This window comes from Panicum virgatum, chromosome 7K (assembly GCF_016808335.1).
Source record: "Panicum virgatum strain AP13 chromosome 7K, P.virgatum_v5, whole genome shotgun sequence".
In the NCBI taxonomy this organism is placed as follows: domain Eukaryota; kingdom Viridiplantae; phylum Streptophyta; class Magnoliopsida; order Poales; family Poaceae; genus Panicum; species Panicum virgatum.
Window position 1 is genome coordinate 24,027,009 of NC_053142.1, and position 72,089 is coordinate 24,099,097.

The following is a 72,089-nucleotide window of genomic DNA, read 5'->3' on the forward strand; positions in this document are numbered from 1 at the left end:
ATGCTTGCTCATGCGGGCGTTGGACAGCATGTAACGAGCCTTCGAGATGATGGTTCTGTTCATGCACTCAGCCACACCATTCTGTTGCGGAGTGTATGGGATGGTGTGATGCCTAACAATGCCTTCCTTCCTGCAATAATCATCAAAAGCAACTGAACAGAATTCTCCACCATTATCAGTCCGAAGTACCTTGACTTTCTTTTTAGTTTGCCTTTCTATCATGACTTTCCACTCTGTAAAAGTAGCAAAGGTATCATCTTTGTTTTTCAGAAAATAAGGTCACACTCTTCTACAGTAATCATCAATAATGGTAAGCATATAACGAGCACCACCAAATGAAGGTTTACGAGAAGGACCCCATAAATCAGCATGTACATAATCAAGTGTACCTTTTGTGGTATGAACAGAGGTATTGAATTTTATCCTCTTGTGCTTACCAAAGACACAATGCTCACAGAACTTCTTGCCACTCAAGATGCAGCCATCTAGAAGGTTTCTCTTCATCAATTCAGCCATGCCAACCTCAGTCATATGTCCAAGACGCATATACCAAAGGTCAGTCTTACTAGGTTCAGAATTATTAACAGCAGCAGCAGCGGAAACAGAACCATGCGCAGTACTACCTCTGAGAACATATAAATTTGAAGCATTGAGATCACCCAGCAAACATACAAGAGAACCTTTTGATACCTTTTCAACTCCATCTGAACTAGTGTATTTGAGCCCTTCTTTGTCAAGTGTGCTCAATGAGATTAGATTTCTTTTCATCCCTGGTATATGTCTCACATTCTTCAGTGTGCGAATCATGCCATCATGGGTCTTGATCTGAACAGAACCGATGCCCACAATCTCACATAGGTTATCATCTCCCATACGCATAAAACTTCCATTCTGCAAAAGCTCATATGAAATGAACCAATCTCTGTTAGTGCACAAATGAAATGAACATGCGGAATCAAGTATCCATTCATCATGACCAGCAACACAACCAGCAAAGACAACCAGGCAATTTGATTCAGAATTATCAGCAGCAGAAGCAACACTAGCCTTACCATCAGAATTATTTTTCCTCTTCTCCTTATTCTGCAATTTCCAATATTCTTCAATGTTGTGAGATTTCTTTTTGCAGTACTTACAGAATTTCTTCTTGGGACCTTTGGACTGGGAGCGGCCTCTACCATCATTGCTCTTGAAATGATTGTTGTTGTAGCTTGATGATCTATGCTCAGATCTGCCTCTAACATGCAAAGCCTCGCCCCTTAAGGACGATCCGTCAACCTGCACCATGCCTTTCATCTTTTCCCTGGACTAGAGTGCCTCACAGACTTTAGCAAGGGTTAGTTCATCACGGCTTAATAATATGGTGTCACGGAAACTTGCATACGAACTGGGCAAAGAGCATAACAAAAGAAGACCTAAGTCTTCATCATCATATTCGACCTCCATCGACACTAGGTCGGCAACGATCTCTTTGAAGACAGATAGGTGACTCAGCACTGAGTCACCCTCCTGCATCTTAAGCGTGAACAGCTTCAACTTCATATGCATCTTACTGGTTAGATCCTTGGACATGCAGATCGATTTCAGTTTGAGCCAGAGTTCTGCAGCATATTTTTCCTGCAGCACTTCTTGCAAAATATCATTAGACAAATGAAGCTGAATCAGAGATAGGGCCTTACGATCTCTCCGCTTTTCCTCAGCGGTCCAATCATCCTTCTTCTTCTTCCCGAAGCCTTCCAGCGCCTCATCATGATCCTGAGATTGCACTAGAACAGCACGCATCTTGACTTGCCATAGTGAGAACCACGTCTTGTAATCCAGCGGCGGTAGATCATACTTCGTCGATGCCATCGCGGAACCCTAACCAAAGCTCTGATACCACTTGTTATAAACGACGGCAAAGAAACGGCGAAGAAAAACAAGATCAAAACCACAGGAGACACGAGAATTTAACGTGGAAAACTCTTACAGAGCCAGAACAAAGCACAAGCAAGAAGAAGAGGATCCATTATCCATTTGCTTCACACATGGAGTATATTCGCAGCAGCAGGTGGGCATGTCATTTGCAAATACAAAGTGCCAATGTACTTTCTCGAGTCATAAATAGTACTACTTTCACTTGTCGAGCGGAGCCTTTGCTGTCCAATTCCACACGGAGAAAAAAAATGCAAGCATGCATGCCTACCTACCTATACAAGGACAGTCGACGCAAAATGTAAAGTTAAACAAAACGTTATTTGTGACCGTTGAACAGCAATGAGATGAACCAGCACCTTTGCTTGCAGCCTTTGCACATCTGCACCTACATGGCTGAAATTTTTACCTTTTCTTAGATGGAAATCTGCAGAGCTTGCTTTCGACCAGTTCAGGAGGAGTACTCTTGTACAAGTGTCCCCGTGGAGAGAGAGGGGGGGAGGGAGAGTTGACCACCATCTCATCCAGACATGAGACATCCCTGCCGATTGCTTTGCCCTGACTGCGCTCGTGTAGCAAAAATTAACAATAGGCAGGAATCAATCTGACTATGGCAATCTCTGCGAGTTCATAAATTTTTAAAAACAAGGCAAACCGCATCTATCAAGCTAAAATTTGTCAATTCACAGCTGATTGCCTTTTCTTTAAGTAATTTGTGTTCATGCATCAATATGATGCATGGTTGATACGCAGCATGCATGTGAAATTAGGAGACAACAGGTACAGAAGCCAACCCGGCCGGGCTTAGAGCAGGTGAGTGACCATGCAATAGCCAAGGCCAAAGCTCATGGAGTCATGGATGTCACCGTGCGCTTGTATTCTCAGGCCATGTACAACCCGTCGGTTCGCCCCGTCTATGTGACGGTCATTTTGCAAACCCCCCTTCCCCCGCTGATGCCCAGAGACGGGCTGCCCGTCGCCTCCCCAGACGACACCTTCGTCCCGTTCTCCCAGGCTGAGGCGACGCCCGCCCGCGCGCTGTAGGATGCCGTCTTCCCCAGGCGACGGGGCAACGGATCCCGCGTGCCCGCGCTCGCCCCTCTCCCCAATTCTTCCGTAGGCTTTGCGCGCGGGAGTTTCTCCCGCCAAATCTCACAGCTCGCAGCAGCCCCGCTGGAAGCACCTCGCCGCCGCCCTGGCTGGCCGCAACCCCAAGAGAGAGAGAGAGATCCACCGCCGGGCGTGCCCACCTTCGCCGGCGGCGGGAGGGATGAGGGCTGCGTGCGAGCTGCGAGGAGATCCGACGACAGGAGAATGCCGCCTCCCGCCGGCCGGCCGGAGTTCAGGTTCCCCCATCGCCGAGCTCGGCATCGCCGCGGGGAGCCGCGGCGGGAGGGATGAGGGTTGCGTGCGAGCTGCGAGGAGCTCCGGCGCCAGGAGAAGGACGCCTCCCGTCGGCCGGCCGGAGTTCAGGTTCCCCCACCGCCTGGGGAGATCCGGCGCCGTCGCTGGAGCTGGGGAGATCGAGAGAGATCGAGAGAGAGAGAGGGTGAGACCGTGAGTGAGACGGTGAGTGAGAGGGGGAAAGAGATAAGGTTAGGATTTTTTATTTTAGTCCTTTCCTTCTTTGGTAATTACATTTTAGTTCCTGGAAGGTTAGGATTTTATTGTTTTGGTCCTTTCCTTCTTTTATAATTACATTTAGTTCCTGATATTTCCATTTTCCCACATTTTAATCTCCAACTCAGGAAGGATTTAAATCATGCCACACAAATAGTATACAAAAATACATTTGCAGTTGATCCTAGCTATATGCAAAGCATTAAACAACTTAGAGACGGTCTCTCTGTCTGTGGGTTGTATGAGCTGTCTTCATATCTCTCTGGATGATAAATTCGAGGTTCTGCAGATGACTTCTCGTCTGTGGGTTGTATGCCCTCAGAGATGGATGGAAAGTTCAATTGCTTTCATAACGGTTGACGGATCAACGGGCGTTTTGATGATGCCTAAGAGCAACTCCAACAGTTTGGGATAATTTGTTTCCCAAATCTTGGATTTTGGCAACTCTCCAACTGTTATGGCAAAAGAAAAAAATGTCCATCTCCAAAGGTAACCCATAATTCACTTGGTAAAACAAAACTTGGACCCACGTTGCAATTTTTCCCGCGATCTCCTGCCGTCCTCGCCCCAAAACGTTGCCGTCCTCGCGCCAAAACGTTTCTGCCGCGCCCGATTCTCCTGGCCGCCGTCCCTGGAAGCCGGTACACAAAGCAAGCATAGCAGTATTTTTTTTAAGCTCCATGCAGCGACCCTCGCAGGTGAAGACCGCCGCTTGGGCGTGAGGAGATCAACTCGATGGGCGTGCGGAGATCAACTCGCGGATTGGAAAAAAGATTGCAGATCAACTCGCAGGTGAAGACCGGCAAAATGAAGCGGTGTCGTCGATGCTGTGGCGCGCGCGGGAAGGGACCGGCGGCGCTCTGTAAAATCGCGATGCGGAGCGCGCCGGCGGCGCTGGAAAATCGCGACGATGCGGAGTCCTGGACCGCGCGCATATATCTGCGTGGGGGGAAGGATTTTGCGAAGTTGCCAAAGATGGGGAGGAGAGATCCAAAACTTTTGGATAGTGTTTTTTATGAATTTGCCAAAAAAATCAGAATGGGGAGGAGAGATACCAAACTATTCGAGTTGCTCTAATCGTAATTGAACTCGGAGAAGTAATTTCAGATATACGCGTTTAATTTTGTGTGGGGTCAGTACTACACGTGTGCATCCTTTTTACCGATATACACGCGTACTCCGATCGAACTGGTACTACTTTTATTTGTGTCTCCATCGGGGTCACCCTCTGAGTTTCCAGCGGAGCAATTTGCATCCACCAATTGCTGCGATCGAGCTTGTGCTCGGAGGAGGACGACCACGACGACGACGCGTCTCGCCGCCGCTGTCGAACCGATGGGCCGTACATCAGAATCCAACGACCCACGGTAAGCAGGCTGGATCATCAGCTGCCTTTTAATTTTTATGGTTTTATTTGAATATACACATGACCTATACCCAAATTTGAGTCATTCACAGTGTATTTGCCTGCCAAAAACACTCCCCAACAGCTGACCTAAACAGGTGACGCATTTTGGGTACTGGACCAAAGGCAAGGCAAAATTGCGTCACTCAGGACGAGAGACGCAAACCTCTGGTGCCGGTAGTGGTGGGCCCAGGGCGCGGCTCCTCCTTGTACGCCACCCAAACATCAAAGGGTTAGTTGGATCCATGCCACTCCAATTTCTTGAAATTGGATCTCATGTTGAAAATCATGCCATTGAGTGGCATGATTTTCAACATGACACCCAAATTCACGGAGTTGTGGTGGCATGAATCGAATTTTCCCAACATCAAATAGGTCTCGTTTTTGCGTTACCGCTGTTGGAGACCGGGTAGTTTTACGTTACATGGGCTTTTCCTGTACGCCACCCAAACATCAAATAGGTCTCGTTTTTGCCTTGTGTCTGTTGGAGACAGTCTAAGCTGCAGCCATGGAGGAGTCGGGGGGCGGCAACCGCCGCCGCCGGCCGCCCACACCCATGGAGGAGGATCCTGTGCAGCGGGGCCCGATCACCCAAGACGAATCCCGTTTCGGGGCCGGTGAGAGCGGCCTCAGCCGCCGCCGGCGGCAGCGGCGGCGGCGGCCTCGGCGATCTGGGACCCACTCCCAGTCCCAGGCATCCTCCTCCGTTGCGCCGCCGGTGGACGGCGGTGCCGCCGATCCGGACTCTCCTACCGGTCTTCGTGTTGTTTTTAGCGACGGGAGGATCCACGGTGTGTACACCAGGGAGTTCCTCAGGGAGTACCTCAGCAGCCAAAGTCGTCAGCGGCCTGAAACCCGCTCTCAGGCGCCATCCTCCTCGTCTGCACCCCGCTCCGAGTGAGTTTGTTTCTTCCAATTCCGTTGCCCTAGGCCATCTCGTCTGAATCTACCAAGAACAATGTAGAATTTCTTGTAATTTCACAACAAATCGGTGCTGCAATGGAGATTTCAAATTGAGCAGGGACGCTGGATGCAAATCACCATTTCTTGCCACACAGATATCTCCTGGACTGTAAAATTGCCTGAGCATTTAGGTTCCCTTGCCCGGTTATGATGTTGGAAAATATCCTGCTAGATTTTGTTACCAAAAAGATCACTTTTTTTTTTGTTGATGAGCAGATTGTTCCTCTTTGTAATCGGTTTCTGTTACAAGAAGTAGAGAACCATTTCACACTCTAATTCAAAAACTAGCAGATTGGCTCGAACTGCAAGAAACAGAATGTATTGTGCACTGTACTACAACAAACACATAACATAGCAAATACAACGCATATCTTTTTTTTTGAGAAGAAATACAACACATATCTATTCTCCTTATGTCCGCCCACGTGACAACCTTTCCCTAGAACCTTAAAACTTGCTAAACAGCAGCCTGGGAATTTTTAGAGGATTAAAATGCTTCATGTCTCTTTTTGAGGGATTCTAGGACTTTCTGTGTGGTGTAAGGTTCATAATTGCTGGCAAATGTTGTGCAATGAGCGTCTTTCTGTCTTAATTGTGAGGAACAGAGGAAGTGTTGGTTTCTTGAAGTGTTTGGTTGGAAAGCTTTTTGTTGTCCCCTTCAAATTAATGCTTTATCTTTGAAAAAACTGAACAGACAATAATGAGCATTCCATGGTCAATGATCAACATGGTTTGTTGTTGTTAGTAATCTTAACAAAAAGTGCCAATTCCTACATGAACAGTCATCCTGGAGCTGAAGGGGGAACCCGTGTTCGACAGAGTGTTCTCTATTCAGACCGGCCAAGGCGGTCTCGACCCAGAAGACAGACGCCGTAAGGGTCATAATTATTATTCTTTTACCTTTATTTATTTATTTATTTATTTATTATTATCTGGCTTTTGTAATTATTTTTGTAGAATCCTTTCTTCTGCCTATTCTTTTGGCTGAGCAGTTTTGTTTTGTAAAATGATTTGCTTAGGGCTGAAGAGCATCCTGGCATCGTGAGTAGCAGTGAGCTTGGCAGGCTAGTTACAGATTCACCAACATTTGAGGCGTTGTCGTTGATTGACTCACCACCGTTAACCCCTCAAACAACTGATGCTGAAGAGTCTGATAATGATGAAGCGTATGTATAATTGTTGTATTTGTTTATCTCCACTGATATTTGTTATCTAAATTTAATGATAAGAAGTTACAAAGTCTCGAAGATGACCTTTACATGTAGATGCTCTAATTAATAGTTTGAAAAAATAATAGACCAACATATGGTTAGTGCGACACCATAAAATCAAGAACTGGACCTCACATGATTTTTTCTGTAATTTATTTTGCTAATGTCTTGAGACAAATGTTTAGTCCTTTTGTTGTATTACAGATTTTATCACAAAAATGTGAACAAAGGATTATGTCTTATCTTTAAAGAAAATAGATTGGAAAATAGATGAGATTAGCACATTGCACCTAAACATCTTGTCATGTTTACAGGCCCCCTGAACATGTAAGATCTGGATTTGGATTTTGAATTCTTGGTCCACAGACTCTTCGCTGTTCAGCCCGTCCACCCCGCCCGAAGTGGTCCGGAGGTGTACGCGGGCAGGGAATGTAACTGTTCAGACTTATTTCCCCTTTTTTTAATAAAGTTTTTGCTTGTATTGTAGTAACTAGTTATTTTATTTATGTTGTCATAATGGGGTAATATATTTTGATCAGGCTTGAGAAGCATGCCGGTGATGCAAACAATAGCGAGCTTGTTCAATCGATTACTGATTTGTCAAGATCTGAGGCACTGTCATTGACTGTCTCATCTTTTTCAACATCTGAGAAGCCCACAGAAGATTCAGATGACGAGTAAGTACCATCTTTAATGCTTTGAAGTTGTATACTACTATTTTGTTATTTGTTTTTTGAAGTTTTAAATGTAGTATTACTAGCAAGAAGCCTTCAAGAACTAGAATTTAACCAAACATGCATGCGCTGCATAACATAAAAAACAATTAGGTGGCATGCGATTACTGTAGCATAAAAAGTTCAAGCAGTGTAAATCATTTGGCATTAAAATTTGTATACCAAATGGTATTACTAAGTGTCTATCTGGTTAGAACCAAGTTCAAAACATTTTCTAGTGTAATACCAGAAGGCATACAGCATTGAAGTAGTAGAGTAGTTTTACTGCTAATCAGGGTGCATAATAACACAAGGGGCTATAATAGCAAACATTATCACATTGTCAGGTCACTGTTCACTCCTCTCTATCTACTAGTGTATAATATGTAACTCTCCTGAGTATTCAAGAACAAAAATTAAAGCACCCATGTCTTCTTTTGCTTTCATGAAATTAGAAATGAATTCACTTGCTTCATTTCTTCACTTGATAGTTTCATAACTTTTTGGTCTAATTTTTTAACACTAATATTTTGCTTACTTGTAACCTTATGAGCATGTTTTTCTTCAGTACGGAAGAGGAGTTGCGCTTGCTTGAGGAATACTTTGATGCGCATCCTCCTACCAGCATCAGTCAAGCTTTTGATGAACTTGAAGCTGCAAATCATGCTGCGCTTACTTCCCTAGCTGCCGAGTGGGGTATTGAGCCACCACCGCCATTATCACCACCAAGGAGGCAATTCCTAGCTGATCAAGAACAACAAAAGATGTCTACTGCAGTTGCTCATCCTCAGCATAGTACAGTACCCAGAAAACTAAGGTAGAGGTTCCAAACAAGGTCTCCAGTTCTCTCTCATCATAACCCCCAATGCTTTCTCGTGCTTATAGTTGGTAACTTGGTATTAATTTGATTTGATCTAAGCATTTTCATTTTTATTGTTAAAGTTTTAATATAATGGTTTATTGATATATCTACAGGCTAACACCTGCAGGGGTACTAAAGCCTGTGGTTTTACTTTGTTTTGTCAGTTGGAAGTATAATGTTTGGGAGGGAAACAGGATATGTGTAGGGCTGTAAACTGTCCAAAAACCCCTTATGGTACACATTGATATATTGTACCCTATATTTTTCTCGGGAATTATTGAGATGATGCTGATAGTATCAATACATGGGTGTCATTTGCTCTACACCCATGGGTCCCCCCCCCCCAGTGCCTCTTTCTATGATGATGAAATGTATTGCAAGACTTGCCAAATGGTAGTTTTTAATGGAGTTGTATATTTGCCAACATTTGAACTTCACTGTGCAATGGGTGTACTTAGTGTTTTCAAACATCACATTGATTTTTTTCATACGTCCAGTGCAGCTTACTGATTTGTACGCTGTTACAAACATTTTTTGGTTGACAAAATATTTATTTTTGTATACATCTTATCATGATATGTCTTGTAAGGAAATGTCGATCACAAATTTGTTGTGAAATTCAGACAGGAAGCTTCAGATGAAGAAATTGTTGAGAATGCAAAGAAATGGATGCGTGACGAGGTAGCACTGGTTTTCGAAGACTACATTGGAAGAAGAGACGATCTCAAGGTACACATTGCTATAAATAATCTGATTCTTTTCCAAACTGCAAGAAGTATGTTCTGCTAACTATATATTGATTTGTTTCAGATAGTTGACTACCACCTCGACGAACTTTGCTACCAGTGTGTCAGTGTTGAGGATTACCATAACATTTTCCACCACTATAACTTTACGGTGAAGTTGAAGAAGGTTAACTCAGATGATTGGGTCAGTGCATTGTACTTTGCAGAAGTGAAGCAGATGTTTGGGAGAAAATCCTATTTCTGTTGCCGGTTGGAGCCGAATGAAAATGGTGTGTTTGCAGAAACAATTAGGAAGCAAAATGTGATTAAATTGTTATAATACATTTTACTTATGGTGTTCTAATACAATTTGTTGGTTATTGTTCTCACCAGGTCATTGCAATGCATGTCAAAATCAAGGAGTGAATGACCTGAGGCACCCAGCTACTCGTGGCTTTACTGGTGGTGGGTACGGTTTATGGTATCCAGATGAATTTTGACAAAGCTGGAAGCTGTTTAGCCAGACGGTTTCAGATGTTATCTGTTAGCTTGTTGGAATTTGTATGTTGCAATCGTCAAGGCTGTACATTTATGGTCCTATTTTTATTTTTGTTCATAACCAGTATTAGATGCCTATAGTAGGCAATCGTTTCCTTTTGGGTTAGTTATATGCATGCCATTGTAAGTGGTTAGATTGGGTGAAATACCACTACTATGTCCACCTATTTGCAACCATACTGGTATAATTCTATCTTTATTTGAGATGTCATTTTGTACTTTGCGGTGTTGGTCCCACTATTATTTACCTACAAATTTCTCCACTACTTTTCAATCTCGCTTCAACTCCATTATCCAGAGCTTTAAATCACATGCAAAATTGCAACTTCATTTCATACAAATGCTGCTTCATCTCACGTATCTGTAGCTTCATCTTACCACTGTTAGTCACCAACCTGCTCATCCATCTCACTCTCACGGTCTCACTTATCTGAACACAACTGAATTGCATCCGCTGCTTCATTTTGCATTGAAAGTTGGGGATGCTACAAACCTATATATTTATCATATTCATCTTCCAACTAAAAATATCCACAAGTCTTGTCATTTTTGCAGCATGACCCACCAAATCACCCCAATGCAATCCTCAAATAAAGCAACAAACTTGAAGCAATCCAACTAACCTTTAAGTTGTCAGGTCACTTGTAAAAGAGATCACATAGAGTGATAGGGACTCTGATCGCATGCTCTAGAAGCTTGACCACATAGAGACCACATCTCAAACAATCAATCCGAGAGCTACCTCTACGCATGACATCGGCATGCTGCTCCCCGAAGTGGTGCGTCAATCACCAAGTGCCATTGGAGAAGTTGAGAAGGTAGCGGTGGCGGTCCTAGGCGAAACAGAATAGCAGCGATTGAAGAAGAAAGAGAGAGCCAACACTTTGAGTCCCATCGTAAAAATGGAAAAGTTTAGGCAACACGAAAGTGCATAGGCTAGCACATGAGCCTGTCGACATGGGTGTAAGAAAGTGCTCTATCTCAAATAAAGAGTGAAATTGTAGCATTATGGTTGAAAAAAAATAGATGAATCAGCATATTATTCTTTGAATCTAGCCAACTATAATAACATGAACCAAATTATATCTTATTAAACATCTCATTCATTGGATGCAGAAAAATTATTTCTAAAAATTGAACCTTTTCAAAAGCAGTTTTCAAAGAAAAAAATGGTTTATCGTAAAAAATGGTTTAGAAAAGGGCCATATGCAAAAACACACACCCCCGCTGTCCGCTGCGACACTTACTAGTTCGCGTCTCCCTGCCCCCAAGCAGCCTTGCGCTGGTGGTTGCGGGACGAGAGCACGCCGGTGGTTGCTGGGCAGCTCTACCTGCAGCCTAGCAATGGAGAATCGAGAAGGTCCGAATGGTCGTCGGGGCGGAGGGTGCCACGGCGAGGCGGCCCGCGGTGGAGGTCGAGGCGGTCGCCGAGGAGGCAAGCACAACTACGAGCAAGGAAGGGGCCCGGGTCCTGCCGCAGCCGGCGACCCGCAAGGAAGGCCTCGCAACGGCGAGGAAGGCTGGGGCGGTGGCCGAGGGAGGCACAACGGCGACGAAAGCCCCCGCCTTGGGGTCACAGCTGGCGAGGGAGACGGCGATGAAGGCTGGGGCGGTGGCCGAGGGACGCATAACGGCGGCGAAAGCCCCCGCCTTGGGGTCCCAGCTGGCGAGGGAGACGGCGAGGAAGCAAATGCCAGCGGCGGTGGAAGCGCTGGAGGCAACGCCGAGCAAGCAAGACTCCGCCTTGGAGGCCCGGGCAATCAGTCCGTGCAGCAAGCGACGAGCCGCCAGCGGGATGGTGCCGCAGGGGATGATGCAGGCTTTCCCCAGCAGGATGGAGTCAGGCCGACGGCCGACGGCCGGTGGCAAGTCAGGCCGGACTGCAAGGAAGGAAATGCCAGCGCTGGAGTAGACCTGGGCGGCGCGTCGGCGGCAAGAAAGCATCCAGCCGCCTGCTCGACAGTGGAGTCTGGGGAGAAGAAACGGGCGCTGCCGCCGCCTACCTCTGCACCGTTGCTGCCATTGAGCAATTTTTTATCAGAGGCTTTGCTTTCGTGGACAATCAACGATCTGCTCAACGATGATCTCTACATTGGCAAGGTACTCCTGTCTTTGCTTTTCTTTTTGAACTAAGAGCAGGAGCACTTCTAATTTCGTTTGAGAGGACGAAGCAATTCAGAGTTACAGACTTATAGTAGATTGCGATTACATATAAATTGATATCACTCAAGCATACCGAGCTGACCGGAAAGCCTGATAGCAAGCAGTTTAGAAATGATCTTTGCGATGCTGCTAGTCAGGCTGATCAGTCTGAAATCCGACAAACTCTTAGCTATCGGTGATTTGGGTATTAGGACAATATTTGTTGAATTGAACAGATTGAAATGCTGGCCATTTGGTTGTAGAAAAATTGGAATGCAAGCATGAGATCCTCCTTGATGATCTGCCAGCGAGATTTCAAAAAACTTCCCAATTAACCCATCCGGCCCTGGTGCCTTTCTGGTTGTATATCCATGAACACCTCTCTAACTTCCTCCTCTAATAACTTGTCTTCCAGACTGTCAAGGTCGTGCCTCTGAATATGCAGATTATCCCAATTCAGAGTTACTTCTCGGCTCCTTGTATTACCTAGCAATGGTCTGGAATGTTAATGCACTGCCCTCTAGTCCTCTTGTAGATGCATCGTGCCATGTTCAGTTTCAAGACTCTGAATGAAGTTCTTTCTTCTGATTCCATTTACACCCAGGAAGGAAAACTTGAAATTTACATCCCCAGCCTTAATGTAAGAGATTGTAGATTGATGTCTTGCTTGCAGTTTTTCAATGGCAGTCATAGCGAGGAATCTGTTCTCGAGTTCCCTCTTAATTAAGATGAGTCTCTTCTGGGCTTAACTGTCTGCACTCTTGCACAACGTCAAAATCCAGATCAATTACTTCACAGCTGTCAGCAGAAACCTTGTTGTTACCAACAGCTGCTGGAGCTATGTTAAGGCCAACCTGGGCCATAGCGGCATACGAGGTTATTAACACGATGAAACGTTGAAATGATGGAGGGAAAATTTTGGCGTTTAAACGAACGTTTAAACGTCGTTTTAAACATATTTGAAAATGGCAGAAGTATGAATCGATGAAGGGAGAAAAGGCAAAAAGGAAGAAAGAGAAGGAGGAAAGGTAGAAGAGGGGAACGGCCCAGCCCACTAAGCCCCTCGCTGCCCCCCAGCCCGCTCCCACAGTCCCACCCAGGCCCCAGCCCACTCAGGCACTCACCCCTCTGACTCTCTCCCCTCCGCTCCGCCCCTCAGGTCGCCCGCGAGTCGCGCCGCCGCTGCTCGCTTGCGCCGACGCCGCCGCGGACGACGGATGCTCCTTCTCTCAGATCGAACCCACGCCGCCGCCGACTCTCCCCTCCGCCCCTCACTCAAGCTGCCGCCACTCCTCTCCGCCCGTCGCTCGCGCCGCCGACGCACCCCTCCGCCCCTCGCTCCCGCCGGCGGCGGCAGACAGGGACGAGGCGGCCGGCGGACAGGGAGGAGGCGGCCGGCGGAGGGCGGACAGGTAGGAGCTCATCTTGATCTCGATCTGGACAGTGGCGCCCCGAGCGACGGCAGGCGGACAGTGGCACCCCGGGCGAAGGCGACCTTCGCCTTCCAGCGCCGGCGGACAGGGAGGCGGCGGGCGACGGTCAGGGAAGAGGCGCCCGGCGGAGAGGGAGGATGGCAGGACGCGCCTGGCGGAGAGGGAGGCCGCGGCCGGCAAAGAGGGAGAAGGCGGCCGGCGGACAGGGAGCCAGGGAGGACGCGGCAGGGAGGCGGCTTCGATCTCGATCTGGACAGGGGTGGGTCGTGGGGGCGATTGGGGGTCCTTGTTCTATGAATGGGAAGCCCCCTAAAATGCCAACCCTTCCTCGTTTCAAAGGTTTTCACGAGAAAACGTGGAAAACGAACGTTTAAACATGTAAAACGAATGTTTTACGCGATTTCGGCAAAACGTTCAAGCGTTTCAAGACTTAGAGACGTTTTTTCGTTTAAACGACGTTTAAACGACGTTTTCACGACGTTTTAATAACCAGGGCGGCATACCCCCCTGCTCTGCAAAAAGTTCTGAAGAAACTTTAGCATCTGGCACTTGCCATAGCCGTTGTCTCAATGTTCTAGGTTGTTAGCTCATAGCGGTGCAATGCTTATACTGCTAGTATATATGCAAGATCTAATATGCCTAATGTCAATTCTTTTGTCGATTCTTCTCCAGACCTTGACATGTTTGCAGTGATTGCTTTTTCACTCTAGTTATATAAAAGCTACATAGCACGAGTGAAATTTTATTTTTTAGCTTTATATAATATTTCACTTGTGCTATGTAGCTCTTATATTAGGATGAAATTGGCCCCTGGCTTTAATCCTAGCTCCGCCACCTGTTACTGATCAAAGATTTTGCCCAAATTCATAGTCACTCTGCTGTACCATGAAGCTTTGTGTGCAATCTTAAGAATGGGTTACGTAGGGACACCTGGTGGTTCCAAGTTTTGCTCACCACGTTCTGAAAACCCTGAATTTGCAGCCAAACGGTTCAAATCTAAACCCCTTGTAGCTAGCAGTATCACCCACTAAGAGCAACAGGCAGTGATCTGACACAAGAGATGATTAAGCCTGGAGCATACAATTAGATAATATAACTTTGTTGCTGTTAGTCAGTAATTTTCTAGAGGAACTACTGAACTCCAATTATAGCCCCTACGGGATGTAAAATATAGCAGAATTTGTTCTTTTTGCATGAGAAATTAACTGAATTGTTTTCTCTTATTAGGTGAATCATATTCCTTCCAAATTTGATTCGCCCAATCACTTCGTTGATGTGTATTCTGGGATCTTAATTGAAGAAACAAGATCGGCAACATGTGCAGCAATACAAAATCTTGCAGTAAGTCAATACTGTCAGCTGCTCTCAATTGGAGAATGCAATTCTCCATCTCTTTTCTATCTCGATGTGGACCTTCCAATGACAAGATCAGATGAAATTCAGTGCCATCACATGGCCAGAGATTTTGATGTATGCCTGCTAAGTTCTAGATGTCCTAGAGATTCTAATATTGACATTATGTCCTGTTCTATAGGACTAGTAGTAGGAATAGGTAGAGATGAAGATGCATCATTCCAGAAAAGTTTTCGAGTGTTAGTTCCACATTCTGAAATGCTCCAGCTAGATAAAATAAAATTTGTTATCTTTTTGACGAACATCAAATATAACATGGAGATAGCCAACATTCTCTCTCTTCAAGACGAGGGGAATCAAATTGCCATTCAAGCGCTTCTTGAGTTATCCAATAATGTATGTATTCATTCTCATCATTTGTTTGAATTCTATTATTAGAATGTGCTTTCCAGCCACCTTAACATTGTTTGCAATATAGGTTGAAAAAAGGTGTAAGATTTGTGTAGAATCACACAACTACAAAGATGATATGCTCTCAATGAACAAGAAACAGGGAGATGATGTGATTTCAAATCTTACATCAAGTGTAAAATGCATACATGAATGCCATACTGAGGTAGTCTGGGCTCCACCACGGAGTATGAAAGGATGCATTTCTACCCTCATGAAAAATTTCTTGAATTTGAGTTCAAGAGTGCTAATTTGTCTTCCTAGTGAATCATGCCTTGTTGACTTTCTGATGGATATAGAGGATTTCTTGGTACCTTCAGATCCATCTGGTGATGTTCTTGTGCTCAACAGCATTAGAGGGTTAGAGAACTGCAGAAAATTTGAGAGTGTCTTTCTGGAAAATAGATCTCATGAGCTATATTGTTGTGTGAAGCTGTGCAAGAGCTTGCTGAGAAGCATGTCTGCCTTCCTGGACTTGAGTGGATTTTATCACTCACCACGCTGCCCAAGTTCGGATGAATGTGAACGCTGCAGCAATCAACTCTTTCCATTCTCTGTCAAATTGTTTGCTGAGAGGTTCACGGACATCATGATCCATCTTTGCGATTATTTAGTTTACTTGGTCAGCAGTGGTTCAGCAATATCTTTGCTGGATGAAGATTGTGATAGCATTTTGGAACTGCTGCAGCTAATGAAACAACTTCAAGCCCTGTTACACAATAAGGATCTGAGACAGGATAAGGTTGAAGCAGAATTCAAACTTATTCTTGCTACTGATGCAGTGGACAGTGCTGACTGCGGAGCAAAGTTGCTGAATGAAACTAGGATGAGCTGTATAAGACTCATTGCTAAATTGAATAACTCACTGCAATTGGCTCAGCCGGAAAACAGGGATGACATTGACAAGATCTGTATTCAGCACTCTAGAATCATTATCACCTCCCTTGACTGCACGTGGAAGTTGCATGGACAAGGAATAGATGCATTTGATGTTTTGATAGTCAGTGGCGCCAATCAAATCAAAGCCTCGGATATGCTACTTCCACTTGCACTTCCCATACGGCATATCATCTTTTTTGGAGACCATCTTCATGTACAGGCATTTGTCCATAGCAAGGTGTGTACACTCCTCGCATAACTGTAATGTATTGCAGTATCAAGGACAAAAAAAAGGCTATCACATGTGAAAGAATTAACTATTATATACTCAAAATGATAACATAGAGAAGCATTTGTAGTTATTTGATGGTTTACATTCTTTTAGCTAGTTATAAAGCCTATGCTTATATATTCAGTACGTAATGTCATAATTGATGGCTATATCATTATATTTTCAAGCACTTACACCTTTGTGCCTTTATTTGTTGAACTTACATATTTTTAAACACCTTTGTGCCTTTATAGCTAAGTGGACCTTTTATGGTAATTTATAGATATGTGCAGAAGCTGGATTTGGCAGAAGCATTTATGAAAGACTGCAACTGTTGGTTCCAGAAAAGCAATCACTAACACATCAATATGTGCTGCATCCGTTGATGTTAAAGATCATGAATATTTATTTTTATAACGGAAGACTTAAATGTGGTGCAAATGACATATTGTTGGAGTCCAATAAGGAGTTTAAATCCAAGTTACTTTCATTATTGCGAATGTTCCTTCTATGGAAATCTCACACAGAAGAAAAGGCTATATCACTTCTGCTGCATTGTCCATCCTCCTGCAGCAGCTAAGTAAAGGTATATTTCTGTTCTCATGTGTGATAATAGTTTCATTTCAGATTCTATGTGTTATATTTAATATAGGTAAGTTTTTGTTGAGTGTGGGTAATTTATAACTCTGTCAACCAATGTTGTTCACCAATATTTTCCACCTGTGGGATGCTTCAATTGCCCATAACCTGTCATCTCACGCATTGTGTATGTGAATCCTGCTTTTGTATGAGTTGGCTTCCTGTGGGTCGAGCAGACCAGCCAAATCTGATGGCAGCTTAAATTAGGGAGTCTTATCATGGAAGTTCTATCTCTAGCATATCCAATATGTGCTTGTCCAATATCTACACCTTGACAGCTTATAAATTAGGGAGCCTTGGGTCATGGTTTGCCTACCCCAACTTGCTTGGGACAAAAGGCTATGTTGTTGTTGTTGTTGTTGGGTCATGATTCAATAAGCAAAGTAAATAAAATGATTTACCTCCTTAGATCTCAGTCCCTTTCTTTGTGCCACACAAACCAAGCCCCTAACATAGTGATTAATGTTTCTCAACTAATCATTCAGTAACATGGAAAAAATAAGCAGCCATAATATGGATGTATTGTTTAAACATCCTCTAGTTTTTTTGACACATATGATGCATCTATTCCAATATTCATTGTTCTTATTGAACTGCCTATCCATGGTTGATAACTGTTTCATTTCATCTAATTTATTTGGCTTAATGCCCTTCTCAGCTAATTTAATTGGCTTCGATACAGATCTGATAAATTTGGACAGAAAATTCAGTGTTTGTGTGGTATGTTTGTCAAGTAAAGAAACCAACACGGTTGGGGATCAGCTGAGAAGTATGTATGAGATGAATGATAGATTTGATCTGCAAGTGAAGTTAATTAGTAACTTGGAAGGAAATTTATTCGATGTGATAATGATATCAACAATTATTGAAGATGATGCTGAGCTTAATCATGTTAGTAAAAACAGTTTGAATGTAACTTTAACAAGTGCAAGGTAAGTGTCTACAGCTGACCTTTATCATGAACTTTGGTTTTGCTATTAAGAAATTTAATCTTTTTATCAAGTCATTAGTTGACAAATATTTACCTTCCTCCAGGCATTGCTGTTTTGTGGTTGGTCGATCCAAAACTTTGGTTAAGAGTGGGGGCATCTGGAAAGACTTGGTTAAGTATGCGAGGGATCTAGGAGTCATGAGGTTGGTTAATACAAACGAACTTACTGAGGTTATCGAAAAGTTTGAAAAGGATGATTCAGATCATATTAGTGATCCTAACTGCGCATTTTCAAGAAAAATGGTAAGTTAAATGTAAATCTTAGACATTTTCTTACTTAGTCTTAACTGTGGGCTTATTTTTTTACAAGTACTAAGCTGATGAGCTTTACTTGATAATTTAGAGAAAATCTAACAATTATTTTTTCAAAGAGTAAAAGTTTGAACTCTAACTTTGTGATTTGTATGGAAGTTTGATGGAAAACCACTTCCAAGTATCTGTTTTAATCTCTGCAATGTCTTTTTACATTTACCTTTTTTTTCTAAATATTTGGATAAATGACTAAGATATATAAAATTCCTACAGCCGCAAGAATTTACTTGGGTTGAAAGACCATATAGGACTAAATATATTTTGGCTCATGTTCGGAATCAGAAAGGCCAGCCTGGTATGTTACAATATCTTAAGATGATCTTTCTGTTATTATTTATGTTACTCAATACTTGCATTGTAATTGAATATTTGCACCTTTTTTTTGATCTTTACATGCAGATACCTGCACTTTTCAGTCAAGCTGTGGAGTTGTGGAATCGTTGATGAAATTACATAACGCCAATATGTCACCTCCTCAAGAGTGCAAATGGAACCTATCAGTGGATGATTTGAAGAACAAGTATGAAACAAGTATACGCAAGAAGTTGATGTCAGAGGAAAAAACTGACAGGGGCAAAAGGCGGCTTAAAGTTACATTGGAAAGCTTCAAAAGACATGGTGTTTTAGGCAGGAACAAAACTCAGACCAAGGTGAAATTTGCTTTTACTTCTATTGATAGCAATGATACACTGAAAATATTCACCTATTACTGAGAGGAAAGACCTGACAAAGACTCTCTACCAACACCTCGAGCTGTGCACCAGGGCAGTCCCCAAGCACCAGCCATAAACCATAAAAGAGCTTCTTCTCTAGCAAGATTCAAAGCCGCGACAATCTAGGGATCTCCAATCTAAAGAGCTTCCTCTCTAGCGACACGTCTACCCCTGGTGCGCTGTTCCTAGGCGCTGCCCCTCTTCTCCCCTTCGGCCCCTGGCGCTGATGTCCCTGGACTCATCTGCCGAGTCCGCCATGTTCGACATCTTCCTACTCACGGGCACCAGAAATCTGGGCGCCACGGGCAAAGACGCCTTGTCCACCATGGGCACTGGCACTCTCCCTACTATGGGCACTAGCACCCTACCTACCACTGGCGCCAGCACCATCGCCTCTCGTCCTTCGCGGTATGTGCTGACGATGTCCTAGCGCAGGGTGGTGGCAGGGGCGGCTTCATCCTCTACCTGGCGCCGCCAGCTGTCACTCACCCTTATGCCACCATCTCAAGTCAGGTCTCACGTCCCCATGACCCTGATGATGAAGAGCTCCAGCTACAATAAGTGGGCTTCCTTCTTCAAGTTCATGTGCGGCAAGTTCGGCCTCAAGCCGCACGTATGGCACAGTGCCACCGCACCCCAGCAACCCTGATTGGGATCAAGCGGACAACTGCCCAAGCTCTTTGGCTTGCCATCGAGGGCCTCTTTCGCGTCAACAAGCAATCCCGAGCCATCTTCCTTAGCCATGACTTTCACTCCATGACGCAGGGGGATTCTTCCATCACGAAGTAATACTAGCGCATTAAGAACCTCGCCGACACCATCCGTGACAATGGCCACCCCATCCAGGAGTCTCAACTAGTCTGAACCTTCTCCGTGGCATCAATCCCTGCTACTCCAACACCGCAACGACATCGCCAGCTCCACTACCGGCTGCCCCACCTTCGCCCAAGCTCGGGTCATGTTGGCCTTGAAGGAAATTCGGCTTGAGGCAAGCGATACCAACTCCACAGCTCACGTCGCGGGGACTGGATTGACCTCTTTCTCCAGCACCAGCCTGGGCGGGTGCCGCTCAGCCATCGTCCCCTTCCAGATAGGCGGCTCCCAGCAGAAAAAGGGCCCCGTTGGCGGCGGCAAGAAGTAGTGGAAGGGCAACAAGGGCGGTGACTTCCAGCAGGCGGGTGACAACTTCCAGCATGCGGGCGGTCCTCCTCACTTGTTCGGCCCATGGTTCTGTTTTAGCCGAGGCACGGGCGCCTGCGGCAATGCCACCCAACAACATCAGTCCGTCGGTCAATACGGCTTCGACGGCGGTAGGGGCTGGCACGCTAGAGCACATGGGCTCCTTGGGCCGGTTCCCTAGGCCCATACCGCCTTTGCTTTTCTCCATGTGTCCCCTCCGGCCCAAATGTGGGATCAGGGCGGCCTAGTCACTGCCCTCAACCATATGGTGCTGCAGAACGACAGCTAGGTTGTGGACTCCGGTGCTTTTGGCCACATGGCATCTTCTGATGGTATACTCTACTTCTGTCTCCCTTTCTCCTACTCTTTCATCACCGCAGGCAATGGTCAGAATCTACCCATCTCCTGTCGTGGCAACTCCACTCTCTCCACAACCACATCTAATTAAATTTCATCTCAATGATGTTATTATTGTTCCATCCCTCCCATAACCTGATTTCTATTTGTTAGTTTACTAGGGACAATAACTAAACTATAGAATTTGACGCCTTTGGTTTCTCTGTCAAGGATCCTTCCTCCAAACACGTGATGCTTCGCTGCAATCGTGCTAGCAACCTTTACACCATCCCACCAGCCGCCATCTCAACAACCCCTCACGCCGGCCTTGCAGTCTCCTTCAACATGTGGCACCTTCATCTTTGTCATCCTGATCCTGCCACCATCGACACACTTAGGAATAATTCCTCTATTTTTTGTAATAAAGGGAGTCATACCTTATGTCACTCCTCAATTAGGCAAACATGTGCGGTTACCTTTCTCTTCTTCTACTTCCCGCAGTAACACTCCTTTTGAGCTAGTGTATTGTGATGTCTAGATGTCCCCTATTGCTAGCATATCTGGTTGTCATTACTATCTTGTCATTCGGGATGATTTCTCCCATTTTTGCTACACATTTCCTATAGGTCACAAATCCGACGTTGCTAATCACATTGTCAACTTTTGCGCCTATGCCCAGACACAGTCCAACCTATCCGTTCGGGCCATTCAAGCGGACAATGGCACCAAGTTCATCAACAAGTCCCTTGGGTCCTTCCTGGCCTCTCGGGGTGTCCACTTATGCCTCTTGTGCCCGTACACCTCTCCATCGAATGGGAAAGCTGAATGTGACCTCCGCACCCTAAACAATGTGACCTGCACCCTCCTCATCCACTCCTACATGACCGCCATCTACTGGGCTCAGACCCTCACCACTGCCACCTATTTCCTCAATAGGCGCCCATGTTCTGCTATCCAGAATGACATCCCATACCGCCTTCTACACTCTAAGCCTCTCGAGTACTCTAACATGCACATTTTCAGTTGCCTGTGCTATCCAAACACCTCCGCCACGGCCAGCCATAAACTTGCTCCTCGCTCTACCGTCTGTGTCTTCCTAGGATATCCCTCCTCCCACAAGGGTTATTGTTGTCTCGACTTGTCCACTCGCAAAGTTTTTATTTTTTGACATGTTGTCTTCGATGAGTCCTGCTTTCCCTTCTCCTCCCACCGTACTCCAGCGTCTCAACTCGATTTTCTCCTATCGACACCTTCTGTGCGTCCTGCCGCAGCCTCGGTTGCTCTGTCTATGGATGACTGGACGTTGAGCAGCCGCGGCCATCACACACTATTTTGCAGGAACTTCCCAAAGACAATGCTGCCATCTTGGCATGTGGCACCGTCGTGCATCTAGCGCCCATGGCTGCACTGCCCCTGACCAGACCAGGCGGGTCTGTGCCAAGAAACAACGCCCCTGCCTCCACTCTAGGAATGCCTGAAGGTTTTGCCTCCTCTCCAGGAGCGCCAGGTGGTTCTGCTCCCTCCCACGGTGAGCACTGACCGGTCCTACCACCCCTACGACACGACTTCCACCTCGTCTATGGTCGTCGCCAGGCACCTATCCTGCATTGGCATCCGCCTCTCCACCTGAGCCACGTCTTCCCGGTCACACGCTCAGCGAAGGGAGTCATCCAACGCGTATAGGAACCTCAGCGCCACTACCTCCTCACCAGCACCATCACCGCTTCCGACGAAATACCGCAGCGGGTGGGCTAATGCCAACTAGTGTGCGGCCACGACCAATGAGTTCCAGGTTCTTGTCGACAACCACACCTGGCACCTCATTCCTCGACTCCTGGCGCCAATGTTGTGACGGGCAAGTGGATCTTCATGCACAAGTTTCACTCCGACGGTTCTCTTGCCCGTCACAAGCCACGCTGGGTGGTCTGCGGCTTTTCCCAGCGTCACGACATTGACTACGATGAGACTTTCAGCTCGGTGGTCAAACTGGAGACCATCCAGACAGTTGTCAGCATCGCCACCTTCCATGCCTAGCCGATCCATAAGCTGGACGTGTAGAATGCCTTTCTTCACGGTGACCTCGAGGAGACCGTCTATTGTCAGCAGCTCCTAGGTTTCGTGGACCCTGCTGCTCCTGATTATGTCTGTCTGCTTCAGAAGTCCCTCTATGGACTCAAGCAGGCCCCGTGGACGTGGTACTAGCAGTTCGACTCCTTCATTCGCCAGCTCGGCTTCATCGCCTCCACCTCCGACACCTCCCTCTTTGTTTATAAAGACGGTGCACGGGTTGTGTACTTGCTTCTCTTTATCGATGACGTCGTCATCATTGCCTCATCCTTGACATTGCTTCAGCACATCATGGCTCGTCTTATCTCGAAGTTTGCCATGACGAACCTCGGCGATCTCCACCACTTCCTTGGCATCTCCATCACGCGCTCTGCCGACGATCTGTTCCTATCCCAGCGACACTATGCTCTAGATCTCCTTAGCACGCTAGCATGATTGAGTGTCAATCTACAACGACTCCTGTTGACACTCATGCCAAGCTCTCGGCGACTGACGCCGCCAAGCTCTCCTAGAGTGATGGCTAGGAGTACATGAGCCTTGCAGGGTCTTTTTGATACCTCACCCTAACTCAACCCAACCTAGCGTACGCGATTCAACAAGTGTGCCTCTTCATGAATGATCCACGCGAGCCTCACCTCACGCTGATCAAGCGCATTCTGCATTACGTGAAGGGCACACTTTCCTTCAGACTTCACATTGGCACCAGCGCTATTCAGTCCTTGACTGCTTACTCCGATGCGAATTGGACTGGCTATCTGGATTCTCAACACTCCGCCTCTGTCTTATGCATCTACCTTGGCAACAATTTGGTTTCATCGTCCTCCAAGCGACAGACTACGGTTTCCAGATCTAGCGCTGCGGCTGAGTACCGGCTGTTGCCCATGCCGTCGTTGACTGTTGCTGGATCCACCAGCTTTTTCATGAGCTTCATGTTCCTCTCGCCTCAGTTACGGTTGTCGACTGAGACAATGTGACCGCTGTCTACATTATAGCCAATCCCATCCACCATCGGTGCACGAAGCATATTGAGATTGACCTTCACTTCGTCCGCGAGAAGGTGACATTGGGACAGGTTCGAGTCCTCCATGTCCTGTCCTCTCACTAGTTCGCGGACATCATGACGAAAGGGCTTCCAATTCAATTCTTCACTGTCCAGTTTTTACGTCTGTGATCCTCCCGCTGCGATTGCGAGCGGGTATTAGGAATTGTATAGTTGATTTATAGCTTTGCTTGTATGATGTATTACTTGTATACCAAGCCATATATAAGATGTCACCCCCTTATTAGGGTGTGTGATGTTTTCCCAATCCTATTCTCTACACATCCAACCAAGGAAGTTACATTTATATATATACTAGCACGTGAGAGTATTATGCTTGATGCCACCAATCCATTGAGAAGTAGGTTGATGCTAGTTTTATAAGGAATAACTTAGAGCATTGGTCCCTTTTAGTTTTAGTTGCAGATCTATGAGAAACTCTTGAAGAAACTGTTAAATGATAGCTACTGTACAGTGCCACTGCATGAAAATTGCCAAAGGGACAATTACATGTCTGATTTAGTGAGTTGTGAAAAAAAGATTGAGCGCCTGGTGATGAATAGAGCTGGTCTTAGCTGAAACGTCTTCATCAATGTTCTCTGGTCTTGGTTAACAGGTGACATCTGATATGGTCAAGAGGTCGATTTTGGGTTGGGGCCTTGGGGGTGATGTTGTGTTTTGATCCACCCGAACAAAATTCAGCCCATAGCAGTAGCTAAGTTCAGACCTGAGATCGGTGGGTTGTTTGTCTAAATATATTGTAGCGTTGTAAAGCTGCTAACTTGTAGCATTGTGTTCATTACCCTTGATCGGTTTCCCTTGAACTAGTTTCTCTGACGCACAATATGCTATATGTGTCTTGGGGTGAACAGCAAGGCTTATCCGTGCCCATTGTTAAACCCTGTTTCGTGTGTAAATACAACATAATAAATGATGTGCTGAGAGTTGCTGCTATAAAACTAATGGCATCATTGTCTATTTGTTGCAGTCCAGGATAATCAAGATCCTTTTGTATGAGGAAGTAGAGCCCAGCGAAACGGTGCGCTTGACGAAGCTGCTCGAGGAGGGGAACATCATGGTGGGACACTTCAGATTATCCTGGAACTATTTCACCCTGAAGCCGGACGAGGTGTACGCCTTCAACGAGAAGAAGGCTTTCATTCATCCCAAATCAAATCTGGTGGCATCACACGCAGTGATGATGGTCGGCATCGGGCACCAGCAGACCGGCCCCAAGCGCTTCCTACGTCACATGGTGATGCAGAACAGCGAAGGGAAGCTGTTTGGGATCAATGGTATCGGTAGGGTCAGGAAGAATAGCGTCAGAGGCTTATACCGGTTGGAGGTCGAGATACCCAAGAAGGGGTTTCTTGACTGATACGATACTTCGCCGGTCGACAGGTTGAGTGGCTTAGGTTTGGGCTCTCTGTTTGCAGCAACACGCAGTTAGGCCAGGAGTGACTGACTTACGTTTGTGGTTTCCAGACGACATTGCACCGTGGAATGGTACAGTGGTGGTGTAAATTGTAACGGTGTTCCATTGCAAGCACAATGGACGTGCTGCGGTGAGCAGAGTTCACTGCTGCAGCCGAAATTTTGTCAGGCAAAAGACAAATTTGCGATGAATTAAGCTGTGATGGTTACTATTTTGCTGAACGGTTATTCCCTTTGTGGTGGTCATTTAAACTATTCATGTTTTACTGCATTACCATTCTACCAGTCCAGGTGGATGCCCTCCTCTTTCGCATTCATCCATTCCTTTGATTAAAAAAAATGGGCGATTTCCTTGAGCCGGATGGGACCGGGAGCCTTGCGTTTTTGTTGGACAGTGTCGTGACTCGTGAGAGCGAAACCCATGAGAGAGATCATCCATTCAGTTACAGGCGAATTTGTTCAGTGATTTTAACTTGAATCCAACTCGAACTTATTTCTAGATCGGGTCGCCGCGCTGCGAACGTTGCACTATAAATCCATCACATCATATCGAGTTACATCTTCTCTCACAGTACGCACCTCAATGCACACTTTTTCCTACTCAATTCAATCCTAATGCACTATTTATTTGTGCAAATTTGGGGTCCACAAGCAGAAGGCCTCCCCGACCACAGTACAGCTCTGGCGGCGAGCGGGAGGACCGAGCGAGGGCGGTCTTTACGAGGCGGGCCGGCGGAGTGGCGCGAGGGCCGTTGCCGGGCGGCGCATTGAATGCAACGAGATTGACCGTATCTTCCCCTTGCCTTGCTAGGATTTGCTGTGTTGCAGGGGTGGAGTGGTCGTACAGTTCGAGAGAGAGAGATGCATGGCGGTGGTGGACTGGTGGTCCATGAATCCAGGATGCATGCCACAGCAAATCCTACTAGCTAGACAGTGGAATAAAGTTCTCTCAGGAGCTAAGAGCTGATAGGTACACAAATCGGCTATACAGGAGCTAAGAGCTGATAGGTACACACATCATCCACTCAAGATAGAAGTAATTCCAATCATCTTCCAAAAGTCTTGCACTGGCCTAGCCAAATAATAAAGATTTTTTCATGAACTACCAAGTTTCAAATTCCGTTGACCACGCATCCTCTTACAGAGCTTTGAATCCATCAGCTGTAATATATGTCTCTGAATCGGCAGCAGTCAAGAATCCAATGATTCAGTAATACTCGATTTAATATTCACCGTCATGAGCTTATGGACGCTGCCACGGCTGATATCGGCTAGGGCGCCGATGCCGATCTTGATGCGTCAGCCAATGCAGAGCCGAGGTGAGAACACAACAGCCTCCTTGATCAAATATCTATGCCGGACACAACCGATCAGGCTAACCATCCATTTGCTCTAAAGAAATAGCCATCGATGCCACTTTAAAGAAACGACTATCGGCTGTTAGTTTTTTGTAGTAACGAAAACTCCATATAGCCGATATTATTCTTGTTAGCCTCCTGGTCACTTCTAGGTATAACCCGCATGTACGTACATACGTGTGTATGACCTTTTCAATCTTTTTTGCTTCCACGCTGGAAGATGCCTGTCCTCATGATCATCGGGTTTGCCAATCTGACACACATAAAGCTCCACAAATGCTGCGCATCCTTGGCGATTGGCTTCCTCACTCTTGGCGTTGAAGTGGATACGGCGGTCGATAAGCACTGAAGATTTCATCTGACAGGTCCACCAATAAGTCCGGTCATTGGTTGTACCAAGTAGGACACTCGGCTTACCATCGGCCCCATGGGCCATGTTACCTCTGGCGCGATTAGCAATGCGGTGAGCAAATGGCGTGCCGAACCAGCCTTTCCCCAGGTAGACCACGTACACATATGTGACTTGCTTAACCAGTATAGCCTGATAGCCAATGTGGTCTATCGGCTTCTTCAAAGTAATTGCCATCAATTTAAACCACTAGAGTGAATCATCAGAAACAATTATCAACCCTGTATATGGATCACCAAAACTCTTTTCATCGGTTGTAGTCCTTCAATGAGAACGTTGTGTTGAATCACAAAAATAGTCGATATATCTTTGTTTCCATGCATGCAATCTTCAGCTTTGTAATAGCCGATGGAACTATATCGACAATCCAAGGACAAGAGTCAACAAGCACACGTAACAAGCCGATTGTCAACGGGCTGAAAGAAAAACAAAGTCATCGGCTGATGGTCACTGCTACACTCGTAGCTCCGTCCACCTGGATCCCATAAACTTAAGCAGAACCCCCGATTATACTCAATGAATATGACGGCCAATACTCTTGTACAATTTGTTACATCGTCTTTTCCAGTTGAAATAGTATATTGATTTAATTTACCTCTAACGAGCCGATGAATACTCCCATATCGTCTGCATGCTTGGCAATCATCAATAAATACGAGCCTTAATTCTTTGTTCTAGCAAAACATAAAAAACAGACATCTCCAATGATCTGCATTACACTGAACCATCGGCTGAGAAGCCGATGTTGATTGCTGACGAATATTTGGTATATGTATCGATGCCTCTGGCTGGCAGCTGTCTGTTTGATGTGGTTGATAATCCATCGGTGAAGGGGCTGATGTTTGCAGCTGACATCCGGCTGGCTGCAGTATCTGAACTGATGATTGAGTTGATGAAACTAACGACTGTGATGCCCAAGAGGCAAACTGTAGGCTCTGAGCTGCACTGAAACTAACGACTGTGATGCCCAAGAGGCAAACTGTAGGCTCTGAGCTGCACTGCTAGCTATTGCATTCTTTGTCCGTGCAACAGTCTCTGCATCATGCAGATTCATGCACTCACGAGATGTCCCCAAGGATGGATCTGGTACAAATTCAGTTGGGATGGTGAACGAACTTCCTTGCACCGATGAAGTAACTAACGGCGATGTGGTAGAACATACTAGGATATTCTGAGCTAAAGACAATGGTAATGGCTGCACGCTCACTCCAATCCCAGGGGTTGTACTTGTATTCCTTGCTGCTGCAGTGGTAAAGTCTTCGGGCTTTGGGAAGTCATGCATCTAAATCGCGTCGCCTTTCTCGGTAACTCTGAATGTTCTGAGACATGCCAGCTTATACTCTTCAACAGCCTTCTCGAACGCCTCCCTTTGATGTTGCTCGAGTTCATCTTCTATATCCCTGAGATTTGCTGAAGTTCTTTCTTTGAGGGGCTCCTTAGAACTCTACCTTTGCTTACACTGGCTCTATTTTTTAAATTCATCGGCCAATATTTTTACTCTGGGATCATCAACCCCTGACTCTTTGGTCATCTCAAAGGTCAATACTTTAGATTTCAGCAGTTCACTTTGATCATCAACCTCTGCAATGTTCCGCTGATAAATTATTGGCCCCAATTGTTGCATAATCGGCTGACAACTATCTGGTTGAAGTTGTTGCACGATCGGATATTGTATAATTGGCGACTCTGCCATCGGCTGCTGCACACTTAATTGTTGTGGCTGATAAATCGTCTGACAAATTGACATCTGTGGCGGATAATAATATGATTATTGTGGAATAGCCATTGACGGTTGATAATCCATGGACTGATAAACCGATGCCTGTGGTTGGTAACTGCCAGACTGTTGTGGCTGATAACTCATCGACGAACGACCCAACACATCTGGCTGATAACCGCCCAGTTGCCGTAGATGATGACCCATCAGTGAAGGGGCCGATGTTTGTAGCTGATAATTGGCTGGCTGCTGTAACTGATAAACCATTGGATGCAGTTGCAGAACCACATGCTTTGGCTGATGAACTGTTGGTTGTGATTGTTGAATCACTGACACCGGTAATTGATGAGCTATCGTCTGTGGAGCCGATGCATAATATTGATAGCTGCCTATCTGATACAGCTGAGCCGATGTTTGATGCTGAAAAACCATCAGTTGCGATGCATGAGGATTATATTGATGGGATAAATTGCCAGCAATTGTACCTTTAACCACACTATGTACTGTGTTTGACAAGCCATCAGATAAATTAATCATCGCTTGATGCATAGCTTGATCAATCACCTCCTGGAACTTAGTTGTATCCATTAGAAAATTCATGATGATAATTCAACTATCATGTCCCACCGAACGTGCCAAAAGATATGTTGACGCAAAAATCAACACAGTAAAGCCTGAGAGCACCGTTCGCCAAGCTCAGACTGCAATTTCTTTAAACCAAGCATGCCAGTCAATTTGACCTGTAAATTGACAAGAAATCGGTAAACGTTAAATTCGAGAGCGTATCGGCTGCATTTCCGAATGTCTCTCACACGGTGTATCGGCAAGCTCTGCCGATACAGAAAACGACAAAACAGTCGAAACAATCGATACAAGCGCGAAACAGTGTAAGGGGATGCGAACGCGTATTGGCAAGTGCAACTGATACAGAAAACGACAAATCGGCTAGGACAGTCGATACACACGTGTAACAGTGTAAAAGCTATGAATATGTGACTCAAACAAAGCTACTCGAAATACAACGCTTGAAACAGATCTAATCGGCTTTGTGATAATTTTGATGATATTACAATATTTAATAGCCGATTGAATGTATTCCAAGCTGTGTAGATTTGATAAAAGCTAAAATTATAGAAAAAACCTACAGATCTAGCAGATATCGATAAATTATGAATAAATCTAGATGAGACAACAGCAATGCGCCGGAAGTCAAAACCTATATAAAATTCGATAACTGTTGAATAGATCTAAACGAAGTAACAACGATACGCCCTTAAAATAAAGCTCAGATTTACTCGGTAAATGAACACTTACCAGCAAATCAAGTCGCTCGAATGTGATGCATCCTTGATTGGCTCGAAAGAACTCACAGAAAAGAAAATAGCGAAGTCGCCGACGAGAAAGTAAATTGCAAGGAAAAGTAGGGTTTGTTGATTAGTCATGTGATAAATCTTTTACAGAGACTAGGGGTACATATTTATACCCTAGACTAACTTGCCTGACAAGCAAAAATCTATACTAAAAGAAAATACTAACATACATGGACTCTATCTTCCCTTTCCGTAGAATCCTCTAGATTAAGCTTCTCTCCTATTTATCCGTGCCAACGCCGATCCGAATGTGTAACCAATTCTGATTGTTCCCACGTATCGCATGCAAGGAAAACACACATGCCGTATCCTCCTCTTCTTTATTTAATCACCTTTTGCTTGCACGTGTAATCTTGCCCCTTTCTTTATTCTGACCAGCTTCGCATGCACGCATTAACCTTCCTTCGTAGTTAATCAATCCGGCGACCCGCCTTTAATCATCTTGCATGCAAATTAGGAGCATCTCCCTAATGCATGTGCATGTGCGCCCGCCTATGTTTGCAACCTTCCGGAAAGGACAGACGCCGTCAGAAACTTGCTGATCGCTGTCTATGTACACGCCTGATCCTTCTTGTTGCCTGTAATTTCTGCGCACATATGCCAATAACTGATGATCTACATAATTCAGATTACATTGGATTTACTGACCAAAATCCGATGTCAACACTACTACTCTTTAATTTGTTTCGAACTGTAAGTGGTTTCATTTCTTTTCTTAATCAAAATTTTCCTATATTCTAACTAAGTCCATAGATAAACATCCAACCGACCATTCATATTCGTCCGGAACTTCACAGTACCACCAAAAATATAGTTTGATTAAGAAAGAATAAGTTTTCAAGGCATTGATATTGATAAAAGCGCCCCCCCTATGGATCTCGGTGGATTAAAGTGCAGGGTAAACAAGACCTCTACATGTTTACTAGTGTAAAAATAGAGAGATAAAAAAGAAGAGCTTGCTTGGTGCAAAGTCTCCCCATTTTGTGTACTAGTCGTCTTGGGTGCGGATTACGGGATTCGTGTCCTTGAGTCCACCTATACACAAACCCTTAGGGCATGACAGCGGGGCGATTCACCCCGTCTCTATGTTTCAGTTTTTGCAGAAAACACCCTGCCGACCAAGGAGACGGGCGAGGCCGTCGTCTTGTGAGGCGACGACGACGGCTCGTGCTCCCAGGCTCAATCGCCTGAAGGAGGGAGCGTTGTACGACGTCTTCGTCTCCAAGCAACGAGGTGTGGATCAGGTTGCAGGCGCGGGAGAATCCAACCTTCCACGCCAAAATCCCTGTCACCCAATGTCGAGCGCAACGACCGCGCTAGAGCTCAACTGCCCAGGTGCGCGACGGTGGTGCTGGACCCCGAGGGCGCTGCATCAGTAGGGAAGACTAGGGGCGGGGCGATGGCATCTTCCACAGTTGGTCGCGACGGCAACGGCAAGCCCCATCCCCTTCAATCGTGCCTCGTCGTGTTCACGATGGTGGGGATACGGGCATGCGGCTGCGCCCGACGGCCCCGTGGCCACTGGCCGTGTGAGAGCGGCGATGGGTGTATGCACTGGTGGAGCTGGGGCAACGGACGGGGGCAAGAAGTGGCGGATCGAGGAGGCCGCATGAAAATCGGAGGGATATGGCGGCACTGCTCGTCTTCGTTGGTGTGGCTACTGCGTTTGAGCTCTAAGATGCGTCCTAGCAGGACCAGAAGAGGGCAGGTACGCTTCTGCATCAGTACAAGTGGTTGCGAATGACTTGGTGACAACTAATTTTCTATCAAATAGCCACACAGTGGTATACAAATACTTATTTATAATTGATTATCACTACATGCAGAGCATTAAACAGCTTAGAGACGGAACTCCATCTGTGGGTTGTATGACTTATTTTTATACTTGTCTGTACGATAGATTCGAGGCGCTCAGAGACAGACCCCTATCTGTGAGTTGTGCATGCCCTTACCTTGTTCAATTTGGTGGAGGTTGGAGGGTGATTTAAGCCTTATAGAAGATTGAAAAGAGAGCGAATGTCATTAATCCCCTACGAGAGATAAAAATCTCCTAATCCCCCTACAATTCTCTTGGGGAGAGGATTAACCGAGGAATAAGGCCTACCCGGGGTACTTAGCTAGAAACCTCACTATCGAAATATATTGGCAAGTGGAAGTGCAACTCTCATGATGGATAGAAAAATCGTAGCTGTGACTATCCATATCTTCTTCTTCTTTTTTCTTTTAAAATATGCAGGAGAGATTTGTCAATTATTATTATTATTATTATTTCGTTTCCTTTATGTGTGCATGCTAAGGCATCCTTTGAAATGCGGAAGAATTTCATGGTTCTTACATTTGTTCTATGAAAATGAATTAATTCCTATAAAATTTCTACACGATTGCTATAAAATGCAAAGGGCTCTAAATGTCTAGCCTCAAGCAGGTACGTAGTACGTAGTAGAAGTAGAAAGACGCAAGGTAGGTTGCATGATGCGCAAACAACTTGGACCTCCGATCCCATGCATACATAGTAGTATCAGTCAGTGTAATAGTACGGCAAAGTCATGCGGTGCGCTACTTGCAATGGGAGCAACGCATATGTACTCGCTTCACTTGCTGTATCCAGTAGCATGCAGCATGATGAGATAAGTCACAGTCACAGTGCAATGCAAGACAAGGCCTTTCCTCTTTTGTCCCTTTATTTTGCGTTCGTTTCTTTACTTTTCGCATGTTGTCCCAAGGAGTGTTACGCTTGGAACAATCTCTTTGTCTACAAGGTGGCTTAAAGCTTCTTCTTCTTCCATCCACCTTCTCTAACAAATCATCTTTACGTACTAATCAACCATTTCGTTCTAATGTCGGAAAACACCATCACCCATGGAAATGGGCGGTCTGTAACGTGGTCTGTGTCCCTAGAGATCATTTTCTAGAAATTATAAAGTTATTGTAAAATAGTAGCAAAAAAAATGTCATATTTTAATTTTAGTTTTAATCTCGGTGCATGCACCACGCACATACGAAGAATTCTCTGTCGTCGTCTTCTGGGACCTCCCTTGGCCGCTGGGCGATCTGGACCTTGGAGCAAGACGGGCCAAGGATGATCTGTACCATCGAGGCGCTGCGCAGGATTGGGGCTGTGTGCCCAACCCGATTTTGGGGGCGGCGAAGGAGCTCCCCGGACTGCGCTACCTGGTGCAGATCCGTCTAGTCGCATACCAGGATTGGGGCCTAGCCCCGGACCAGGGCAGCTGCGATGATGTCGAGGATGACGACGCATCCCCGGACAGCAACATCAAGTGTTACCACCCCGGCCTCAACAGGTACCCTGGTTCCCCAAGCGACGATGGGGGCCCTGTTGGTATTTGTTAACGCAAACAGAGAAATCCGCAAGCGTACGGATACCATTGTAGCTTTCACCCAGAAGTATTCCAGGGTATCGCATTTATCCTCAGGGAAGCAATGGTTTTGAGAAGTTTGATAATTAACCATCATGCATCTGCTAACTAGTATACCGACTAAACTAATGTGGGGGTAAGCGATAAAAATAGGAGTTTTGTATAATTGACACACACAGAAGAACTCATGATAAGTTAAGAGCAATAGCTAAGCTGGGAGGTCAACGGGAAAGGTCAAGTTTCCTATTTCCTTCTCCATTACTGTGGTTCTATTCTAGTTTATATCAAAGGGGATAACTAAGCAAAGGTCAAACATAGCGATCACACCTTGGCATTTTGGAGCAGTAGTTCCTTTCCGATCCACGAAAAGACTGGGAAGGAGTGATCGGGGCGAGGCTGCCAAAAGCTCTAAGAAAACACCAACCCTCACGTGGTGGAACACTAGGATTGCAAGCCCACAAACATGTTATATGCTACCACTAGATCATATAAGCATAGAAGCAATAGTGGTACCGTACAAGCATCAAATTCCATTTGATTTTCATGAATGCTCCTAGAAACCACTTGTTATGTCTATATGCACTACACAAGTTCTTAGCAAGGCTGAATGACATGTCAAGCAACTTTTACCTTGCGTAGTCGAAGGAAAGGCATGTCACATGTGGGGTGCATCAATTCATGTTGAAGAAGTCTAGGATGTTCAACTCATTTCTAAGCTTGCAAAACCTTCTCTCATCAAGTGGCTTGGTGAATATATAGGCAAGTTGATCATCGGTCCCAACACTCTCAATTGAAATATCACCCTTTTGTTGATGGTCTCTTATGAAGTGATGGCGAATGTCAATGTGCTTTGTTCTTGAATGTTGAACCGGGTTGTTTGTCATCTTGATAGCACTCTCATTGTCACATAGCAATGGCACTTGCTTGACATTGATGCCAAAGTCACTCAAAGTTGATCTCATACATAGCAATTGTGCACAACAACTACCGGCACTAATGTATTCGGCCTCGCCGGTTGAAAGAGCCACACTATTTTGCTTCTTTGATGACCATGACACAAGAGATCTTCCCAATAAATTGACATGTGCCACTAGTTCTCTTTCTATCAACCTTGTATCCCGCATAATCTTAGTCGGAGTAACCGACTAGCTCAAAGTTTGACCCCTTGGGATACCAAAGTCCAACATCTTGTGTATGCTTAAGATATCTCAATATTCTCTTTGTGGCCTTCACATGACTCTCTCTAGGAGAAACTTGAAACCTTGCACACATGCATACACTAAACATGACATCTGGCCTTGATGTGGTCACATAGAGTAGACTTCCAATCATTGACCGATACAACTTTTGATCCACCATGTTGCCACTTGTGTCACTATCAAGGTGGCCATTAGTCCCCATATGTGTACTAATGCCTTTTGCATCTTGCAATCCAAATTTCTTAATCATGATATACTTTCCTTGGTTCACAAATGTTCCACTCTTCAATTGCTTGATTTGAAGACCAAGAAAGTAACTAAGCTCTCCAATCATGGACATCTCAAACTCAATTGCCATCATCTTTCCAAAATCTTCACAATACTCTTGGTTGGTTGATCCAAAGATAATGTCATCAATATATATTTACAACACAAACAAGTCCTTGCTAATCTTCTTGGTGAAGAGAGTGGTGTCAACCTTATCCATCTTGAACTCTTTAGAGAGTAGGAAATCCCTCAACCTCTCATCCCATGCTCTAGGTGCTTGCTTCAAGCCATATAATGCCTTCCTCAACTTGTACACATGGTTGGGCTTCTTCTCATCTTCAAAACCAGGCGGTTGCTCAATATACACTAGCTCATTGATATATCCATTTAAGAAAGCACTCTTCACATCCATTTGATAGAGCTTGATGTTGTGTGCACATGCATAGGCTAATAGGATTTTTAGTCATAACTTAAAGATAGACTCACATATTTCTTTTCTTAGAATTCTTTTTACTGTTGGGAACTTAATTAATTGGGACCCCATGATTACTTAAGTTGTTGTGGAATGAGATATAGTAGAATAATGAGAACTTGATTCTTGATATTTAGTCATTGGAGAATTTTATTTTAAAAATTATTAAAAATTTAATAGCTATATCTTCTCTTATGTGGTAAAAGCAATATCCTATCCAAAGCCAAAAATGATTTACATGTTTCTAAACCAGCACATAAGCTATTTACTTTGTGTTGAGTTTTGTCAAATCTTATGACTCATGTTGAGAGATTTATCATACTCCTAAGATCAAGATCATATACACTCCACATAATTGTTCTGCTATCCACACTGGAAGTAGACAATGCTTTTTCCACCTAAAAATGTTTTACTCCTACACTGGAGAAAACAACCAAAAATATGTTAGGGTTAAATAAATGCTCTAAAGTGCTTGAATAAATGTCTTCTCTGTCTCTAAAGTTTGTATTGTAGGCAAGAGACATGGGCTATGCAAAAATATGAGAAAAATAAAGAGAGTAAAAAATGGACAAGTGTCCTGCATAAAACAATGGGTACTTAGATGCCCACCTCTCTGATTAAAAAAAAAGAGCAGATAGCCCATGGTTTCTCTACGTCTCTGCATTTGTATTCAAGTTTAAAAAAAAGAGACATAAGTATTCAAGGAGCATAGTAGAATTAGGATTAGCCACTATATATCCACACACTTGCACATCTTGATCTAAGAGTATGGTATTTTTTATCCATGAATCTAAGCTTTGACTTAGGAACATATGCAAGGTAAGTATGCTACATCCTTGAATTACCTTAAACTCCATATAAGCCTGTTAGATGTAGGATGTTTTTAAAGCAACAATCATCTATGCCTTGGTAAGGATCCAAAAATACTTCATATATTGAGTGACTTGAGAGTATCACAGAAAGAGAAGATAAGCTATATTTTTGTTTTCAAAAATCTTGCAAAAACTCCAATATTGACTAGATTGAAAGATGATAGTGATCTGTTTCAAGCTGTTCCATTTTCAACCACCCAAAGTATCATGGTAGACACTTTGAATCCCGCAGTACAGGTATGACTAAGAAAAGGTATGTGTAGATGTCTTGTCTTAAAGTTATTTCTAATTTGATGCATCCTTTTATCGAGGACGAGTAAAAGCCTAAGTGTGGGGGAGTTTGTTGATGGTAGATAATGTCCACTTTTAATTGTCAATAGAACTGAATAAATGGATGAAAATGATATAAATGATAGAAATAGGGTTCTAACTGATAGAATTCCACAAGTTTTGGTGATTATATGTTTTTTAGGGATTAAACAGGAAAACCGGCAAGGATTCCTTCAACCCGAAGCAATTTTACAGAAAAATACCAAGTCCCGCGCCAGGAAGATTCCAGAAGACACCGCACCAAAGCAGGGCCACGGCCACTGACAGGTGGGGTCGGCCAACCCCACCACCAGGCCGGCTGGCCTATGGGGCCTACCTTTCAGCCTCACATTTTTAGGTCGGTTTGCAACCGACTTAAGGATTAAATCTACGCCGCAGATTAAAGCCGGTTTGATCCGAGGGCTACGGTTGATCCAAGGGGGCTATATAAGCAAGCCTTGAGGATCCCCCTAGAACCCTAATTCAGTCTCAGAGATTATTTGCTCTACTGAGTTCCATGAGAGCAGAAACCCTAGGCCACAATTAGAATTAGAGCCTCTCATGCAATTAGAGCCTACTAATTAGAAGAGGATTAGCTATCTAATCTCTCTAGATTAGATCTAGATTAGAGCCAGATTAGAGCTTCTCCTAATTAGAGGTAGAGAGATAATAGTTGAGGGTGGAGTTTGGTGGAAGCCCGGGCCTGTTAGGACTTCTTCTTCTTCTGTACCTTCAGGATTAAGTTTCCATTGACACTGGAGCTTCATTTAAGACTTCTTCTGCATTCAACTTCTTCTTTCAAGTAAGTTTATCGTTCTTATTTACTATTCTTGTTTACGATTCTTTGGACTGCTCTAGTTTGCTTAGCTAGAGGATTAGAGTAGTAAAACTTAGTGTAAGCGCGGTGCTTAGGCTAGGTTTACTCGTAAATGCACCCTATATTCCGGATCGGTGGTAGCTCGCGAAGGTGACTCTTAAAGCTTCGTTGAATCCTTTTTGGTGTCTTTATTTAGAATGATGTCCCCTGAATATTAGATAAATAACTTGGCTTACTAGAATTAGAATTAGGATCTTTAGTAGACTTCTCTAGATCTCTATTCCCTCAGTCCTTTTTAGCGACTCAGTTAGTTAGACTAGACCTTCCCTCAAACCAATTCTCCTTTGGGTTCGATATTAAAACTGGGTTATACTTGGTGAAGTGCTACAACAGTATTTTATCTGTGCGCTTGTGGATAAACTAAGTGAATCTTTAAAAATACCAACAAGCATTTCTGGCGCCGTTGCCGGGGAGAAGGTTCATGAAGGTAGTGTCGGTCTAGCCTTTTATCTTTTCTTATTTATATCTTTCTTTTCATTCTTTCCTTTTCTATTCTCTTCTTACCTTATTCTTTCAAATAAAAAAAATAAAAATATATTCTCTTCTTATCCCATGGATTCCACTACCCATGAGCAGTAGCCTTTTGCCAACTGAATCATCTAAGCCTATCTTATCATCTGGCTATGAGCTACGCCCATGCCTTATCCAAATGATCTAGGACCAATCCTTTTCAGGCGAGTAAAATGAAAACCCTTACCTTCATCTTAGAGAGTTTGATCAGACTTGTGCTTGTCTACATATAGAAGGCATGTCCGATGAGACTATCCGATGGAAGCTTTTTCCTTTCTCTTTGAGAGGAAGAGATAGACATTGGTATGATCTCAATATAAGGAGTATGGAAGGAGATTGGAAATTGTTAAGTCTTATCTTTTGCCAAGATTTCTTTCTAATTTATAAAGTAGTTGACCTTAGAACTAAGATTTTGACCTTTAGACAAGGGGATGAAGAATCTTTAGTTGAAGCCTGGGAACGTTTTACCTATCTATTAATTTCTGGACCAGACTTAGCTTTGCAAGACCATGTTTTTCTTCAACACTTCTTTATAGGTCTTACAAAGAAAACCCTAAATAGTTCCTTAATATAGATGTTGGAGGTTCTATCTTACATAGAACTCCTGAAGATGGGAAAGCCATTCTAGATAAAATTATCCAACAACTCCCTTGTCCAGAAGCTGTAGTAGAGAGATCTTTAGAGGAGGAATCCATTATAGCTGAACCCAAGCCTTTGCAAGATATATCCCAAACCTCAGCCATTTTAGATTCTAAACCAGTGGAAGAAGAGGATGAACCCCTTCCAGATTTTATGATAGAAATGGAGGATGATTTATTTTCTGATTTTGGAAATACCTCGAATTACTATTGTATCAAAAGACTTCAGAATAGGAACTCTTCCTTTGAAGATGATCCATCTGAGAGTTCTTTCCTTAAAGGGAATACGAAAAATCTAGTGTCTGTTTTGAGTAGAAAATTGTTAGAAGAATCAGAGCTTTCCTCTGATGTGATTCGTTTAGATTCACCTTCTACTACATTCACTGCCAAATACACAAAGATTCTTTCGAAGCTCTTTATAATCCAATTGCGGGTGTTAATATCATGTCTGCATTTTTTGCTCATGATTTGCTATGGCAATTGCCATTAACCCCAACAACTAAGTTTTTTTTTGGGAAAACCCCAACAACTAAGTTATTGAAAAGCCCTTCAGGACACATACTTCCTAGTTTGGGAATATTGTATGTCCTACCGATCCAAGTTAACAGAACTATGGTGAACCTAAGTTTTTATATCTTTGACATCATAGAATTTGACTTGTTGATAGGACAGCCCATAGAAAGACTTTTAGCAGAAGGAAAATCAGGGAAATTAGATTTTTGTCTTGGGAAGAACCTTAACGATCCTTTATCTATTACTCATTCTCTAAATTCTGAGGTTGAGCCCTGTCCCAAGATAGATCCAATGGAAGAGATTAAGGTAGCATCTTTAGAACATTTGACTAAAGATGATCTTCAAGATGTTGCTCAGTTCTTCATTGATGAAGAAGAAGATACATCTTTAGAGCCTGAACCTCTAGATGAATTCTTAGAGCTACCTAAGCCTCCCATTGAGCTGAAAACCCTTCCTTCTAGACTTAGATATGCTTTTCTCAATAATGATCAGGATTCTCCGGTGATCATTAATGATAAACTTTCTCAGGATGAGACCTTCCGCTTGGTAACTGTCTTCGAAAAGCATAGATCTGCCTTTGGCTATTCACTCCAAGATCTTAAAGGAATTAATCCTGCTCTTTGCACCCATCGTATTCCTACTGACCCTAATATTACACCATCTAGATAGCCCTAGTGTAGGTTAAATAATGCGATGAGAGAGGTAGTTAAGAAAGAAGTTTTAAAGCTATTGCATGCCGGGATCATTTATCCTGTGCCGCATAGTGAGTGGGTAAGCCCTGTTCAAGTTGTGCCTAAAAAGGGAGGTATGACTATTGTTAAAAATGGTAAAAATGAATTAATTCCACAAAGAACTGTCACTGGTTGGAGAATGTGTATTGATTACCGAAAACTTAACAAGGCAACAAAGAAAGATCACTTCCCATTGCCCTTCATTGATAAAATGTTAGAGCGATTGGTGAACCACTCTTTCTTTTGTTTTCTTGATGGGTATTCTGGTTATCATCAGATTCCAATCCATCCAGATGATCAAAGCAAAACCACTTTTACATGTCCATATGGAACCTATGCTTATCGTAGGATGTCATTTGGATTGTGTAATGCACCTGCATCATTTCAAAGATGTATGATGTCTATATTTTCTGATATGATTGAAGAAATCTTGGAAGTTTTCATGGATGATTTTTCTGTTTATGAAAAAACATTTGATGATTGCTTAGAAAATTTAGATAGAGTTTTGCAAAGATGTGAAGAAAAGTACTTAATTAGTTCTTAATGGGAAAAAATGCTATTTTATGGTTAGAGAAGGAATAGTACTTGGACATTTAGTGTCTGAACGTGGAATTGAAGTAGATAAATCTAAAATTGAAGTGATGGAAAAATTACCTCCACCTGTTAATATAAAAGGAATTAGAAGTTTTCTTGGTCATGCTGGTTTTTATCGTCGGTTTATAAAAGATTTTTCTTTTATTTCTAGACCTTTGACTAGTTTGTTGGCTAAGGATGTTTCTTTTGAATTTGATAATGCATGCTTAAATTTTTTGAAACTTTAAAGAAGGCACTAATCTCAGCATCAATCATTCAACCCTCTGATTGGTCTGCACCTTTTGAGATTATGTGTGATGCTAGTGACTATGTTGTAGGAGCAGTGTTAGGGCAAACAAAAGATAAGAAACATCATGCAATTGCTTATGCTAGCAAAACATTAACAGGACCACAGCTTAATTATGCAACCACTGAAAATGAGCTTTTAGTTGTTGTTTATGCTATTGACAAATTTAGATCTTACTTAGTTGGAGCTAAAGTAATTATTTATACTGATCATGATGCTTTAAAATACTTGCTCACTAAGAAAGATGCTAAACCTAGATTGATAAGATGGATTTTATTACTCCAAGAATTTGATTTAGAAATAAAAGATAAAAGGGGAGTAGAAAATCCTGTTGCTGATCACTTGTCTAGAATGCAATTTGAGAAACCACATGAACTGCCTATTAATGATTCTATGAGAGATGATATGTTATACAGGGTGTCAAGTTCAGACCCCTGGTTCTCGAATATTGTGAATTTTATGGTTGCAAGTTATGTACCACCTGGAGAGTACAAGAAGAAGCTCATTTATGAGAGTCGTCTACACATCTGGGATGATCCATATCTTTTCAGAGTTTTTTCTGATGGACTACTCCGGATATGTGTACCTACTGAAGAAGGATTAAATATTATTGAAAGTTGCAATTCATCACCATATGGAGGACATTATGGAGTATTTCTCACTCATGCAAAGATTTGGCAGAGTGGATTCTTTTGGCCAACCATGTATGAAGACACGAAGGATTTTATCAGGGATGCAATTCATGTCAAAGACATGGCAACATCAACTCAAGAGATGCCATGCCACTTACCAACAATCTTCAGATTGAACTCTTCGATGTCTGGGGAATTGACTACATGGGACCATTTACAAAGTCAGGAAACTGTGAGTACATCTTGGTGGCAGTTGACTATGTATCCAAGTGGGTAGAAGCTATAACTTGCAAGAAAGCAAATTCAAGAATTCCAAGAAGATGTTTGAAGAAATAATCTTTCCAAGATTTGGAGTTCCAAGAATGGTGATTAGTGATGGAGGATCTCACTCGTCAGTATTTATCAAAACATGGAATCCGTCACAACATCGCTACTCCATATCATCCGCAGACAAGTGGCCAAGCAGAAACATCAAATAAGCAAATTAAAAATATTCTGCAGAAGACAGTTGATGAGATGGGAACTGCATGGGAAAACAAACTTACAGATGCTTTATGGGCTTACAGAATAGCCTATAAAACTCCAATTGGAATGTCATCTTATCAGATTGTCTATGGAAAAACCTGTCATTTGCCAGTTGAGCTGGAATTCAAAGCTCATTGGGCAATCAAGAGATGGAATATGGATTTGGAAGCAGCCGGAACAAAAAGAAAAATGCAGATTTCTGAATTAGAAGAATGGCGTGAAAAAGCATATCACAATGCCAAGATTTATAAGGAATGAACCAAATGATGGCATGATAAAAGAATTAAGAAGAAAGACTTTACTCCAGGAGATAAGGTATTACTTTTTAATTCCAGGGTGAAATTATTCGGTCATGGAAAACTTCAAAGTAAATGGGAAGGACCATTCACGGTGATAAGTTCGTCGTCACATGGAGCGATCACTCTACTAAATTATGAAGGTGCGTTATTCAATGTAAATAGCCACCATCTTAAACTTTTTCTTGAGCCTAGAAATAATTTGCCTGAAGTGGATTTGCTTGAATTTGTCATTTTACCATGATTATGCCTCTGTTATCATTTTTATCGGATCGAATCGCGATCCCGGACTTTTTAGGGATAAAATAGGTAGAATTAGCCTTTAATTAAAAGCAGAGCCCAAAGCCCACTAGGTGGGACTGGCCAGCCCATTTATCCTCCTCTGAGCCGCCGCTGCCGCCTCTCGTCTATCTATCCTTGACCTAATCCCGATCTTTTCCCTAAAATCCCGATGCATTCTATCTTTCCTTATTCCGACCCTTCTCAGGACTATAAAACCAGACCCCCAGCCTGTCTCCAGACCATAATTCTCTTCTCTGAATTCTTGAGCAGAGTTTCTATCTTCTAAATTCAAATTTGCTAGTTCTAGTTCATCATCTGAAAAGATGGAGAATAAGAACAATAATCATTCTTTGACCAAGAAGCCGATGGAGGAGATCAACAAGGAGAGGGACTGGCAGTTAGCCATTGTTCCACTAAAGCCTCTTACAACCATCCCGAAGAAGGAGATCGTTCCTGTTGGAGAGAAGGCCATTGAGCAGTCCTTCTATGCTCAACCTCTAAAGGTGAAGAGACCGGTGATTGGTGTCCCGAAGACCATCAAGATCGAGCCACATCACAACAACGAGATCCTGACGGGAGTGAAGGTGAAAAAGTTTGGAGATGTCACCTATGCCAGCTACATCTCAACCACTCCACGTGTCACTCTGGGTGGTGTGCGTGCTGCTCCAGGATAGATTAGAGTTGATCCTAGTCCTAAAGTTGGATCTAAGAGAGATGTACCTTCTTCCTCTTCTCAGCCTGCTGATGGCGCCTACCAACGTCACCACTGAGTGATAGCGATGACGCCCGCAGTCGCCAAGGGGGTGGCAGTTATTTCATGAACCACAAATAAATCCGCAAACGCACGGAATACCACTGTAGCATTTTACCCTGGAATATACTGTTGACGGCCATTATTTCACGTTCTGACCATCAACTTCTCGGAAATAAATCGAGCTTTACACTATGTTCCATTCATATTTTATTTAATACTAATAAGTTCCACAAGTTTTGGATGAGCTATGATTTCAGGTGAACATGTACCAAAATTGGGCAGAAATGGGCAAGATCCCAGGCCGACCGGCCTATCCTAGTCTGGCCGGAATGGCACCTCCACACACACTGTCACGCCTTCGATCCAGGGGCAATGTCATGCATTCAAGTGCATCTGAGCCGAAGATTGGATGTCATTTTGATCGAATGGACCGAAAGGCTTGCACAAGGATCAAAGGACCACCATTCAGTGCAAAGACATGTCCATGTCATCGATCCACCTCCATGGAAGATCACAAGCGTCCACTCACAACGTCGGTGCAACGAAGAGCCGAGGAGAGCCAGAGGGAGGCTGGCCGGCCTCCCCTAGGCCGGCCGGCCTAGCACGTGCGGGCGATGAGGCTACGCAACTGTCACCGACTGCAGGAAGCAATCAGGGACGTTCACACAAAGGCGGTGGCCAGATGGCCACAATCCTAGTCCGGCCGGCCTAGGAGAGGCCGACCAGCCCCACCTTGCAGCCACTCAGGCTCCGGCTTCGCGTGGAAGCTAAGCACAACTGCCACAACCACCTTCAAACGACGCCACGTGCTTCACCTGCTTAGAACCGACCCTAGAAGGCTATAAATAGAACCCCCCATCCATCACTTGTAACACACACCTTGGAGCTCATTTCTCTCTTCACTTTCTAGAGTAGGATTAGTAGTCTGGGAGTTAGAGTTGAGTCGAGCTTGCTTGGGATTTCGGAGTCCTCGGAAGTCTGGTATAGCTCTTGTATCCTTCTTTCGAATTTCTCAATATAAGTTATCTTCTCTACTTTTCTGAGTCAGCTTTACTTCCACTTCTTTTATCTTCTCAAGTCTGAGTGTTCAGCTCGAGTGCGTAAGTTGTATTCTTTAGTTTAGACTAAGTTATCTCTCTAATAGTCGGGAACTTATCTTACGAGTTTTCTCGCCCGGACTAGAGTATCTCAAGTTCGTGCTCTAGGTTGAGGGGGATTTCTCTCGAAGGCCTCGAGAGAAATCCTAACACCGAGTGCAGACGTGGTGTCTGAGCTTAGTGTTAGCTAGAAAGTATGTTCCACCCCATGGTACCGTTGTGGTAGGCGGCAGGTGGTGACAGCCCTGTCCGTCCCTCATAGTCCACCACATTTGGGTATTTTCATAGCAGTAGTGCCGACTGCCGTTGGACTCCCTTCTCATCCCATTCTGAGTCCTTTCCTGAGGCGGCCGAAGTAAGCTCTACCTTCCCGAAGATTAGTTAGATAGTTAGTCTGATCTAAAGAGGCTAGCTCGATAGTTCAGAAGTGTATCAGGTGTCTTATCTCACTCGTTGTCCTCCCAGCTTATACCTCTCTAAGGAGTTGAGCCTCCGTGTGTCACTCGGTCATAGACTGGCCATTTATCTCTGTATCTGGCTTACTCCCGTCTAGTTAGTCGGTTGATTAAGCTAGTACGGTTATTATTCGATTTACGATACTCTTTACCATAGTGCTTCCTTGAGGAAAAATACGATACCCTGGAATACTCCATGGTGAAGTGCTACAGTGGTGATTCTGTGCGCTTGCGGAATTAACATTCTATTGGGGCATAAGAAAAGCCAACAAGCATCGTTATGACCGAAACTCATGGTGGAGTGCAATATCAAATGAACCTGTGAGTAGCAAAAACAGCATAGTCTCCATCCATAATCCTACCCTGAGGTTCCTAGCCAAGTGGTTCACCATGGTCGTGCACCCTCGTGCAGACCTTCGCCTCTGTAGCTTGCCCGAGTTGCAGTACTTGTAGGCCATGGCAAAGCAGATCCGCTGCTCTCCAGTCAGAATCATGCTCGCTCACTGGCAAAAGATGATCTCCAGCAAAAGCCCCATCGACATGACCTCCCTGGTCACTCGCATTGCTAGTTACATCGGTGTGATGGACAATGCCGAGGTCACTTTCATGCCAGAGACCGAAGCGTTCAGGTACGAGGTCGGCATTTAGCACTTCGTGCAAGGACACATGATGCGTGAAGGACCTGAAAACTCTATTTTTATGTGTTACCCCAGGTACGATAGAGAGATCGAGCTTCCATGCTCGAGACTCTCTCTCTCTACTCGGTGAAAAGCCTAACCTTGCAGATGGAGAAGAAGGAGCCCGCGCGGTGGAGTGTTGCAGGTCCACAGATGCGAAGCAGAACCCGACTGAACCAACAAGCCGGAGCAGGACCATCACATCATGCACCCCCGACTCCCACTACTATGCAGTCCGGACCATCTACTCAGAACATGAGCTTCGAGGAGGCATATGAATATTATGCCTATGGCAACCCGAGCTCGTTCCAGGCCGGCAATAGTGGGTACGCCGGTGATCAGGGACCTTACTACCCCCCAGGTATGCATTCGTCTTATGGTCCACAGGTGGGTCCTTCGGCATCAGCACGCTTCAACTATGAGGACCCGATCATGCGGAGCATCTCCGACCTCTCGAGCCAGATCACCACCCTTGGCACACAGCAGCAGCAGATGCAAGACACCATAGCACACAACACCCAGTTGATCGAACAGAACTGGGGGTTGACTTCGGCGATGCAGTACGACATCTCCAACATCTTCATCCACCTGGGGCTGGACCATCAACCGTCTCAGCCATACTATCAGCCCCAGGAGTACCAGCAAGGAGGCAATGATGATGAGGATGAGGAGGAGGAAGAGGACGACCCCGACGAGGAGGATCAGGACTCCGATGAGGAGTACTGAGCTTCTTCGAAGCTTGGGGGGGGTCGTACCACCAGGTATGTCACCATGTCTCGATCATTTTTCAGTAAGCATGCCATAATAAATAGGCATATATATAATAATAATAATAATCTCTCTCATGTTAGAATAAATATAGAGTGGAAAAATCCATGTAAGCTCTTACTTTGGAAATGATGAATAGTTGCTCTGTTCATGCCTCATATGTGCCTCGTTTATAGCTTTTTACTCTCCTAGTACATGAGCTAGTTGGCGTATTTTAGTTCCACTGAAAAATGGATGAGTGGAGGCATGAGTTTAACTTCTGAAGTCTAAGTTGTTGCGAGATTCGAGATAGCCCAAACCGGATTTAAAACCGCGTGCTCTAGTAGGGAACCTCTCGGAATCTTTTGAAAAATTAAAATTATGGTGAAGGTTTCCCACATGGTTATAGTGACCCATCCAGAGCCTTTAATGTTATATAAACTGAAAAGAGCTATCTTGTGTTATCATGAGCTTTGCCAAATGGTGTGTCCGTCAAGGAAATGGAACTTGCCATCTGCCGATTGATTTCTTTCATACGCTCATCGTTTGCTAGCCTCAAATGTCTGGTCTGTCAACTACCCATTCCGGGATTGACGTCCACCGCCAGGCATCTTTTCCCCCCGCAGTCATACATCCAAAGTCTCCACCATATACCTAATCATCCCATATAAGGTCTTCTCATCATGAAACTCTAAAGTTATTAGAATTGAATTATGTCAGCAAAGGAGAGAGGGGATTATTCTCTAAAAAAAAGTCGAGAATGAGAGAAGAAAATCCCACTCTCCCAAAGAGTTGCAAAGGAGTTCAAATAAAAGACCAAATTCCCTTCCCAAGCATGAATCCATCTCCTTCCATCTCTTTGACATCCCACAAGATCGGAATTTGGTTAAGTTCCAATCCTTCACGGATCACCATTCGGCTCGACAATATAGGTAACCAGGGTACGCAACACTCTCCCTACCTATGAACTCCACATATCAGCCTTAGAAGTAGGGAAAAGAGGGTCAAAACTCTGACCCCATGTGAGGATCATACACCTTGAGTGATTCGAGAGTACCATGGGGAAACCTGAATGTTTTTTGAAAAATCTTGCAAAACTCCGAGCTAGGAACCTGAACGAACAGCAGAAAACATTCCGGTGAAGACCAAGGGATGAAAACAAATACGCCCCATCCTCCAAGACCTTAGGTATGAGCCAACGTACTCATAGTACATACGGGACGAGTAATATGTTGTGCACAAGGTACCTGCAGGGTGTGAACATCGATGCAACTCCTAATCCACCGAGCCTCAGTTTGAGCTTTGCTCGAGGACGAGCAAAAGTTTAAGCTTGGGGGGGGGGGTGTTGACGGCATTATTTCACGTTCTGACCGTCAACTTCTCGGAAATAAATCGAGCTTTACACTATGGTCCATTCATATTTTATTTAATACTAATAAGTTCCACAAGTTTTGGATGAGCTATGATTTCAGGTGAACATGTACCAAAATTGGGCAGAAATGGGCAAGATCCCAGCCCGACCGGCTTATCCTAGGCCGGCCGGCCTGGCACCTCCACACACACTGTCACGCCTTCGATCCAGGGGCAATGTCATGCATTCAAGTGCATCTGAGCTGAGGATTGGATGTCAGTTTGATCGAATGGACCGAAAGGCTTGCACAAGGATCAAAGGACCCACGATTCAGTGCAAAGACATGTCCATGTCATCGATCCACCTCCATGGGAGATCACAAGCGTCCACTCGCAACGTCGGTGCAATGAAGGGCCAAGGAGAGCCAGAGGGAGGCCAGCCGGCCTAGCATGTGCGGGCGTTGAGGCTACGCAACTGTCATCGACTCCAGGAAGCAATCAGGGACGTTCACACAAAGGCGGTGGCCAGATGGCCACAATCCTAGGCCGGCCGGCCTAGGAGAGGCCGGCCGGCCCCACCTTGTAGCCACTCAGGCTCTGGCTTCGCGTGGAAGCTAAGCACAACTGCCACAACTGCCTTCAACTAACGCCACGTGCTTCACCTGCTCAGAACCGACCCTGGAAGGCTATAAATAGAACCCCCATCCATCGATTGTAACACACACTTTGGAGCTCATTTCTCTCTTCACTTTCTAGAGTAGGATTAGTAGTCTGGGAGTTAGAGTCGAGTCGAGCTTGCTCGGGATTCCGGAGTCCTCGAAAGTCCGGTATAGCTCCTGTATCCTTCTTTCCAATTTATCAATATAAGTTATCTTCTCTACTTTTCTGAGTCAGCTTTACTTCCGCTTCTTTTATCTTCTCGAGTTTGAGTGTTCAGCTCGAGTGTGGAAGTTGTCTCCTTTAGTTTAGACTAAGTTATCTCTCTAATATTCATGAACTTATCTTACGGGTTTTCTCACCCGGACTAGAGTATCTCAAGTTAGTGCTCTAGGTTGAGGGGGATTTCTCTCGAAGGCCTCGAGAGAAATCCTAACACCGAGTGCAGACGTGGTGTCTAAGCTTAATGTTAGCTAGAAAGTGTGTTCCACCCCCACGGTACCATTGTGGTAGGCGGCAGGTGGTGATAGCCCTGTCCGTCCCTCGTAGTCCACCACGTTCGGGTATTTTCATAGCAGTAGTGCCGACTGCCGTTGGACTTCCTTCTCATCCCATTCTGAGTCCTTCCCTGAGGCCGCTGAAGTAAGCTCTACCTTCATGAAGATTAGTTAGATAATTAGTCTGATCTAAAGAGACTAGCTCGATAGTTCAGAAGTGTATCAGGTGTATTATCACACTCGTTGTCCTCCCAGCTGCTACCTCTCTAAGGAGTTGAGCCTCCATGTGTCACTCGGTCATAGACTGGCCATTTATCTTATCTCTGTATCTGGCTTACCCCCGTCTAGTTAGTCGGTTGATTAAGCTAGTATTGTTATCATTCGATTTACAATACTCTTTACCATAGTGCTTCCCTGAGGAAAAATACAATACCCTGGAATACTCCATGGTGAAGTGCTACAGCGGTGATTCTGTGCGCTTGCGGAATTAACATTCTATTGGGGCATAAGAAACGCCAACATATACCAGGGTGTCATTTATATTTCCGTAGGGAAGGCGGCGAATGGAAGTACATAGGCTAGTTAATGAACTGATCTAGATTGGATATTCAATTGCATAAATAGGGGTAAGATAGATAACATGGTTGGAGGTAGTGTGACACACACAAAACTACCCTCAAAGATAAATAAACAAAAGATGCTATAGACAGGGAAAAAGGCAGAAGTTAGAGCTCGAGTCATATGTGCTAGCCTAGCTATATCTATGCTATTTTATGGTTAGATTGTCAAAGATTAAACTAATACAACAGGGAGACCACTGTTGGTATTTTGTAACGTCATGAAAAAATCCGCAAGCACATGGATACCGTTGTAGCTTTCACCCAGGAGTATTCCAGGGTATCGTATCCAGGAATGTGAGTACATTATCTACGGGTTCTGGCTCATACAAGGACACACACTTGTGTAGGAGGGATAGGACAGAGAGGACTTCCTAAGATCTAGAATCTATGCTTAGAAGAAGAGATAAATTTGCCTTGTACTTCGAGCTACTGGTTTCCCCTAGCTTCAACAAGCAAGTTGCTTCGGTAATAATGCTCTATCTTATAACTGAACGTGGAGGGTTACTAGGGCTCAAACAAGGCTGTCACCACCTGCCGGCTACCTCACAATCCATGGAAATATAGAACAGCTGAGTGGTAAAGTCTAGCCTAGACACAACATCTACACTATTTCGTACTAATCCTAACCCTGATCAAGATACTTCTCTATCCGGAGTCTTAAGCTAGGATCAAATGCTACCCTAAGCATACACTCAATTCAATAAAAGGCAGAAGAAATAACTTGCGACTAAACTCTAATTCTAAATAAGAAGGTCTCAAACACTTACATCCGAATAAGCATCCGTCGAGATACAAACGAAGAAGAGTGGTGAGTGATGTCTCCATTTGAGCCCCCTGCCCACATATATATAGGGGGAACTACTAGCCATTTGCCCGAGAATCAACCCAAACCGCCATGGAGGACCAACCCACTGAGAGGCGGTGGGGTCCGTGGGCCGCCGCCACATGCTCGGCCGACCATATGGTCGGTCGACCAGTGGGTTGTGCCCGTTCGGCCTAGTTTTTTGTCAGAAGGCTGCTAGGTGGGCCTCCATGTCATGTACATGGGTAAGGGCCTGTCTTGAGTCGGTTTGGAAGCTCTGGTGGGCCCGTAGATCTTTATTGTTGACACTGGATTTTGGTAAATCCGATATAATGGAATTATGAAGCAATCAGCTGGTTGTGTCAATATGAAAGCCGATGACCAAAGGTTGTTGTCGAAGAAGCTAGCGGGAGCTTACATGCAAGTATATGAGGTTAAGGCAAGAAGCTAATAAGACTTGCATGCACATGTGTGGTTACATCACGTGGAGAGTATTCCTTAATCAAATATGGTTTGCACCTGGCCGGATTATTTTATTATTGATTATGGAGGCAAGACACATCAAAGGAAGCGTGCAAGAAGGCCAGGGGCAGCACGTACATGTCAAGGTAATTGAATAAAGAAAGCAAGCTTTCTGTTCGAGAGAGGCCGGAGAGTTCAAAGGGAAATACATGTGCATGTATCGGTAAACAAGAGGCAAAGCTCACGCATGGTGGTTTCCATAATTGATTAATACGGGTGATTAAGATAAAGGAAAGTGGGGCTACGGCTTGGGTGAATGGCCCATGCGAGGAGTCTGGTTAGTCACGCATGTGAGATTGCTTTATCATGGACGGGTCGCCGAGACAAGTCAGGAGCTTCATCGACGAGGATTCTTAGAAGGAAATTAGAGTCCATGTATCTTAATATTAGTTTGTTTAGATATTTCTTCTCTAGCAAGTTTGGTGTGCCGTAACCGGCTAAGTTAGTCCAGGCTATAAATATGTACCCCCTAGCTTCTGTAAAAGGTTATCACACGATCAATCAACAAACCCTACTTTTTAACTGCAATTTACTTTTCGGCGACTTCGCCACTTTTCTTTTCTTTTCGACGGGTTCTTTCGAGTTGATCAAGGACGCCTCACATTCTAGCGACTTGATCTACTGGTAAGTTTTCGTTTACCGAGTAAATCTGAGCTTTAGCTTCCGGGCGCATCGCTGTGGCTTCATTCAGATCTATTCAAAAGTTAACGAAATATATTTAGACTTTGACTTCCGGGCGTAACGCTATCGTCTCATCTAGATTAATTCACAATTTATCGATATTTGCTAGTTTTATAGGTTTTACCAGTTGTTTTAGCTTTTATCGATATCTATCCAGCTTGGAATACGTTTGATCGGCCGCTTATTGTGTTATCTTATTCAAAACATCATATAGCCGATTAGATCTATTCCAGGTGATTGTCTGATAGCGTTGTTTAGGTTACACATTCGTAGCTTTTACACTGCTCTCTGCGCACATCGGCTGACCTAGCCGATTGTCTATTTCAAATCGGCTGACCGAGCCGATTTTGTCGTCTTCTGTATCGGCAATCGCCCGCCGATACAGCCTGTGAGGGATATTCGGAACTCCAGCCGATACACCCTCGAATTTAACGTTTACTCTGTCTCCTTGTCAATCAACAGGTCAGATTGACTAGCACGCTTGGTCTACTTTCCGGAGGTTGGCGAACACTTGCCCTAGGATTCCAGTGTGTTAATTTTTGCATCAACACTTGTGAACGCGCCTGATTTGTCGAGAAGATTTTGTCTCGGATTGATGACGCGTCACCTTGCTTATGGGCTGCATTCTCCTCTCATTTCCAAGCATAAGCAACTTGCACAGAAATGTGCACCAACACATTGTGGAATTTGTTAGCAATAACTCATATCACTAGTGTTGACGCTCGTCTTTCATATGCTCATGCAGGAGCTGATAGCTTGCTCTGATGGTCAGGTTTGTATCTTGACGCTTGAAGCCTATTTTACCTGCATTTCTGCCTGAATTCCAAAATAGCAATATTTCTAAGAGAAAATATGGAATTGGCACTTTCTAGATAACATAAGCAGGTATGAGACTTTATTCTCATGATTTTAGGCTCAAGATGACACTTCAAATGAGTCGTTAGCGAGCATCAACAACCGCTCCTCTAGCTGATGGGAGAAGCTCGTTCACCTAGGCGGCTTTATGTACCTCCTACCCCCCAATCCGAACATGGAGGGTTACTAGGGCTCGGACAGGGCTGTCACCACCTGCCGGCTACCTCACAATCCGTGGGAAAGGGTGACATCCAGCAACACTTATCTAGTTTAGACACCACATCTATATTAGTAAGCGATACCCTAGCGTCCCGCGCAGAGCCCTCACCCTCCGGATGGACAGACATCACACGAGCGTTAACATACGAATACTGGAATAGTTGATAGAGTTCTAAGGCCAATATGTTAACCATCGCAAGCACAGGGCGATCATGCAATGCAAGCATCGAATGATAACACAACCAGATCACAAAGCATATATCTAATAACTCAGAACATACTTCAAGCAGATATCGGTAACCATAGTCTAATTCTTTTACAAACGACCGAATATTACAAGAGAGAACTAGAGATGAACCCATTCCAGAACTCTCGAGGAACTCCGGGGACTCGATGACTCCTAGACTTCTCCTAAACTCCACTAAACCTATAGGCTAAGCAAGAATAAACCTGAGGTAATGAGGTGAGGTGTAGTGTGTGTGTGTGTCTCATTCTCTACGCCTCCCTTGTATTTATAGGAGGGACCCATGGCCGTGCAGCAGCTCTACCTCGCAGAACCGACATGGAGAGCTAGTGAGGAGCTGCCACATTGAAGACTTAAGCCAGTGGGGCCCATGGGCAGGTCGTCCGACCTGGTGGTCGGTCGGCCCACCCAGGGCGCCAACCGCCCCCAACTGCTGGGGGTTGGGCTTGCCTGGGCCTTGCCTTGTCTGATCACTGAGGTATGGCCTGTCCTAAATCGGTTTGGCTTGGTTCTTGGGCTACACTTGGTCCATTTGAGCCTGATTCTGTGCTCTGATATTTTTTGTGATTTTCTGTCGGGCCAAAGTGTGCCTGCAACCTGCATATTAGCTCAAAAAAAGGTCTTGCATATTTGTAAAGGTTAAGTGTGTTTTAGGAATTTATTTGAATAAAGATGCGTGTAAGAAATGCAAACTCTCATGATTTTCTGATCAAGTTGACACCTGAAAATGGTCATTAGTGACCGTCAACAAGATCCCCAAGCTGTCCTTTGCTCGTCTCGGGCAAAGTAGGACAAATCAGGTTGTTGATCAGAAAATCACTTTGACTCTTACTTACCTGTCATGTCATAGTCTATAGCAAAGACATTCATCTATAAGCTTCAATGAGTTGGCTCTCATACCTTTGCTCTAGTACCTTACTCATCCATGGGGCCTTTAGCTATCTCCTCGTCTTGGGCTGTTGAGAGTTACAATGGTTTGCAAAGCAACACTCACTTGTTCATAGATCTGCGATCCATCTGGAGATATTTTTGAAGAAGATTTTCGAAAGCGTGGCTAAGTTCCCCAAATGATTCTCTCAAAGCACTCAACTTTTATAGTCCTCACCAAGGCAGTAACTGCCTTCGGTCTTCCCTACTATAGATACAGCTTTTGTGGAGCTCAAAGTAGGGTAAGAATAGGGCATACTTCCATTCTATATATTGTAAAGTCAAAGATTGGATCTAGGGAGAAACAAGTCATGCAATCTCGATCAAAAGGTGCAAGTGTGTGGATGAATGGATGGATGAATGAACGGTGGTATGACTTACTCCTTAAAGCATTGATTCCCTCTCTCTTTTATCATCCCTTGATTTTTTTTTTCAGATATGGTTACCCCTCTCTTTTTCTCTCTCCCTTTTTTTTTGGGTCATGCTTCATCGGCATGCCATCTTTTTTTTGGGCAACCATAATCTAACACTAAATTTTATTTCGGGGATGTTCTAAGAGAGAGTTTGCCAAAACATGGAGCATTTACTGATGGATGATGGTGAAGCTAATTCCCAGCGTAGGAATGTCGCTAGTGGACGGGGGTATGTACGTACTTATGATCAAGACAACATGAAGAGATTCTCACTAGGGTCACACAATTTGACAAAACTCAACAGGATGTCAAGCAGCATATGTATAAGGTTTTCCCATAATGTATGACATATGGCTCTGGTAGGACTTGCCTATCACTGAGGAACTTGCCTTTTTGAACTTTTCGAAAACAAAAACTCCAGATTTCAAGCTTCACTAGAACAAGGTTGCATGACTTTATTTACCATATCTATACTCACAACAACTTAGACTTGGACCAAGCATATGCAACCCACAAAACTTTCAGGTTCATGGCAAAGCGTTTACATAGCCAATAGACTTAAACTTAAGAGAACTCTTTAGTTAAGAAATAGACACATCAGGCAAGGCAGAACAAAGCAAAACTCATTCTTTCAACTTTCAAGAGAAGTTAAAACATTCTTACTGCGCATGATAAAAGGGAAATAAAGCAGTAAATATTTATTTTGTTTCGAAGTTTTTATCAAATTTATTTGAAAGCAACTAAAAGGGATACAGTTGACTTAGGGGATGTGACCTCCCCTAAGCTAGCTCTTGGTTTAGGGTCCGAAAACAGGACCTTTCTCCATACCTAATCAGATCGAGGTCGTTTCGTCCGCACCTGGAGAAGTAGTAGCGGGTGATGACGTCTTCTTCTTCTAGCGCCACACCTTCTTGGTCTTCTTTGGTGGCGTAGATGGCGCAGGAGTAGGATCCTTGGGTGTAGGGTAGACGATCTCTAGATCTTCCCATACGGTGTTGGTGATGAAATCGGGGATCTTCTAGTCATCTTCTATTGGCTCAGTTGGGCGATCGTGAATCTCCCAATCTTCCCAGACAGGCTTGGAAGGAGAGTGATGAATACCCCAATTCTCCCAACCGGGCTCAGCCCATAACCCTTGCTTCTTGCTATCTTCATGAATCAGAAACAATTCCCTTTTATTCTAAAACTTGAATTTCATGGTCTTTCCCATGATGCGTTGGCTGACTTTCCCTACTCTGACATCAATTCTGGCATTTGCATCTCTCAGGAATGGTCGCCTAAGTATGAGCGGAATTCCAAGATCTCCTTCCATATCAAGGACCACAAAGTCCGCAAGTATGAAGGTGCTCCTGACTTTTACCAAGAGATTTTCCATGACTCCCTCGGGATACCTCACGGTAGAGTCTGCCAGCTGCACACTAGTGGTAGGGGAAAGTGCCGGATAGCTGAGCTTCTCGAATGTTACCTTGGGCATGATGTTGACGCTGGCTCCAAGGTCGCATAGAGCGCGATTGAAGTTGCAATCGAAGATCGAGCAACTGATCACTGGGGTTCCTGGATCCTCCCATATCATAGCTGCTAGTTCGTCCCACGCGCTCCTTCTCGACCGCGTGAGCTTTTCTGCATAGCTAGTGAAAGGTGTTCTGCTAGGTGGGCTTTCCCACTTAGCAGTTATTTTACTGACGCTCTCTAGGGTGGATTCGGGTTGCCCCGGAATCTTCCCTAACTCAGCAGCAGGGGAAGCAGCGGCCAGCTGAGCCAATCTTGTTGAAACTCAGCTGGTTCTTGATGGCGGTGGAGAAGCCGTACATCTTAGCATGGATGGTCTCCATGGATTTGTCATTCGCGGCCAACTTCTTCTGAAAGGACTCATTGATCTTCGCTTGGCTGTAGACAAGATCTCTCAAGGTAGGTTGGTTAGGATAGAAAGAATTTGGTTTTTCATTACCTCCTTGATAATATGGGCGTGGTTGATTCCACCGCTGACCTCCTTGTGGACGAAACCCGTTGTTGTTGGCATTGAGATATAACGCTTCTTTCTAAGTTTTCGGGCAATTATCACCCGAATGTCCAACATTCCCGCAGACCTCGCATGTCATGTGAGCTTCCAAGGCTTGTAGTGTCTGCATTTGAGCCTTATCTTGGGAATAATCCTCGAATTTCTTGAGGAGGAGATCAATTTTCATTGCGAGCATATCGGTCTCCTTGACGGAGTGCATGCCTCACTGACGTGGTTGGAGACGATCATCATTCCAACCTTGGTTGGACACCATCTTCTCGATTAATGCTGTAGCTCATTCAATGGTCAGCGAGAAGAAAGCTCCACCCGCAACGGCATCCACATGATCACGAGAAGATTGAGTCAACTCATTATAGAAGTTCTGAAGAATGAGCCAATTGTTCATCCCGTGGTGCGGACACGCAAGGATGTACTCCTGAAGTCTCTCCCAAGCTTCAGGAATTGACTCATTTGATGCCTGCTGGAAGCTCGAAATTCTTCCACGAAGGGCATTGGTTTTACCCGTCAGGAAAAACTTCGTGAGGAACACCTTGGCACATTTGTCCCAAGTGTCCATAGCTGTCTTGATAGCATAGAACCACTACTTCGCTCTCCCTATAAGAGAGAATAGAAACAGACAGAGCCGGATCGCATCCTGAGATACTCCCTTGATAACAAAAGTACTGCAGAGCTCCAAGAACTGCTGGAGATGAGCCTGGCATCCTCATTGGCCTTGCCACAGAAAGGGCTAGCCTGCACCATCGTGATAAGACCCGTCTTGATCTCGAAATTCTCTGCTCCGGTGTTAACCTCAGGTCCGGTGGTGACCTGGTTAGTAGACGAAGCAGAGTAATCGCGGAGTGTCTTCAGGGCCATAGCTTGAGAAACTGATAGTGCTTGGATGACTGGTTCGGCTGCCGAGAGTGAGATCTGAGGAGGTACGACATGAGGACGAACTCTTCTCAAAAGTGACTCTGGATTAGGCGTGAAATTTTGCGGCAAGTCGAAACTGGTCATACGCTACCCTGTTTTCATATCAGCAAAAGATAGAAAACAAAGCCAGTTAGCCTGTTTAGCAAGCGAATACCAATTTTAATTTTGTTCATAACTTTTGCCTATGTAACTTCTTTCTATGCCTTCCTCGGCAACGGCGCTAAAAATGCTTGTTGGCGCCTACCAACATCACCACTGAGTGACAGCGATGACGCCCGTATATGCATGGGGGTGGCAGGTATTTCATGAACCACGAATAAATTCGCAAGCACACGGAATACTGCTGTAGCATTTTACTCGGGCGTATACTGGGGTGTCATTTATATTTCCGCAGGGAAGGCGGCGAATGGAAGTACATAGGCTAGTTAATGAACTGATCTAGATTGGATATTCAATTGCATAAACAGGGGTAAGATAGATAACATGGTAGGAGGTAGTGTGACACACACACAAACTACCCTCAAAGATAAATAAACAAAAGATGCTATAGGCAGGAAAAAAGGTAGAAGTTAGAGCTCGAGTCAGATGTGCTAGGCTAGCTATATCTATGCTATCTTATGGTTAGATTGTCAAAGATTAAACTAATACGTACAATAGGGAGACTGCTCCTCTAGCTGACTGGAGAAGCCCGTTCACCTAGGCGGCTTTATGTTCCTCCTACCCTCCAATCCGAACGTGGAGGGTTACTAGGGATCGGATAGGGCTGTCACCACCTGCCGGCAGTGGCGTAGCTAGCCCAAAATTTTAGCTGGGGCAGAACAGAGAGCAAGCTGACGTGTGACGATGGCGTGCATTGGCCTCCCCATGGCGTCGCACACCGCGCTGCGTGCGGCATTCCTCATCCTGATCACGGCCTTGAGCTCGCTCCTCGCATGCAGCAGCTCCCTAGGCTGCTTCGCTAGCTTGCGCCAGATCAGCTGGGACTCCTCTAGCACCGCTGCGTGGGAGACTCGCAGACCTTGATGTGGAGCATTCGTGAGAAGATAGGGAGGAAGACGGCGGTGGCAGAGGTGGCAACCGCGCCGAGGCCCTTGGCAGAGGTGAGGGCGAGGAGGACGCGGCGGGAGGAACAACCACCGATGGCGGCAGCAGCGATCTGTTCGGGAGGAACGACCAGGGAGGAGAGGTTCAGAGGGGGCGTTGGGCCAGAGGCTTCGGTAAGCGGTCAATGGGCCAAAAACTAAATGGGCCGACTAGCCACCAAAACAAAATCACACGTCTGCTCACCATCTTCTTCCTCCAGCAAACAGATCACCGCTGCCTGGAACACCATGGGAGGGGTTGAGGGGAGGGGTTCCGCTCCGCTCCGCTGGTAGCTGGGGCAGCTGCCACACCCTGCGGTATGGGAAGCTCCGCCCCTGCCTGCCGGCGACCTCACAATCCGTGGGAAAGGGTGACATCCAGCAACACTTATCTAGTCTAGACACCATGTCTACATTAGTAAGCAATACTCTAGCGTCCCGCCCGGAGCCCCCACCCTCCGGATGGACAAACATCACACTAGAGCAAACGTACGAATACTGGAACAGTTGGTAGAGTTCTAAGGCCAATATGTTAACCATCGCAAGTACAGGGCGATCATGCAATACAAGCATAGAATGATAACGCAACCAGATCACGAAGCATATATCCGATAACTCAGAACATACTTCAAGCAGATATCGGTAACCATAGTCTAATTCTATTACAAATGACCGAATATTACAAGAGAGAACTAGAGATGAACCCATACCAAAACTCCCAAGCAACTTTGGGGACTCGATGACTCCTAGACTTCTCCTAAACTCCACTAAACCTATAGGCTAAGCAAGAATGAACTTGAGGTAATGAGGTGAGGTGTGGTGTGTGTGTGTCTCATTCTCTACCCCTCCCTTGTATTTATAGGAGGGAGCCACGGCCGTGCAGCAGCTCTACCTCGCAGAACCAACATGGGGAGCCAGTGAGGAGCTGCCACATTGAAGACTTAAGGCGGTAGGGCCCGTGGTCTAGTCGGCCAACCAGGTGGTCGGCCGGCCCACCTAGGGCGCCAACCGCCCCCAACTGCTGGGGGTTGGGCTTGTTTGGGCCTTGCCTTGTCTGATCACCGAGGTATGGCCTGTCCTAAATCGGTTTGGCTTGGTTTTTGGGCTACACATGGTCCATTTGAGCCTAATTCTGTGCTCTGATATTTTCTGTGATTTTCTGTCGGGCCAAAGTGTGCTTGCAACCTGCATATTAGCTCAAAAATAGGTCTTGCATATTTCTAAAGGCAAAGTGTGTTTTAGGGATTTATTTGAATAAAGATGCATGTAAGAAATGCAAACTCTCATGATTTTCTGATCAAGTTGATGCCTGGAAATGGTAGTTAGTGAGCGTCAACACCTGCTTATAAGCGTCCTAGACTTACTTTGGCCATTCTAGAGTATAGAATGAACTGCATAGCTGATGTAGTTGTTGACAGTAGATAAAGTTAATATTTAGCTATCATAAACCGTCAACATTACCTTTACAATTGCTTAACTCTATTATAAAACCTAGGAGTAAGGTTTGATTATGGCAAAATATCTGAATAGTGGTATTTCATTTGTCTTACTGGATATTTGGTATTTTGACATCATAAAACTATCTCAGAAGATGAATTAGAGTGTACCATTGAGAAGAGCTCGTCGAGGCGATCGAAACGGTCATATCATTTGCTATGATTAGAGCTCCCGTTAAGAAGATATCAAATCCGGAATAATTCTAATTCTAGAAGGTTCCAGAGGAATCGAGAGCCAACAATAGAATAGGGATGAAATTGACAGAATTCCACAGTTTTGGTGAATCTGTGTCTCTGCAGGGGGTTATCAGGAAGATTAATTGACAGAATTCCACAGTTTTGGTGAATCTGTGTCTCTGCAGGGGGTTATCAGGAAGATTGTGGAGAGGATTCCTTCACCGCTAAGCAACTTCGCATAAAAATACCGAACTCCAGTGCGGGAAGGATGTAGAAGATACCAGGAGACTTCACGGCGAAGCAAGGCTGGAGAGGCCGACAGGTGGGGCTGATCAGCCCCACCACTAGGCCGGCTGGCCTGGGCCCACCTGGAAGTGGCTCCGCCTTGCCACGTCAGCTCCCAACGGACCTAAGGATTAAATCTACGCCATTACTCAAGGTCGGTTTGATCTAGTGCACTAGATTAGGGTATTATTCTTAGTGTGAGCGTGGTGCTTAGACTAGAATAGCTCATAGATGCACCTTATATTCCGGATTGGTGGTAGTTTGCAGGTGTATAGACCTGTTGATTCCTCTGTAGTCCACCTCCCATCTATAGGACTAGTAGGACGCGGTCGTCTGGTAAAGTTCATCCTCTGTGGTGTCTTTACTTAGAATGATGTCCCCAGATGAATAGTAGAAGACATAGCTTAGTGAGATAAGAGTTAGAGTATCTTTGTGATCTCCTCTACATTCTCGACATTCTAAAGTCTTGAAGCTATCTTTGATCTCTTCTACATCCTTGACATTCTTAAGCCTTACAGTTATCATTGTGATCTCTTATACATCGTTCATAAATCTTATAGTTAGCCTAGGTTATGTTAGATCGTAGTTAGTCTCACATGTTTCCCTGTGGATACGATGCTTAGAGAAATCTAAGTGAAGTGTTGTTTAGGTTTATTTATATGTGCGCTTGCAGATTCTATACTCACCATTATACTACACTTTAATAGAATCTCAGAGTAGCATGATTAGTTAAACCCATCTTTAGTGTCATGCTAGATTGACAACCTAGCTTAAGTGATATTAGAGGTGTGAAGTGTTTCTAGCGCCGAACTACTTTTTGTAGTGACTTTAGAAATACCAACAAGCATTTCTGGCGCCGTTGCTGGGAAAACGGTTGCTGAGTTGATTTTGAACCTATCTTAACCTTGTTTTATTTTATCCTTTTCTATTTTCTTTCCTTATCTATTCTTTTCTTTTCTTGTCTATATCTATTATTTTCTTTCTTCATGGAATCCACAAATTCCATTCCTCTTAATCTATTCTCTGTACCTATGAATGCAATCTCGAAGCCACCAGAATCATCAAAGCCTATCCTATGTCCTGGCTATGAGATATGCCCGTGTTTTATAGAGATGATTCGGAAGCAATCTTTCTCAGGAGAAGGCAATCCATACTTACATCTACGGGAGTTTGATCAGACTTGCTCATTCTTACACATTGTTGGCATGTCCGATGAGACCATAAGATGGAAGTTGTTTCTGTTCTCTTTAACGGGAACAGCCAAATCTTGGTACTATCTAACCGTAGATAGAGTTAAAGGAGATTGGGAAACTCTATGTTCTGAATTCTGTCAGAAATTCTTTCCCACCTTTAGAGTGATTAGCCTTAGAGCAGAGGTTCTAACTTTTAGGCCGTGTTTAGATAGAACGCAAAATTTTTTTGCGACGGAATCTTGCTAATTTGAAGTACTAAATGAAATCTATTTACAAAACTTTTTACACAGATGGGCTGTAAATCGCGAGACGAATCTAATGGTTACTGTAGCATCATTGTTGCAAATCATGGATTAAGTAGGCTCATTAGATTCGTCTCGCGATTTACAGCCCATCCATGCAAAAAGTTTTGTAAATAGACTTCATTTAGTAGTCCATGTATGTGTCAAAACATTCGATGTGATGTTTTTTTTGCGTTTACGGGGTTTACGGGTAAAGATCTAAACAGGGCCTTATGCAACTAGAGAATCTCTTGGTGCATCCTGGGATCGTATTAATGATCTCCTTACTATTGGGCCAGACCTTGCTATTCCAGACCCAATACTTCTTGAACATTTATATTGTGGTCTTAGCAAGGATTCTGCCCATATCTCGATAAAGCCTCGGGAGGATCTTTTCTTCATTTGCCTGTTAGTGAAGCTAGGCTTGTCCTTGACAAAATCAGTGGACTTGCCTCTGATCCTAGCATTCATAATACACTTCCTGAGGTAGAGAAGGAGTCATGTTCCGATCAAGAAAAGGAAGTTTTGATAGTTAAATCACAATCTTTCCAATCTCTAGATTTAGCCATCAATCCCAAACTATCAAGGCCCCAAAATTCTTCAAGGGAAGAAGGGAGTCAACCTTCTGATGATAATTTATCTGATGAAGATTTTGACTTCCTATTTTGCAAGATGCTTGTGAATAACTATATTTCAAGCCTTCCTAAGAAGTCTACTAGGGAGTGTCCTTTTCCCCATTTCATCCCTAAGGAATATTTTGAGGATGGCATGTCTAGTGCTACCATAGAAGGAGAGCCAAGCCATTTAGTGACCAATCCTATCTTCTCCCCGTTTTATGCCCACATTAGATGTTTCATCTGAAACCATCCTTGATCCTGATGATTCCTCTTTTGCCCTTCTTCCTGAACCTCATGATGACCTTAGAAATCCATTAGAACAACCCAAGCATAGGGATCATGAAGAAGACCAGGGAGAGCAACAACAATGGCTAGAACAATGGATAGAATCTTTAAAGAACTTTGTTGCAGTTGAAAAATGGATAGAAAAGGACAAAGCCTTATGGGTAGCATCTGAACTTGGCCTAGACCATGAACTGAAATCAATATCTTTAAGAAAGATTCGCCCATGTTTGGATGATGATGAAGACCTAGATTAGATCAATCCAAAGGAGATCTCGGACAATGAAATGTCCAATGAATGTCATGGCCATGGAATTATGAAAACAAGCTTTTTGCCTATAGGCATTCATGAAGAATCACCTTTGGAATTTGATCAGGAAGATAAGCTCATCAAGCATGGAAACTATATCCCATCAAATCCATGCTTGTATGAGAAATCACCTTTATCAATTGGTCTCTCTAGCATTGCCACAAATGAGATCTTCAACCCCATTATTTCACCTGCTCATAAGAATTTTGAAAGGGTGGTTGTAGATGCATATGTTTATCATACAGATCTCGTAGTGAGAATCTTGAGGGTTGGTGATTGGAGGGGAAACCACTTTACTAATTTGAAGCATAATTCAAAGGTTTCCCAAGGACGAGCTTTTTTTCCTAAAACAAGCACATTTAGGAGATGACACGGGTGATCCACCTTTTGCCTTATTGCCATTGTGAATAAGCATAGAGATATAATTGTGAGAATATTCTTTCGGGTATTTTTGTCACTAACCATTTCAGGTTTGGAGCAAAAAGAAGATGAAGGAATGAAGGCACCAGGTATGTTCAACTAATCATTACGCAACATTAATTTTCCATAAAAACATTTCTTGCTATGTTGCTTAATTATTTTGGTTGACTCTACCTTTTAGATATCTCAATTTGCTAAAACAATAATCATGCCCGTTTATCTCTATTTGAATAAATCTCTATAGTGCTTACATGCTACCTCTGTCTGCTATAGTATGCTTAAGGTTTGGAGTATGCTCTTACATCTTTTAAATTAAGCATGGTGCTTAGTTTAGGGGTGCTAATCTTACTTCAGATGGTTATTTAAATTAAGCATGGTGCTTAGGTTAAATGCCTTCCTAAATCAAATTAGACATGGTGTCTAGGTTGATCTTTGAGCTGAAAGTATGCTGTAGTAGATATTGGATATTTTGTTGGACTAACCCTGCAGGAAATTATCAAATCAATCTGGGTAAGTCATGAGATGAATTCAAATCAAAGATGAAGCAAGACACATGATTAACTCTAGCACAAGGAAGATATAGCTCATGGATAAAAGAACTTTATAGAGAGGAAGAAGATAAGTGTGATATAAGAACTACACTCAAAGGAAGTGGGCGACAAACCTCTATCATGCCACTTGAACACAAAGAACATCAAGGAGGAACTCGAGTCTACATCTCCATTGAGTAGTCTCTTTTTTTTCACAACCGTGCCTGAGTATGTATTTCATTAAGAAGAAAGCAGTTTACAGACAATTCTTGATGCGACCAAACAGAGCTTGACCAATACAAGATCACAAAGGACTAAAAATAGAGAAAAAAACTAAAGAAATACAAACAAACACCCAGCAACCACAACAAACAACCAACAACAGAAGCAAGACCGGGGGAGAACACCTCCAACCCTACAACCCTAACCAAGGCCAACCAACAACTAGACCTGCTAAAAGAAACTACACCACCAAAGATGCGAAGATCTGCAACACAAACAAGGTGGCAAAGCATCCACCCGACCAACCAACAGCGACGGCAAAGCATCCGTCCGAAGAGAACTCAAACCAACAACGATGGCGGCAAAGCATCCGCCAGAGCAGCACAGCGGCAAAGCATTCGCCAACCGACGACCAATGCGACCTAGACGATGTAGAGGAAACTAAGCAAAGGCAGGCGCAGAAGTGGATCCTCTCCAAGAAGAGTAGTCGACCACCACCGGCAAGCGCTTCCAAGACAACACCTCCAGGAAGGGAGCGACGCAATAAGCGCCATCGTCGTCTGAGCAACATAGTCTAGGTTTTCACCTGGAAAGCTCACTGAAGAGGAGGGCATAAGGGGAAAGAGTGACGCCTTCAACAAGGTAAGCAACGCCCTCGAGCGTCGCCGTCACCGGCCCGCAAACAAGCCAAGGCTTTCGCCTTCACCCCAATCCCAACCTAGCACCAATGGCTACACAGGAGAGCCCAACGCAACCAGGGCGGCCAGCGGGGACCGAAGCAGCGGCGGCGCGGCCACGGGCCCCCGGCCACCTGAGGCAGCGATGGCGTGGCCATGGGCCCCCACCCACAACATCTGGCGTGCAGAGGCGGAGAGGTGCAAAAGGACGCCTCCAAGGAGGAAGCGGCGTCCGCAGACATCGCCGTCCAAGCTTTCGCCAGAACCTCTCCCAAGCTCCGAAGGAAAGGCAGCAGTGGTGAAAAAAATGGGCGTCACCGTCGTCACCAGGCGCTGCCATGCACAACACGGATGACGCGCGTGCCCCAGCCGTGTGGTTGCTGCTGGGCAGCGTGCGCCACCACCGTGGCCACCGTCACAGCATCCGAACCGAGCGCCGCCGAGCTGCACGCCACCGCCATGGGCGGTAGCTGCCGTGGCCATTGGCGCCGTCACCGCAGAGATCGAGCCGAGTGCCGCCCCCTCCCCTCGCTACTCCACTGCTGTGGCTGCCGTGAGCGCCACTGTCGTGGCCGCCAACGCAGCTGCCCAAACAGGCGCCGCCCCGCCAAACGCCGCCGCCCTGTCCACAACCGCAGTGGGGTGCCGCGCCGCACACCGCCACGGTTGGCACCCCCGCAGCCACGGCAGGACCCGCCAGGCGCCCGCCGAGGCCGACGGCCGGCAATGCCGGAACCAGCCGGGAGCGGCCATCGAAGCGTGAGTCAGGCCCACCAGCGCATGGATCCGGCCTCCACAAGAGCGGATGTGGCCGCCGGCCACCTCCAAGGTGCAAGGAGGAAGGAAGAACGGGGAAGATGGAATGGAGAGAGAGAGAGAGAGAGATGGGGATTAGGGGGGCGACAGAGAAGACGACAGCCCCGCCGCCACCCTCCTCGCTGCTCACCAGACTTCCGGCAAGCCGCTCCGGCGGCGACGGAGGCAGAGAGTGGCGGCGGGGTTGGGTAGGCGCTGCGAGCCGCCCGTGCCGCCAGGAAGACGACGCGGGGGCGAGGGGCTGGTTGTGTTTACATATATGAGTAGTCTCTTGTCAATCAGGAATTAATCAAGAAAGGTTGACAAGAGAAGATCATGCATGCAACTGTCTGCATCCTCATCTCCTAAATCTGATGGTTGAAGCATGGGGAAGGAAGAACAATACCTCTAAGAAGATGATTCAACTGTGCTCTTCCAGCTCTCATGTTTCAGTTACTCTGCTACACCGGAATGAGACATTAAGATGAGCAAAAGGATGACTTGACAAAAGGATGAAAGAGAAAAGAGTACAAAATGGGAGGCAAGCTGTTATTGGATAAACAAGGAAAGATTCAAGTTGAAGAAAAGCTCCAACAATGAAGGTAACATCTAAAGGTAAGTAGTCATTATCTTCCTTGATTCTAGTATGCACATAACTGAAGAGTTAAACATAATTGAGTTAGAACTTTAATTGATCCAACCTTATTAACTCAATATGTTTAAGTTCTTTAATATTGCTCCTAATATCACTCTCTTAAGTTCATAGTCTTAACCTAATGAACTAAAAAGTATACATTATATTCCATTGGTTAAGCAAACTGAACCCTTATGTCAAAATGCTTCTAAATGTTATATTCATGATTAATCTTCTGATCTTACCATTCCTAATTATCTTGTTCAATGCACCTAAGGATAGAGAAGAATAAATTAGGTTCTGTTGGTGTTTTCCCACCAACAGAGCCCATGCATTTGATCTCTACCTTGTTTTTATGAGCAGGACACACTTTAAGTAAAGTGTGGGGAGTTTGTCAATTCCCCAGATTTGACAAAGTGAAAGTTCTGAACTCATGGACATTCACATTGAGCAAGATGCTGCCAGCTGCCACTATTAATGATCCACTTCAACATGCTGGACAAGCAAGGAACAAGGGAGGTACTGTCATCAGAATCGTAATCAAGCTCATTATCTCAGGAAGTGTTGAACAACATCTCTCTTTGAAGTATCCTTATCATTTGGATGGCTAACCCATGGATAGCTTTCTGCTAAACCATACACTAATCATTTCCACAAGTTGTGTTGTCCATTTGAGTTTTGCAGGATTCAAAAGAGAGAGTAAATGCAAAAGTGAAGGAGTAGACATGATAGATATCTCTGACAAGAATACTATGCTGAAAAGGTCAACATCACTCACTGCTCTGTCAGAAGAACTTCATCGCTGTTGGTCTATGACACCACATTGCAAGATTGAACGACTACGTCAACATTCAGCTTGGGGGAGAGCATCCCCATATATCCAGATAAGTATTCTGTCCCATCTCTTTATCAATTTTTATATTATATTATATTATGTTTTCTATTATAAATAAAATCAATAAAAAATGCACTAGAATTTCAGACGCGGACGTTGCTGCGTTCCTTCTGAGCTCACCAGTGTAATTTTTCTCCCTCTAGGCTTAAAATGGTGTATTTTGTATGTGATTCCATTGTTCACTTCTTCAGGTGGATATTTAAGAAATTATATTTTAAGATAATCATTGCCATCCAATGGAGTCTTCCCTACTAGCTAGTATGTTGGACCATTATAATATGTACCTAGATCATCAGGACATATGCGGGTGGAGATAAACTGTAGAGCCAAAGGGTGCTAGAAAGATAAGGCCGCACTATGTTTTTTTAATATACCTCTGGTGTCAAAGAGGAAAAGGAAAGAGTTTCCCGACTAATGAACAAAATACATTTACCACCAGCAGTGAGCCTTAGTTGATTCAACATCTCGAAGGGAAAACCATAGAGTTACCATCATGTTCAAGGAGATTTAACATGTACAGTTCTGGAACATGTGATCAAATCTCAAGTCAAATCAACTTTGAATGGAATCCAAGTCAACGACACTTAGTCATAGTCATCTTTGACAATAAATAACTTCAATTATATGGCACGTGTAGCAACAAATATAGTTGAAATGGGTTGCACACACTTATACTATATACATATCACGAGTGGAACTATATTTTGAGGTTAAGTAAAAACTAAATTCCATTGAAGAAAGATGGTAAGTGAAATGATTTTCCAACAGACAATTTGTGTTTACAGTAGCCAGAGCCATAGTAGTTAGCCACTTCGGGTGTGTTTGGTTGAGCTGTAGCTATTGAAAAAGCTGATGTGAGCTGTGGGCTGTGGAAAAGAAGCTGTGAGAAAACAGCTATGGGAAAAGCTGAAGACCTATAATGCCACTGGAGACCTATGGCACTATTTATATGCAAATTATTCATAAAAATATAATATTTTCTCTAATTTGTACTTAAGTGGCTAATTTGGAAAGGAAAATTTTCAAATGACAACATGATACTGCCATTCCATGAACTACCAATTTCAGGAACACCAGCAGAAATTCCCTAACGGAAGGGAGCAAGATGTGAAATCCTAATCTGTGCGAGTCGGCGTGCCGAGGCCCGAGGTGCGTCGGGCGCCTGGAGGCGGCGGGGCTGAAGGGGCCGGGCCGGTGGCGTCCGGCCAGTCGGCTGGACAAGCGGCGGCAGGCCAAGGGGTGGCAGCGCCAAACCGTGGCCGGAGCGCGCGTGCTGAGCGCAGAACAGGTGCGCACGAGCGTCGCACTCCGGAGGGGAGGGGAGGGGTGGGGCTAGCAGCGACCAGACGGCCGGAGGGGTGGCGGAGGGTGAAGGGGCGCCAGTGGGTCAAGTGGCGGCGGCGCCCTAACTCTAGGCGGAGCCGCGTGCCTGTCGTGATGGAGGGTCGGGGCGCGGAAGGGGAGGAATCAGGAGAAAGAAGCGAGCCGTTTTTTCATTAACAGTGGCAGGTGGGTAATTTTTACTCCCAAAAGCCAGAGAAAGCATGGGGTATAGGTGCTTTTGATTTCTACTATACCAAAAGCTGCTTTGGAATGCAAGCACTTGTAGCTTTTGGGTCCTTTGGTTGGGCTTTTGGCTTGCAAAAGCAAAAGCAGGTTGAAAAGACCAATCAAAGGCAACCTTAGCTTCAATTGAATTTGAATACCTGTGCATGTTGCTAAATTGAGCCCCATGTTCTAATGTTATTCCCTCAATTTTCAAGTTTGGACAAATATTGAGTTTATCTGCTAATTAAATTCCACGGAGAAAAGGATGTAATTGCTGGCTGGGCTTTTCATTTCGCATGCAAGTCGCAGGGCAAGAGAGCTGCTGGGCGTGTGATGGAGACCAAACTGATATCTTTGACTTAGTATCGCATCTCCTTGGTCACTGCTGGATGAACACCGGTTGGAGCATCGGGTAAGAAGCACCGGCATGAGATCCCTTGTCTAATTTAGACAATTCAATTAAGATATCTGAATTGTTATAGAAAAGTTAAGATAACTGAAAAAGAGTGAGCCAGGAAGACAGGGAAAGTAAGCTGGAAATTAAGGAGAGAGACGGAGCAAACAATCGTACTTGCGGGGGATTGATGGGAGCTCTTGCAGGGAGCAGGGGCTGACACTCGCCCGCCGCGAAGATGGACACGGATGCCGAGTTCTGGAGAGGATGCTGAGTAGACGACCCAGACGACGACACCCAGCGGCGCTCGCTGTCGTCGTTCTCGTTCGCCCGCGCCCTTTTGCATCCATCCCAAACGGCCCCCCTGCATGCACGTCCCATTTCTAGCTCCCTGCTGCGCCTAGTGATCTCCTCAAGCCTCAGCGGCCGGCGGAAGGATCAGAGAAACGTCCGCGGCGTTGATTGACGCGCCGTGCTCGAGGAGCCTCTCGAAGAGTCGCAAAAACTAGCGACGACGGAAGCTCATGAGGACGGCTAGGATTAACATTGCCTGAGATCCGACGGACGCTGTTGCTTGGTGACGTGGCCCAATAAGAGTTGAGAAAGTTCACCGATTTTAAGTCTTTAGAGATAACTAGAAAAACAAAATAAAAATTATTATGGGGATATAAATATATATTATTACTATGTGATTTTGATAGTCCTATGTGTGCTACTAAATAAATTAAAAGAGTCTGTATATAAGTTGGCTTGAATAAATAAAATAAACTAGAGGAATCTCAGAACACTCCCTTAATTGGAAATGATGAATAGTTGCTCTACTTTAATTCCTTTCTAGTACCTAGTTTTCAGTCTTGAATTCTCCTGAGTTTTGGATGAACTGTTTGATTTGAAAAATTACTTTGAACTTGAAACTTGTGGGTAGCACATATGCCTGATCTAAGTCTAGGTAATTGAGGGACAAGATATAGTTAAGTCTGAGCTGCTATTTATCATGCTTCTAGCTAAACTAAAGTTCTGGAGATTTAACTTTTAAACTTACAATTTTACATGATGAGTTTCTTTGTATGACATGAGAGTATTAAATTCCTACCAAAGCCATATATGATAGGTTAGATAAACTTATACATATATATGTTGCTTGTTATTGCATTGAGTTTTGTCAAGCTTTGTGACTCATATGAGAAACTTGTCATGCTTTTAAAATCAAGATCACATACACTCTACTCCACATATGCTACTTCTAATCCGGAAGTATGCAGAGCCAAATCCATTGATATCCACCCAAAAATGTTTTATTCCTACACTGGGAATACAAACCAAAAATATCTTTCATCATATACCCACCTCTTTATCATCTATGATTTGAATTGCTCTCAGTCATTATTTTCTCTCCAAAGTTTTATTGCAGAAAAGAAACATTGGGCTATATATATATAGAATAAAAGAGAGTAAAAAATGGACAAGTGTCCTGCATAAAACAATGGGTACTTAGATGCCTGCCTCTCTAAAAAAAAGAGAGATAGCCCATTGTTTTCTTGCAAAAGTTCAAAGTTCATGAGAGATATATATTTAAAGAGCAAAGTAGAATTAGGATCCATTATTTCACCCCTTTTCTATTCCCACCACCATTGCCACTATATTCCACTACATATTCACACCACCATATATATCCATACACATGCACATCTTGATTTGATTGTATGACTTGTTGCTCTTTAGATCCATTGTTTGACTTTACAATATATGCTTTGCAAGTACGTATGCTATTTTTCCATACCTATAAGCTCCACATATAAGCCTTTGATTAGATATAGGATGAGAGAAGGCATAACCCTATCATTGCCTTGGTAAGGATCCATAAATAATTCATATATTGAGTGACTTGTGAGTGTCATACAATGAATCTCTGAGTTTTATTTTTAAAAACATATAAAAACTCCAGGATAATAGTTAAGTGAAAAGCTTGAAACATAGTGTTTGACTTAATTGTTCTGTCTTTCAATTACTTAAGACCCAAGTAAAGGCTAATAAGCTCCATAGTTTTAGGTAATATGAGTAAGTTAGAAAGATAGATCAGTTTGTTTTAATCCTTAGGAGAATTTTTGATTGAAAGCATGTGTACTTTTGAGGAGTGAAGGTATTGTAGCAACTCCTGATCCAAGTTCTGCTGAGTCTAGGTTTGCTTAGGGATGAGCAAAAGGTAAGCTTGGGGGAACCTGTTGACGGTAGATAAAGTTAATATTTAGCTATCATAAACCGCCAACATTAACTTTATAATTTCTTAACTCTATTATAAAACCTAGGAGTAAGGTTTGATTATGGCAAAATATCTAAATAGTGGTATTTCATTTGTCTTATTGGATATTTGGTATTTTGACATCATAAAACTATCTCAAAAGATGAATTAGAGTGTACCATTGAGAAGAGCTCGTCGAGATGATCGAAATGGTCATATCATTTGCTATGATTAGAGCTCCGGTTGAGAAGATATCAAACCCGGAATAATTCTAATTCTAGAAGGTTCCAGAGGAATCTAGAGCCAACAATAGAATAGGGATGAAACTGACAAAATTCCATAGTTTTGGTGAATATGTGTCTCTGCAGGGGGTTATCAGGAAGATTGTGGAGAGGATTCCTTCACCGCTAAGCAACTTCGCATAAAAATACAGAACTCCAGTGTGGGAAGGATGTAGAAGATACTAGGAGACTTCACGGCGAAGCAAGGCCGGAGAGGCTGATAGGTGGGGCCGGCCAGCCTTACCTCTAGCCGGCCGGCTTGGGCCCACCTGGAAGTGGCTTCGCCATGCCACGTCAGCTCCCAACCGACCTAAGGATTAAATCTACGCCATTGTTCAAGGTCAGTTTGATCCGAGGGCAGCGGTGGCTCCAAGGGGACTGTAAATACAAGGGGCAGGGCTCCCACCAGAATCCCTAATTCATCATTCAAATCATTATGTAGGGTTTTAGCCCTAGAGCTCCTTCTAGTAATTAGAAGCCCTCTAATTAGAAGCCTTCTAGTTCTAGCAATAAGAAGCCCTAGGTGATTAGAGCTAGCTAATCAAGAGATGATTAGATCTCACTAGATCTAATCATTAGAATTAGAGAGTTAGAGAAGGGATGAGTTGGGAGGTGGTGCCGGCCTGTCGGTGCTTCCTCATGGCTTGAGCCTTGTCAGAAGTTAACCTACATCTGAGATTTCTCTGGTGATTTACTTCTTACCTCTCTAAGCATTATTGTTTATATTATTTATTTGGTCTATGAGTTTCTTTTGAGTGCTTTGATCTAGTGCACTAGATTAGGGTATTATTCTTAGTGTGAGCGTGGTGCTTAGACTAGAATAGCTCATAGAGGCACCC

At 44.4% G+C, this 72,089-nt stretch overlaps 2 protein-coding genes and 1 non-coding gene across 3 annotated transcripts; all 3 read left to right on the top strand.

Moving 5' to 3' along the window:
* Positions 1-5,387: 5,387 nt before the first annotated feature.
* On the top strand, positions 5,388-10,182 carry LOC120640585. The gene is made up of 9 exons (XM_039916460.1): positions 5,388-5,836; positions 6,685-6,774; positions 6,922-7,068; positions 7,428-7,544; positions 7,653-7,790; positions 8,395-8,643; positions 9,312-9,417; positions 9,499-9,703; positions 9,807-10,182. Coding segments are annotated over exons 4-9 (807 nt in total). The 5' UTR covers positions 5,388-5,836; positions 6,685-6,774; positions 6,922-7,068; positions 7,428-7,542; the 3' UTR covers positions 9,914-10,182.
* Positions 10,183-16,994: 6,812 nt separating this feature from the next.
* On the top strand, positions 16,995-25,378 carry LOC120640586. Its single transcript, XM_039916461.1, has 6 exons — positions 16,995-17,085; positions 17,821-18,070; positions 18,174-18,372; positions 18,655-18,736; positions 18,841-19,091; positions 24,764-25,378. Exons 1-6 carry the CDS (start codon positions 17,010-17,012, stop codon positions 25,151-25,153), a joined length of 1,248 nt encoding a protein of 415 aa, XP_039772395.1. The 5' UTR covers positions 16,995-17,009; the 3' UTR covers positions 25,154-25,378.
* Positions 25,379-56,363: 30,985 nt separating this feature from the next.
* LOC120643196 lies at positions 56,364-56,470 on the top strand. Its single transcript, XR_005662886.1, has one exon. It is a non-coding gene; the product is annotated as a small nucleolar RNA R71 (small nucleolar RNA).
* The last annotated feature ends 15,619 nt before the right edge of the window (positions 56,471-72,089 follow it).

What these genes read in the sequence shown, in the direction of transcription:
- LOC120640586 (XM_039916461.1), top strand. Translation starts at nt 17,010, where the DNA reads ATGGAAATCTCACACAGAAGAAAAGGCTATATCACTTCTGCTGCATTG. An exon ending in GTAACTTTAACAAGTGCAAG is followed by an intron (nt 18,071 to 18,173) that starts GTAAGTGTCTAC and finishes ACCTTCCTCCAG; the next exon opens with GCATTGCTGTTTTGTGGTTG. An exon ending in GCGCATTTTCAAGAAAAATG is followed by an intron (nt 18,373 to 18,654) that starts GTAAGTTAAATG and finishes AAATTCCTACAG; the next exon opens with CCGCAAGAATTTACTTGGGT.
- LOC120640585 (XM_039916460.1), top strand. An exon ending in ACAGAAGATTCAGATGACGA is followed by an intron (nt 7,791 to 8,394) that starts GTAAGTACCATC and finishes GTTTTTCTTCAG; the next exon opens with TACGGAAGAGGAGTTGCGCT. An exon ending in ACAGTACCCAGAAAACTAAG is followed by an intron (nt 8,644 to 9,311) that starts GTAGAGGTTCCA and finishes TGTGAAATTCAG; the next exon opens with ACAGGAAGCTTCAGATGAAG.